Raw genomic sequence first — 72,089 nt, forward strand, 5'->3', positions numbered from 1 at the left:
TAACTTTAAATGCTATTATCTACAATGTATTTCAGGTAATAGAGGTTATATATATATTTATTTATATATATAAAATATATATTTATATATTTTTATATTTATATATGTATATATTTTATTTTATTTATATTAATATGTTTTATATTTTTATATATATATTTATATATATATTTATATATAATATATATTATATATACTATATATATTATATATATAACCTCTATTACCTGAAATACATTGTAGATAATAGCATTTAAAGTTAGGAAGATATCTTATATCTTCCTAGATATATTATAAGATATATTATATATATAAAATATAATATATATATATTAGGGTGGGGAGAGAGAGATGGTGCAAGTGAGTGAGTGGTAGAGAGAGAGAGAAGGAGAGAGAGAGAGAGAGAATCCAACGGGAGACAGAGACAGAGAGAGAGACAGAGACAGAGACAGAGAGACAGAGAGAGACAGAGACAGAGAGAGAGAGAGGAAGAGAGAGGGAGAGAGAGAGAGAGACTGGGAAAGAGAGAAGTGGGACTCACTTGAGTGAGGCTCATGTTTTTATCCAAAGTGGGGCTTGTGTTACCAGAAGCAGGGCTCAACTTACCCTAATTGGGCCTCAAATTCATGAACCATGAGATCGTAACCTGAGCTTAAGTTAGATGCTTAACTGACTGAGCCACCCAGGAGCCCTAGAGGTTATACTTTTGTAAACAATGTATACTTATTATCCAGTTCATGATAGATGCTCAATGATTATTTATTATAAAAAGAAGGGTGCTGTGAGTTTTTTCCTTTCCCATTTTTTTCTGACCCATTTGTACATCTATTTTTCAATTCACACATGTTTACACTGCACGATCTGAATGAACACTTTTTGTTTCTTAACTCATTTGCAGAAAGTTTAGTACTTCCTTGTTTAACTGAAGTGAGTCATTCAAGTGAACAATCAAATATTTGGCTCAGGCTTCAGGCAATGCAGACCTAATACGGACAAGATATGAGAGATCGGTCTCAGTGGAGCATTTCCAATTGACTCCAGGTTGACTCTCACTCTGCTTCTGTTAATCCAGTATATTTTCCACAAAGCATCTAGAATGAACAGGAATGTTCCTAACAACTCAGTTACAGTAGAAGTCTAGTTAATTCTTGCCACTTCCCCTTCTACTCATCCTGATGGTAAAAGGAAAGGTCTAAGAAGGTTGACTAGGGGCACCTGGTGACTCAGTCAGGTTAGTGTCTGACTCCTGATTTTGGGTCAGGTCATGGTCTTGCAGTTTGTGAGATCAAGTTCTGTGTTGGGCTTTGCGCTATCAGCACGGAGCCTGCTTGGGAATCTCTCTTTCCCTCTGTCTCTGCTCCTCCCCTGCTTGCTCTCTCTCTCTCTCAAAATAAATAAAAAAACTTTAAAAAAAAGGTGACTAATATATGATGGACTGTATCACTTATCATCTAAACAGGGACAATTTTCAGAGTTAAAGGGAGAATAAAATTAAATAAAGTCAGCTAATTTTAAAATATTTTTGTTTAACCAAAATATTAATTATATATTAGAGGATATAGTGATTATTTGTATTATAAACATATTTAAAAATAAAATTGCATCTAAAACAGAAATAATAATTGTTATATTGTTATTGTTTTTATTATTTTTATATGAGCAACAAGTTAAGAATAAAATGAGCAGTGGAAGTACTATGCACATTGATTTATGCAACTTGGTTTCTTAGTCACGGTTGTTTTTAAAAGCTTATTATATTTTTGATCAGTCTGTTTTTCAATATGATCATATTAGTTTATTTTGTATAAAAGCACAAGCAATCATATTCCAATTTATATCATATTGTTGCAAAACTTGAAATTGAGACACTCCTTCATTTAAACCATATTTTGCATTGAAAAAGTAATTTCTTTAAAAGTGCTGAGCTGAAAAAGAAATTCTACTAATGGAGTGTTTTCTTAAAGCTATTTTTTTCTACATTTGAATGTGTAAATATTTACATTCTAGCTTTTTCCCAGATGCTGCATTTTCCTGCATTTAGAGTGTCTTTCCTTGACAAACATTTCATAAAATGAAACTCATTGAATAAGTTATCTCTACTTATGATTATTAACCATATATTTACTATATTCAGAAGCTGAAAAGTCAAAGCCTTTCTCAGTTTTACCCATTTTGGTACTGAATATCCATTGATGACAGTTAAAAATAAGTATTCTATAAAATTATTATTCCCACAAGTAGAGAGATTCAAAATTCAAAAATAATCCACATATAATATTTCAGCTCTACTCATTTAATATTGTCTGGACCTCTCTTGCTTTTATAAGGATAACTGTAAATGTCTCCGTGTTGAAATACTTGTTTTCAATAAGTGCAATTCACTAAAAAGCTTCAAAAGCTGTGTTTGTTAGCTGTTTTTATTGTGGAATATTTCACTATTTTATGAATATTTTTAATATTTCCAACTGATATTAAACAAATCACGGCCAAAATATATCTACTACCATTATAGCATGTAAACTGATTTATAGCATAGTTCTTCAAGAGTTCAAAACTTTCCAAAATCTTACTAGTGACAGGCAGTAAAAAGAAAACAAACAATTATCTTTGGATCAAGTTGAAAGAGAAATCTAAATTTCTGTTATGGGAGCAAAACACCAATACCTATTGTTCCATGTTCCACATGTACATGTACATAGAAAATTTGGAACAAAATATAAGTGGAGTCACTTTAGAACAGTAGCCGTTTGATCTAAATGAAAAGTCAGGCTGAAAAAAGTGCTATGCACAGACATTTTCTATATACACCTGTGAAAATTCCTTGTCCAGGGAGATAGTCTTAAAATAACGAAGTCATCATTCTCTCCACATGTTTGTTTCTTCTGATTTTATAAGATCAGGGCCCTACAGCTTCCTTAATGAATGCAAATGTCGATATTTTATTCAAATTACATATTCATCATTGAATTTCTTGAGATATTGAATTCTAATATTTAAGTTTTAATTAAATGCACAAAGTGTCTTTGGAAGAAATGTTTTCTGAGTTCCGTCTGACAAGGGTTGAAGAAAAAAGAAACAGTGTCTTGTTATAAAAAGAACAGCTTGAAAACACGCTAAAATAAATGAGAAGTGAAGGCAACAAATATAAACTAGGGCCGTGACAAACAGAAAATAGTCATCATTTAAGTATATGACATATGTCTTACCATCTCCATCCTGTGAAGTAAGCAGTCCTTAATCATTGATCAATGCCTTTTTGTTCTTTTACCCCATGTTCTGTCCCATAATCTTTCTTAACACAGGACATTGAAAGATAATGTTAAACTATCTTTGGCAAGATACAGACTTGACCTGAGCCACAGCTGACTCCACAGAGCCTTGATAAATAAGAGTATTAGCCAAAATGAGACAGAAGGAGAGAGAGAGAGGGAGAGAGATCTTTCATGAGCAAAGGAAAGCAAACTAACAAATAATCCCAAGGAACTCCAGGAGTGTATGATGATTGATTAACGGAGACAAGGTATAAAAATAAGTATGTTTCAACTGCTTAAAGTGGGAAAGTAAAATCTAAAATATAAATTAATTAGAAGATTCCATAAGAATTCAGAATGTGGAAAACACAGCATAGAATTTACAATTATTTTTGAATGTATAATTAATATTGAAACATTTAGTAATTGACCTTAAAACACAAACATACACAGATTAGCTCCCTTTTCGGAAAATGTATTCTAAGATCACTAGCGCCCTGCTACAGGCTGAATTACGTATGTCTGACCAACGTCGAAACGTTTTTGGCAAGACATGCACTCCTTATTCTTACTGGTTAGGTTAATTAGCTCTTTTTTTTTTTTTTAATGTTCATTTATTTTAAGGGAGAGAGACACAGAGGACAAATATCATATGTTTGCACGTATAGGAGGATTAGGAAGAACTTAACTGTTGTGGGGATGAGCACTGAGTGTTATGTGGAAACTAATTTGACAATAAACTATTTGTAAAAATAACAAAAAACAAAAAACATAAATTTGAGATAATTCATGACATTTGATTTTATTACATCCCCATATTGTCTTAAGATATTTGATAATATCTTTAGAAATACAATCTTGTGTGGCACCTGGTGGCTCAGACGGTTAAGCGTCTGACTTAATCTCAGACAATGATCTCAGAGTTTGTGAGTTCGAGCCCTGCAAAGGGCTCTGTGCTGACAGCTCAGAGCCTGGAGCCTGCTTTGGATTCTGTGTCTTCCTCTCTCTCAACCTCTCTCTCCCCTGCTCATGCTCTGTCTCTGTCTCTCTCTCAAAACATAAATAAACATTAAAAATAATGTAATCTTGTGTAGTGTTTTACTTTTTAGGTAAATACTTCAAAATATTTTCCTGCTCAGCAGAGTAACATGGTTTGAAATATACTATCTTTACTTTCCAGAAAGGTGCCCCCAATAGTTTCACTATATGTTTGTATGAATCAGGACTACAATTAAAAGTAGAGACTACTAAAAGAAACCTTAATTGACTCTATTCTTCTAGAATAGCTGAATTTACTCCTTTAACTTTAATAAGGGTTACTATAAACAAATCTTTGTGTTATCACAATTAAATTAAGCAAGCAATAATGTGTACTATATTGTTGAATTTTTGAAAATGGAAGAAATAGGGGCGCCTGGGTGGCTTAGTCGGTTAAGCGTCCGACTTTCACTTAGGTCATGATCTCACGGTTCGTAGGTTCGAGCCCTGCATCGGGCTCTGTGCTGACTGCCAGCTCAGAGCCTGGAGCCTTTTTCAGAGTCTGTGTCTCCCTCTTTCTCTGACCCTCCCCTGCTCACACTGTCTCTCTCTCTCTCTCCTAGAAATAAATGAAAATATTAAAAAATCTTTTTTTTAAAAATGGAGGAAATATTTAAAATTGATATACACAGTTCACTGGAAAAGGATGGTAAATATAAGCTTATAAGACCATTGCTGATTTTTACTGAAACAGAGGCAATAAAAATAATTTATCATTCTTTTATACAAGAGGAAGGGTTTGGATTAATGTTATAATTGACACGTTAACAGTTCTGAATACAGCAAAACAAAACATAGCATCTGCTTATTAAGTAAAGACTACAAAGTAAAGAATTAGTGTGTAGCAGAATTGAGTTAATGTAGGTGACATCATATAATTCTGTGACAGAGTAATCTCTTATGCATATTTTATAACATGGAAATAAGTGAAATTTTGTTATACCTCCAAGTGCAAGCATTGTAAATAGATTTAGCCTTTCACAATGTGTAGAATAAGAGAATTTTAAGCAAATTGCAGATGAGGCTTTCATTATTTCTATAATCAATATCTTTTACCAACAGTAAGATATTTGGGAATGGATTTGATAGATCGCTGTTTCAGTTTCAGCCAGGTGTGCTACTTACTGTTTATATGATTTGTGCAACTGTATGTTTCTTTTCTTCATTTTCCAAAATACTGCTTAAGAACTACTTTACAAAGTTATCAGATTAATTAGATTATAAACATGAAAAGACATATAAATTATAATGCTTTATATAAATGTGGTCTTCATTTCCCCACAAAGAATGACGAGATCCTAATTGCTGTTAACAATAGCACAAGCAAGTTTCTTCAAATGTATTATAATGTGCTTTGGGACATTTGTAATGTAAGAGGAGGAAATTCCACTCACGTATCTTCATCTTTCATCAATATTTTTTCCACAAAAAATAATTTATACTGAATTTTTCCTATGATCTACTGATTATTTTGAATGTGTATTATTTATAATCGGGTCATTAGCTACCTGAGGAAAGAGTTACGATATTCCACATGGTCCAGTTTGTGAAAAAGAAGAAATACAGATTCCCACTTCTCAACAGGACAAGTCTTAAAAATTTTGCAGTTATCTTTTAAAACTACCATACACATAATAGTTCTATATCTTATAAAATAGATAATAGATTATAATATTCTTATATATCCTGCTAATTAATAATAATGCATGTATTCACGTTGAAAACCCACATGTGTTTAAATGATAGGATATGAAACAAAAGTACTTCAAAACTACCATCTTATAAAATATCCAAGAAGCAAGGATAGACTTGACTCGGGTTTATTTAAATTCATTCAGTTGGGTAGTGAAACCCCCAAATAAACAAGACACCTGATGTTGTCCACAACATTTGCCCAGCTGTAGGTTGGGTGCAGACTTGGGATCACTCCACCCTTCCAGCAGCTGGGAAAGTACCATTAATAAATTGTTTCTGCTTTGCACTATTGTATACTATTTCACCAAGAGCATGACAGACACTTTACCTTTGATCACCCATTTCCTGTCATTACATGGGACATGTGTGGTAAAAAGAGCTCAAACATTCATCCAAATAGGTGATTTTAGGAAGAATTGTTAATATTTTCCTTTCACAGTGTTTTTTATCTTAGTATCTAATGCAACAGTTTTGGTTCTTGAAATATTGGGTTTAGAAATCTGAGCAATGTGTTACTTCCTAAAAAATTTCCTATGATTTTCAACATATGGCACCGAAATTATATTAGGTGGCAATATTCCATAGGTGACCTGTGTCTGGAAACAAAACTTTTTACAGCGCCATTGGAAAATTGCAGTTATTAATCTTTCTTTTCAGTGATTCAGCATCCACTTTTTAAGATGCATAGAATTTCAATTTGAACTGTAATATTATTTGTCAACTTTTTTCCCTATTCTGTTTCTTTTGCTGAAGGACTATCATACCAAATGGAGAAGAATAAAGCTTCATATAATGATTTGATTATAGCTTGTTAAGAATAGACTTGTTTTCCACTCATCATTCCCTCTTCAATTTTTCACTGAGCTGTGCTCTTTTAGAAATCTTGTTGAGTGGGAAGATGTGAGCTTATGTAAACATGCATTGAACAGCTGAACTGAAATGTTTATAGCCCCAAACAGGAGATTACTCATTGGCACTAGTACAATGCACAGACATTTTCATGCACAGTCTGTAATTGCAATATTGTATTTGAGGGAAAATGTGTTTGATAAAGAATGAAAACAATTCTACAGTTGCTCAGGAAGATAACATTAGTTAAGTTAACCAAATCAATGTTTCATCCACTGGCTTATATTTCATCAGATTTATGGAAGATTATGTTACAAAGCATGGCTGAAAATACTAAATTATAATTAAATAAGATATGATAAAATTCATTCTGATTATCCAATTGAGTATAAGGAAAGGTACTGACAAATTTGTTTGTATATAGTAGTGTTATTTATAGAAAGAGATTATTCAGTGGTCTTGCTATTTTCTCTGTGAAAAAAAAGTAATATAAATGCCAGTTCTACTACTTTTTATCATTCTATTCAAAATGCTTTAATATAGCTGGAAAGAAATGAATTCAGTGCTGTGTCATTTTACTTAAACCAATTAGATCCATAGTTTCTTCACAGATTGTCTTCAAGTTCATTATTCAAATTTCAGGGTTTTATGTAAAACAAAAAGAGAAACTCTTGATTAATTTTTTTAACTTATAATATATTAGTAAGATGCCTTTGGGAAGAGAAAACAGATAGATTTGAAGTTTCCATAGCTCCACTTCATAATTCTTCTGCTATCGCTAATGTAGCTCTTTATCTTGTTCTAAGGGTGGGAACAAAGCTCTTTCTAGCTTTTTCAAGTTCTGACCTGTAAGCAACAATCCTTTGCCACTTTAAAATCAGAGTTTAAAAAAGCTGAAAAGAATGTTGCACCCCTCCTTAGAACAAGACAAAAAGCTACACGTACTACAAATTAATGACTTTTCTCGGACACACTGGAGAACTGAAAGTCCAACTCAACTACCTGAAATCTACTGAGAGATAGGTCCCCGGGAACCGAAATGGAATCTGAGCATTTGCTTATCTGGGACAGACACCTGGTCATATAATGTGCTGAATACATTTAACTAGAAAATTTAAATGAGTTACTAACTACGGGCTAACATGACAGTGTAAAGCTCTAGCAGACCGTAAAGGAAGGGAGAATTGCATTTATTTGCAGGCTGTGTCTCCTGGAACTCCACCAGGAGCTCACATGGAAGATCAAGAAGAATGCTTAGAAAGATTTCGATGTAGTGTTGACTTGATAGGGGCACAAGGCACTTCAGAAATCCATCCAGATCAGTCTGGTAATGTTAAATATTATATCATATGTAAATACATATGTATATATTTATAACCCACAAGTGTCATTAATACACACACATTCATCAATATCCAGGGGAAAGAAAAAATATGTAGTCTGTGGGCATTTGTGTAAACCACAACAACAGGAAAAAGGGGAAAGAAATAGAGGGGAATAAAAGAAACTCTAACCCTGGTTGGAAGTGGGGGGTAAGGAAAGGGGAGAAGAGGAATCCTTATATAGGTTAAAGAGTAGAATTGAGAAGATAGAAGAATCGATCAGTGAATACGAAGTGGAATTTTAGAAACTACCAAATCTATATAGCAGAGGGAAAATAGACTGGAGAAAATGAAGAACACCTTGGCTGCATAGAGGAGCAGGCAGTAATTTGGGCCAACTGGAAGGCTATCTCAGGAAAAGGTAAACTAAGAGAGTTTTCTGTCAATGTGACTTGCCATAAAATAAATATCCATGAAATCAAACTGTTACAAAGGATTGAATAAATAAATTAATTAAAAAGAAGGTTCAAATCTCTCCCTCAGAGAATTCTGATTTACAAATGTAAATGGAATGAGTTAATGGCAAAGACTTTGTCCTTAACAACATTTTATTTATTTATTTTTAAATATTTTTATTTATTTCTAGGAGAGAGAGAGAGAGAAACAGCGTGAGCGGGGGAGGGTCAGAGAGAGAGGGAGTCACAGACTGAAACAGGCTCCAGGCTCTGAGCTGGCAGTCAGCACAGAGCCCGACGCGGGGCTCAAACCCACGAACCGCAAGATCATGACCTAAGTGAAAGTCGGACGCTTAACCGACTAAGCCACCCAGGCGCCCCTGCAACACTTATTTTCAAAAGGGCCACTTACCTTCTATAATTTTCAAAGGCTTTCAAAATTTAAAGTATGGGATATGTGATTTTTAGAGAGAAAAGTCTACAGTTCTCAGAATCATTGAGTTTTTGTCACTTTAAGGGTATTCGTATTTCTAAATCTCTCCTCTCNACTGAAACAGGCTCCAGGCTCTGAGCTGGCAGTCAGCACAGAGCCCGACGCGGGGCTCGAACCCACCAACCGCGAGATCATGACCTAAGCGAAAGTCGGACGCATAACCGACTAAGCCACCCAGGCGCCCCCTTAACAACATTTTAATCAAGCTTCTCTGAGACCTTTTTTGATGAGACTGAATCTGTGGTTCTTGTCCTCAAGAGCAAGAAGCCTGCGATCAGGTTAGTGAGAATCTGCCACCCTCAATATCTTAATCACCTTTGATATCTGGTCAAATTACTCACCCTTAAATGATACCATATTACCCCGGCCAATCTACAGCAAAAATCCTGTCATGTTGGGTTAGCCAGAATCTTCCATTACCCCTGATATTTCTTCTTAATCATCTCCATCCACTGACTCCCACCATATTCCTTGGCTACAAATCCTCCGTTTTCCATTTCTATTTGGAGTTGAGACTAGTTCTAGTTTGAATAAAGTCTTCCTTATCATCCTTAACAAGTGTTATAAATTATTTTTCAACAGTTAATAAAAAAACAATATTAGAGAACCACAGTAATAATTGTTGTGAACTAAAATATATTAAAATTTGTGGTCAGTAACTTTAAGAATAAGTAGAATACTTATATTGATTCAAAGTATTTCCCTCAAAATATGTGACTGTGGTGATTTTTACATATGTCCAGGCATGGAGCTTGATTCCCTACCCCTTGTATAGAAACTGAACTTAGGGACTTCCTTCTGTCAAATAGAGTATAGAAAAGAAAAAACAGTGACTTTATAATAGAGAGACCTGAAAATACCATATTTTAACTAAGTGACCCAATCATGGAATGAGTCATGCTGATACCATGTACTTTCTGATACATTGTGATGACACCACATCTGTGGTATTCAGATATATCCAAACAGAAGGATGGTATCTGTAAACTATTTGACTAGAATCTATCAAAGTGTCTAGATAAAAACAAAACAATACTAACAAATTTTTAAAAAGTGGGGAGGGGAGAGAAACTTTCACAGATGAAAGTAAGCTAAGATAATATGATGCCTAAATGCAATGTAATATGCTGGATTGTGTCCTGGAGTGGAAAAAAAATATTAGTATAAAACTAGAGAGATAAATATAGTCCATAATTAGTTATTATTATACTCTGCACGAAAAGCAAATTATTGAGTTTTCATAATAAGCAAATATATATATACACATATACATATATATACACATACATATATATATATATATATATATATATATGTACTCAGGAAGTTGAAGGAAACTCAAATAGGATAGCTCCAAAGAACATGCCAGGTCACATTAGAAGATGGTAACCTTAATGGGAGCTGAGTGATGGATACAAAGGGACACTCTGTACTGTCTGGGCTCTTCTGAAACACAACATTATTTCCAAATTACAAGATTTTCAAAAATCCTGAGACAAATATCTGTGATATTTCCAGCTCCAACAATTCTCCTTCAAGATGTTCTATCTGATCCTTGTTTCTACTACATCTCTAGTTAGATACAAATTATTTTGTGATATCAGTAAAAAATCCAATCCTAAATATGCACAGATCAGCAAAATGCACTTTTTGAAGTATTAAAACTTAAGCACATGCACAGATTTACATTTATACTTTAATGCAGTCCTTTATATGAATTTAGGCATGGATAAGTCAATAATGCAAATATTCTGCATCATCATAGAAAAATTGTTCCTGACAGCACCATTCTCTCACCTAAAGGAATATTCTCATGTGCATAAAATTGCTCCTTAGCAACAACTACCTATTTCTATTAATAGAGACTCTATTAAAGAGTTTTTTTCTGCTCTTAGCCTGCTTCTGGAAAGAAATTGTCCCCTATGTGACTGTGCTTCAGAAACACTGCTTTTCACTTTTCACAATCGATAGTTTATATGTTATTTTGTATTTTCCTGCCTATGTTATTTTTTCTTCCTCCAAATAATCCAAGGATTTGGCATAGAGTAATGTTCCACATTCTTGTGATTTTCAGGAGGAACATGCCATCTACTCGACTGCCCTTTAATGTATTTTTACTCTTTTGGTTGACACTATCTTCTAGATCATAGGTTTGTATTTTTCTTGCACTTTACGTATGGAGATATAAACTTACTAAATCAAAATTAGAGTTTGAACTTATAGATAAAGAAACTCCAAATCACTACAAGCCAGCAAGGCAGCTTCATTTTTATTTGCAAGTTTAAATCTTATTTGGAAAGACTATGTTAATTTTCACATCTCCCCATGCCTGCTTGTTACTCCACAAAATCAAGGATGAGTTGGTCCATTCTCCTTTAATATCCACTATGCTTTTTTTTCCCCCTTTTGGTCATCTCTTCAATTAACTTATGCTTATTCCTACTTTCTTTCTCATCACCATAAACAGCAGGTGCTCGAATTGTCCAAGGTCTGTACCTTTTAAAAAGTCTCAATCCAGATTCACTTTCCGTAAATAAATTTCTTTGAAGATCACAGCTTCCACTCCATTCACTTCATTTGAATTAATAAAATCTAAACAAGAAGAAATAAAGGGAAATATTAATTATTTACTTTGTGTGAAGTGTTGCAGTGTTTTTACCATCTTATTAATTACCATATTCACTCTGCAATAAGGGTACGATTAATGTCCCTTTGAAGGAAGACTTCAAATACTAAGCACTCTAGTATAATGCTTTTAGTCTATGTTCTGTTATTAGTAATTTTTTTACGTTATGTAATCCATTTTACTTCAAATGTCTCTGGCTGCTAAAGATATGCACCAAATACACCAAATAGTAGCGTTTGGAATATAGTAAGAACTCAACATAATTCGGATTATGATTTAAGGATATCAAACGAGAGAGGAGGAGTGTTACAGATTGTTCCCAGCACAAAGGAAGATGTTAGAGGAATTATTAGACTTGTAAGCTCTGATGGATTCTTTTAAATTTGTATCACCATTGCCTTCATGTATTAGTATAATTCTATTTTGCTTGCCATCTCTGTAAATAATTAGCCCATAGCAAGTGCCCCCTAACCTCCACAATCTATAGTCACCTTTAACAAAAGAATGTTAAATTGAAGTGTGATTCAATAAAGTATTACTAACCTCTTCCTTGTTTAGTATCTTTTTTTTTTTTTTTTTTTAACATAGATGACTTCTTAATCTTGATTAGGTCAGCTGTGATTACTTTTAGCCCCCAACACATGGGTCAGTTCTTATTTTCACAGTTGATTTACTGGGTAGATGAAAAGAAAATTAGGTCATGATGTATTTGTCTGACTTATCTTCACGGGGAATCTCATATATTGATTAGCCCTTAGGAGAACAGCATCCTAAAACTCTGTGCAAGAGGACATGGCATTTTAGTTAACATCCATGGTACAACTGAGGACAATGAGGAAGCTTGCTTAGTACAGAAATTAAACTATAGTTGCCTTGGCAACCAAGGATAACTTGCATCTATTCTCCACGTGACTTTCTTGGTATGCATAAAATTCCACTCTGAGATTAATGATTTTTCCTTCCTCAAATTGATTTTTCAGAACTATGCCCCTTGGAAATGCTGAAGACATTAGTCTTATCTACCAAATGAATTACAGTTAAGAATCTGTTTTATTCCCTATCTAAAATTCCTGTTTTATACAGCAAGCTCTTTGTGCTTACATTTAAACTTGTAAAACAACTATGAACCTTTACAAAAGATAGTCACTGTGTTCTGAACACGAATTGGGGTTACATGGGTGTCTAGACACTCAGTGTGCCAGCCCTTCTGCACAATGTTAAAGGCCACAAATCTGTGCTAAACTACAGAGGCATGATGGAATGTCTTATCTTTTTTAACACTTTAGATAAAGGCAATGCATCAGGGGAATACAGCATGCAGACATTCCAAATATTTCCCTTGAGTTTCCCCATACATTTTACTGACTTGCATAGTGTATGATTTTGTAGGATCCCTTCACAGGAATAAGAATCATGCCCTTTTTCCAATCCATGCCACGCTTTTATTGCTACTATTGCTACAGTCTTTTTATTTCTTCCTTTAAAAAGATGCACAATTCCTCACAAAAGGACATTTTGATTTAAACTTCTGTTTTGAAAGTACAGAATTCAATGGATGTATCATAAAGGACAGTGATGAACAACTTATTCTCCTAAAAGACTTGTTTCACAGGATGGAAAGGCCTAATATAAACATCTTGAAATTTTCTAAAGTTATTCAGAAGACTTGTGTATCTACAGTGACCTTCACAAGGGGCAGATCATCACCAGGTGCTAAGATGTAGATCTATCATTTACTTGATAGTGGAAAGTTTAAGAAGTCAGAGGCGGAAAAAAATGACAATATACATATACATAAAATATTTTAAAAATACATATTTGAAGAGAAGACTAACAGAATTTTTTGATCAGTTAGATTCAATGGTAAGAAAAAGGGGAAGGAAAGAAAGGAAGAAAAAGAAAGGAAGGAGGGAAGGAAGAGAGAGAGAGAAAGGAGAGAAGGAAGGAAGAAAGCAAGGGCAGAAGGAAGGATGGGAAGAAGGAAACAATCCTAGATTTCTGACTTTGGTAACAACATGGATTACTGAGAATTAACAATTTAGATACAAAAATAACCGGCAGAGGGAGGTAAAATCAGGAAAACTTTAAAAATGTTACAGTTTAGTATGTTATGTTTATATGACTAAGAGTTATCAAATAGGCAATGATAAATAGGCAGTGTAATATACAAGTCTGGACTGATGAGGAAAACTTTTTCCTGAATATGTAAAAAACGATGGTTTATAGACTAAAGAATCTACACTACATATAGAACCATAATCCAGGGGAAGAATTTAGATTGTGACTAGGTCCTAGCAACAAGCCTTGAGGGTCTTTAAAAAGTTCAGATAGGGGCACCTGGGTGGCCAGTCAGTTGAGCGTCCCACTCTTGATTTCAGCTCAGGCCATGATCTCAGGGTTGTAGGATCCAGCCCCAATACCCTGAGATCCAGGCCCACAGTGGGCTCTGCCTTAGGCATGGAGCCTGCTTGAGATCTCTTTCTTCCTTTGCCCTTCTCTCCTGCTCACACTCTTTCTCTAAAATGAATTTTTAAAAAAAAGTTCAGTTAATGTCCATTTAGGTGACAATGAGCTTTAAAATTTACATACAAATAAAGTTGTTTTAATGGGATTATGTCAGGTGTGGAAAATGTGGGTGATAAACTATATTAATTCAGTTTATCTTTAATATTGTATAATATGGTAGCCCCAGTCTACTAATTGTTTGGTAATTAAATGGGGTGAATGAACTAAATTGACAATTTAGTTGACAATTTGTGGCATCAAGGCCATCCTTGGAACTGCAGATCATCTGGAATAAAGCCCTGATATCAGAACACTGAGAACAAGTTCACAGTGTCCCTGTGAGCACCACTCCCAAAGAGGAACTGGTGTCTTTCTAGTTCTCTAGAATAGCAAGTGACAGCAGTAAAAGTATAATAACTTAAAGCATTCATACAATATGGCTTTCTCTTTGCTGCTGCCTTGAGGAAAGGAAATGATGATGATTTTCAGTCTTTGAAAGATGACCTGTCCTAGTGATACTGACAAGCACGAAGGTATCTGAGATGATTTTAGGTAAGTATGTGATCCATGGTAAACTAATATGACAAGATATTCTAAGCATTTGCAAATGGCATTCTTCAAACAATAGTAAACTAAACGGAATGAGGTCAGTATGCAATTGACTTCAATTACATGCCAGATACTGAGGTTCAAATAAATACGAAGTCATGATCATAAAGTTACTGGATTTTCTTATTGAGCTGATGACTGATTTTATCCTAAGCATCTTTGATAAATATCTATTGATAACATGTATTTATTTTCTGTTCAAATTTACTTTTCTCCATCTCTGTCCTGTTTACCCAGTATCAGTCTCAGAGAGCCCTTGTTTGTCTATGTTTTTGCTATGTTTATCATTGATAAAAAGAGAATGTACATCCCTAAGTCTACAAGTTTCAAAGAGATTGACTTTAGAAAAGTAAATTAAGCCTCCTAAAGAGTCTGTTATTCTTGTTAATTTTATAAACTCTGATTATATAAAAATGAAAGAAGAAGGTTCAGGATAAAAAAATAAAAAGAAAACAGCACAAAATTAAAATGTAAGTAAAACAAATGTAATGTTAAAATTAATGAAACTGGAAGTCATATACATAAACTTTACAAGGTGACCAGAAACATCTTAAGGACAATGAAATGACTAAATTGAACAATAATTCTTCTAAAGTTACTTTGAGTTTATTTATTTATTTATTTATTTATTTAATGTGGAAGCCAGAAATAAAAATATGCTTCCTTCTCGGCTACTTGCCAATGATAATTTTATGTTACTTTCTTCTAAATTTAAAAAGAGTAATAACAAGACAACACATTCATAAATAAGTTTGTTTCTAGTGATTGTGGCAATAATATCTATGGAAATCAGTCCATTAAGTTGAAAGGCAGTCATAATTTTCTCTCCACATGTTACCTCCTTCACACTCCCCAGCGTATCACTATATACCCCAAAGGGTAAGACTTTTAGATTGCCTGTCACCAATTTTTTTTAACTTTCTAAAACGTGCAGCAAATGTATATGCTCTTTTTTTTTTTTTAAATGTTTTATTTATTTTTGAGAGAGAGGGAGAGGCAGGGTGAGCAGGGGAGAGTTAGAGAGAGAGGGAGATACAGAATCCAAAGCAGGCTCCAGGCTCTGAGGGCTCCAGGCTCTGACCTAGCTGTCAGCACAGAACCCAACACGGGGCTCAAACCCACGAACTGTGAGATCATGACCTGAGCCAAAGTGGGACGCTTAACTGACTGAGCCACCCAGGCGCCCCTGTATATGCTCTTTAGTATTATGTTTTACTCTCAACTTTATATCTAAAGTGTAACTTCCTAAGTTCTCTTTATAAGCAAGAGGGACAACTTAGGAATCAGAACTAGCCCACATGAAGTCATTTTTGGGAAAAGAATATACTGACCAATTAAGAGCTGCTTCTCTGGTTTGGCCAATTTTTCTAAAGAGTAAATGGTTTCTTTTGTTAATAAATCATTTCTGAGATGTTATTTGAAAGCAATTTACTTGGGGTTTTCAGGCTATATTACATTTGATTTTTCTAGACTCTCTAAAATAATCAATGTTATATTTGTTGATATTTTCCTATGTTAATGCATTTATCGTCCATCATTCTTATGTTGAAGTTTAGTCAGGCATCTAAGCAAAATTTATGTCATATTCAATTAACCATTCAGCAGATCTTAGAATGACCATCACACAAGTAAAATTGCTTACAATGATTAACTTTCAACCAGAACATACACAAGAACTAATCACCTAGTTTCAGACAAAATGCTTCCAGTAAAAGTTATCAATCCACCTCATCATGGAATTTGGAACTATCTCTATTCTTTATGGTTAAAAGAACATTAATTTTTTTTAAGTTTGAGGAAGAAACTGTAAAACTATGACTTTCAAATATCTATCATTGTACACCAGCTTTCTCCTACATAGAAAAAGATTTTGTTTAATAAATAAAAGATGGTGTCCAAGTTAAAAGGGTAAGGGGCATTAAGGAATCTACTCCTGAAATCATCATTGCACTATATGCTAGCTAACTTGGATGTAAAATTTAAAAATAAATAAAAATTTTAAAAAAAGACAGTGTCCAAGTGAAAAATTTCAGTGTATTTCAAATAATTTATTTTTATGTGGCAGAGTCCTAGATACTACACAGCTTAACTTGCTATTTTTCAGGAAGGATATGTTTGTTATTGCTACTCTATTTTGACAGCAAAAGTAATATCATGTTTTTGGAAACTCATCATATTAATTACTTGTTAATTATGTTTTAACTACCTTTTAAAAGGTTAACTCCTAACTGTTTTGTTTTGGATTTTTAAGACCATTAGAACTGTAAACCTTTTATAATACTGATCTTTACACTGTCCATATTTGTTTAAAGAATAAATTAGCAGAAATATATGTTAAAGAATATTGGTAAGGGTATGTAATCCATGCCTCTTTTTAATCAGATATTTACAACCCTTATTATTTTTCTCATTTTTAAAATTATTATCATTATTATTTATTTATTTCTGTATTTTTGGGAGAGAGACACAGAACTTGAGCAGGGGAGTGACAGAGAGAGAGGGAGACACAGAATCGAAAGCAGGCTCCAGGCTTTGAGCTGTCAACACAGAGCCTGATATAAGGCTCAAACCCACAAGTGGTGAAATCCCACAAGCAGTGAGATCATGATTTGAGCTGAAGTCAGACATTCACCGACTGAACCATCCAGACATCCTGTCATTTTTATAAAACTATATTTTATTTTCTTTGATTATGTGGAATAAGGGAAAAATGGAGTGAGCCATTATGCCATTCTCTATGGATAGCCCACTTTCTGTTGAAAATGTAGCTCTCTGAATTAGATAAGGATAATTTTTAAATAACAAGATCATAAACTTAAAATTTTCAAGTCAATTTCTCTTACTTTCTAACTTCAGGAATTTCCAATAAGAATATATTAAATCATTTATAGCAAAAATGTTTCACAGTTTAACTATAGCTATTTTTATCTACTACTATGTATAATGTTGTATTGTTTGAAAGCCCATTTAGATTTCAACATGAAATTAAAAACTTAAAATGTAGTAGTGTTCTGGAGATCATACACTACAGTTTACTAGCTATTACATGACTTTTCTCAATAGTGTTGAACATGACTCATTCTGGATAGCATAGCTAAAGCAATTATTTGAAAAATATATTAATTACTTTAAAATCTTATGCATAATAAAGTATATTCTTTATTATATTTATCTAAAAGATCTTTTGTGCCCCATGACACTCAAGAAATAAGTGAGTTTTTCCTAGCAAAAATTTTAAAATATTTAATGATAGCTATTTAGTATTTTTAGGGAAAAAAAGGTCTATTGATATGCCTTAATGTGCATCATTAAATCTAAATGAATATTTGCACAGGTCTTCCAGATATGTAATTTTGAATTTCCACAGAAGAAACCATAAACATTGAAGTCAATTTAAGGTAATTTATTGCTGTTTTTTAAAACATAAAAGGATTCTATACAAAAAGGTAATTGGTAGGAATATTGCTTGCCACCTGGGTACTTTAAAATCCATTTTTTATTACCTATTTAGTATTTCATCAAAAAATTTAAAACTCAATAGAAAATTTGAAAAAAAGGAGGCAAGCAGAGAAGAAGATAAAGGAATTCATTTATAATCAGTAAAATGAGGAACCCTAATTAATCTAAACTTTGTTTTATTAAGTTAACTCTATATTAGGTCTTCAACACATTTAGACTGATTTTAATAATGTACCTAATGCTAAAATCAGGGACAGAAATTCAGGTAATAGAAAACCTGCTTGCATTGATCCTAGAGCAACTTGCATTTGGAACTAGAACAGACTGGACTTTATCCTCAAGTCCCTGGACTTCTCTGCTGCTGTACTGATGACAAATTAGGTGAGGTAACAGAGAAAAACAGTGTCATGCTATATCTCACACAGATATGACTAGGGTTGATGGAAAAATCTATAGGTTTTGGGTTACCAGAGGTCTCTCAGGCCCACAGACTCAAAATAATGTTTTCTTTTTTTAAAGATAAAAATATTCCACATTTTGACCTCATTGTCTGTGGTACAAACTTCTCATCAACTTCTTCCTACTCGCATTTTTCCCATTAAGGTAATTTCTTCAATTTGAGTTTTTATCCAACTTGACTGAAATATACACTATCACAAAAAACAAAAGACTTCCCTAAACTTTGAATTGCTATTTTGTTTAAATCTCCCGTTATTGTAGTGCTTAAAAGAATACAAAGCATCGCACATTGCTCTCTGCATTTATTTAAATTTGTTTCAATTTCTATAGTCTGTCTTTCATTCACTGTCACATTATCTTTCTCTCTTAATCTCTCTTCTTCCCAGGAAGATTTAGTTGATTTACTTCTCTATAATTTTTTTGTCTTTCTATTTTCCTAAATAATATATGTTTCTGGCAAATCCCCCCTTATTCTCTTTCTCAAAATTTAGAAATGCAATATTTATCTTTAATCATAGAAATTTCCTAACATGTGGTTATAAAGTCACTAGATTTTAATAATTTATTGATCCACCTTCCCATTAATTGTTATAGTTCCAAGACCCATTTTTTATTAACTATGAAGTTTATTTTTTTCCAATAGCAGTTAAATAAATATATCAATGTGCTTTATACATTTGAAAGGACTACATTAATTCATGGGTAAATAGCAAGATATTTCTTAAAAGTAAGTAGATAGAATATAGAGGAGAAAGTGAGTACCTCAAATTATGAAGGAAAAAAAGAAATTGGAAAATAGATAGAAAAGGAATTTGAGAATTTAGTAAGGAAAGATCACAAAGACACCCCCAAAAAAGTAGTCTTTTAATATTTCTTTAGTTCCAAAATTATTTTAAATCTTCAGAAATAAAAGGAAGGGTTTTAAATGGCAAAAAATAAACATCTATTGTCAATTTTTTCCTATTGTTTGCAACTGATTTTAAAGCTGCTTAAAGACTTTGTAGGGGGAGGGAAATGTTTTTTATTTATTTCTGAGAGAGAGAGAGAGCAGGGGAGGGTCAGAGAGGTAGGGAGACACAGAATCTGAAGCAGACTCCAGGCTCTGAGCTAGCTGTCAGCACAGAGCCTGACACAGGGCTCAAACCCATGAACCATGGGATCATGACCTGAGCCGAAGTCGGACGCTTAACCGACTGAGCCACCCAGACACCCCTCTATGATGTACCTCTAATCACAGACATGTGAGTACCGCCTATGGTCATAGGAGCATCGCCATGGAAAGGAAAAGGCAATGACCATGGCAGTTAAATTCTGATTTCAGTTCAGCTCAAGTTAGAATGTAAAAACCTTCTTACTTCTTTTCTTTTTTTTTTTTCTTTTTTTTTTTCATACAGCAGCAGCTGTGTCAGAATAGGAACAGATGAGAGACTTAGATATAGATTAGGAACAGTTAGAGGAATTAGTGTGATTAAAAGCTTTTATACCTAATATGCCTAGCTGCATACAAGGCTCTGAAGCGCCTCCCATCAAAGAAAAGCCAGCAGATAGCATAAGCAGAAAGACACGGTAGCACAGTGCAGTGATAGCAGGTTCTAAATAAGATTTATCTCACCTCTGGAAGAACACTAGGTCGGGGATGAGTTAATCAGTATGCTGAGAGACGATTAAAGACAAAAAATAAACTATTGTAATGTGTCTTTTGTTGTAATTATTAGCTTTCTCACTGTTATCGAGGGTTAACCACACGTAATGGAGACAATTAACTAGGTCAATGAGTACTGTGTTGTTAAATATAATTTACTTAAATTTTAAGTTAACCTTGGTTTATCGGTTTTGTTTTTGTTTTTCAAAAAAACAGAGGTTGGAAAGAGTTCAACTTCGATTTTATGGACCGTCCCAGGTCTGCTGTGGCAAGCAATTAGAAGGTAAATACGCAGTAGAGAGCATACATTGTCACATTGTAACCATGCCTGAATTGTAAGCACCCAGGAGAATGTTTTTAGTTCCAGTTTCTGTCTTTATAATTTGAAACAAGGATACATTAAAAATTGTTTACTTTGTCTTTGTAAAAAAAGAGACATTTTTAAATCTAGGAGATTTGAGTCAATTTATTGAATATTGTACCAAACAACTGTTAGTTTGGGAGGGATGCCGCAACAAAGAGCCATGTCCTGGATGTAGGTGGCCAGGAGTTTGAGATCAAGGTGTCAGCAAGATTGCTTTCCTCTGTGGCCTGTAAAGGCAGAAGGTGCGTGTCTCTCCTAGCTCCTAGTAGCTTCTTCCTTGTTGACAGCGTTTCCTTTTTTATGAGGTCAGCAATCATATTGGATTAGAGTCCATCCTAAGAACTTTAACTTAACTGGATCATCTGCAAATATTATATTTCCAAATAAGGTCACATTCGTAGGTACAGGGGACTAGACCTTTTAAATCTTTCTGGAGACATAATTCAATGACAATGTCATTGTCAATATCAAATCAATGTCAAATAACAATAACCTCTGCCATTAATTGATTTCAAATACTTGCATTTGTTTTTTGAGTGAATGCAAAAAACCCTTTCTGCAATGATAGCAGCAAATAATTTGGAAAATATTAATGAATTTTTTTCCAGAGATACTTTTCCCACTGGGCAAAATAAATTTTAAAATTACCAACCAAATATTTTGGGATTTGGCACTCTTGATGTCAAATTTAGGGTGGTTTGAAATGGTTTAAGCTTAAATACATGAATATATAAATAACAAGAAATAGCAAGTCAAATATTGAATAAAAGATAATGCTTGATTAGTTATATCTATATTAGTTATATCTATAACTAAGTGTTATAGATATTAGCTGTAAGAGTTAAGAGGATAACATGATTCTTTTTAGCTGGACTTAATAGCTAATTAGATAAAAATAAAACTAGGAAGTGGAGATTGGATACATTTTAGAAATAAAAAAAGAAAAAGGAAAGTAATGAGTAAAATATTAGATATGAGAAAACAAAAATTGAATTTAGAGGCTAAGAGGCTACTCGAGTCATCAAAAGCACATTTCTGTCTTTATAAGGTACACTGAGAAGTGAATAGAAGTGTAGGCTAAAGAAAATAATGAATCTCAATGCCAGACAGAAAAGTTAGGTTAGTGGTGAAGTAGGAACTGTTTTGACACCTAACAGGTAAATTCAAATCCATCTCTTCACATTTATGAGTTATGAGATCTTAAAAAGGTAACTTACAATTCTGAGACTTTATTTTGATACATATACACATACATGCATGCATACACACACATACATGCACAATTACGTACACACACACATGCATACATGCACATGTGTATATGTGCATATACACACACGTATGCATGCATACATGCATACAAAGGGTTGAGTAGCTTGCAAGTTTGGTTGAAGTGTTGCCCTTGGAGGATTAAAAGTGACTTAAAGAATGATCTAGTCTTGGGGCACCTGGGTGACTCAGTGGGTTAAGCATCAGACCTCGGCTCTGGTCATGATCTCAGTTTGTGAGTTGAAGCCCTGCATTGAGTTTGCTGCTGTCAGTGCTGATTCCACTTTGGATCCTCTGTCCCCTTCTCTCTCTGTGCCTCCACAACTCATACTCACTGTCTCACAAAAATAAATAAAAACAACAACAACAAAAGAATAATCTAATCTTTAAAGTCACAATGACATTTTTTTTTTAGTATCTGAGTTCCATCTTGTCTCAGGGCTTTTGCCCATGCTATTATTCTCTTGATTTCTGTCAATATTGCCCCAGTCATTTGTAAAATTGATTTCTTTGCACTTCTCAGTGCTCAGGTTAAATATTACCTTCCCAGAGAACTGTCCTCTGATTTCTTTCCTCTCTTATATTCTTTAATTTCAGTTGAAATTCAATATCCCAATGATCACAATTAAAAATTATTTAATGCTTATGTATTCTTTGCCATGTCTTCCACTATACTATGATTTATGAGACAAAGACCATGTTGTTTGTGTTCATTTTTTTTTACTTCAGCTTCAATAACAGTATAAAAAGCAGATAAATATGGTGAAATGAATGCATTTAATTTTAGCTATTATTGTTTCATACATAATATGAAACTGACTTTGGGCATAGATAGCATGAAGCTCAATAAATTATGTGCCTCATGCTGTGAAAATGTTCTCTCTCTCTCTCTCTGTGTATATATATATATATATATACACACATATATACATATATATACATATACATATATATATATATACATGTCAAACTCATTATCCCAACTCCAACTTTGAAGTTGGATACTGACATTCATAGAAAAGCACAGCACAAAACCCACAAGCATTTTCAGGTGGACTCACAATTTTGGAGAAAGTAAACTTTGGTCATCAAGTAGTTCCTGCATATATTCCAAATGATATCAGAACATTCACTTAAGCTCTCAAGGTGTACAAATATATACCTTCACAATCATAGCATGATTGGGGATTCCAGAGAAACAGAACCAACAGGGAATATGTGTACGTATAGGAAGAGATTTATTTTAAGCAATTGGCTCATATGATTGTGTGGAGTTGACAAGTCCAAAATCTGATGGGGAGGTCAACATTTGGGATACTCAGGAAAGAGTTGCAGTTCCTGTCCAAAGCCAGTCTACTGGCAGAATTTCCTCTTGCTTATCGTCTAGTCTATTCAGGTCTTCCCCTGTTTGGAAAGGTCCACCATATTATGGAGAACAACACGCTTTACTCACAGTGAACTGATAAATATAAGTCTCATCCCTAAACACCCCCATAGAGCATCCAGGATAACGTTTATTCAAATATCTGGGGATAATGGGCAAGCCAGGTTGATATGGAAAAGTAGCCATCCCAATGCCAATCACAGAATCAACCATAGAGAGTGAGCAAGTGGAACCAGGAAACAGAGGAGCAAGAGTGGGCAGGGTATTGCCTTTCTTTTCTTTTCTAGACTGTGAAGATTAGCACCTTTTCTCTTGCTCATTTCCCTTTAAACTATGTCATCATCTAAAGTAGCAAATATTTGAGAGATTCTAAAAAAGACTCGTAGAAAAGTGAGTGACAAAATTCTTACATACATCTCACTTAAAGAGCAGGAGATAATCACTAAATTTCTATTTTCATCATTGAAATCACACCATCTGTCTCTCTCACTGTAATAAAAGCACTGTGAATACAGACACTGTACTTTTCATTGCTGTATTTTCAGAATCTAGTACGATGCCTAGTATATGGAAAGTTTAAAAACCAAACGAAACAAAGTAAAAACCATTGTGTTAGTCATAAGTGATAAAAGATAATAAGATTTTCACTCTAAGGCAATACAACATAATACAAATAATTAATATTAAAATCAGTCTAATAATAATGCTTGTGCATATTCCAATCAAAGCGTCAAAATAGAAATTCAAGACACACCCAAGAATACATAAATATTAACAAATAATTCAAGTCGATAGAATTGTTCAAAATTGGTATTCACATATTTTAAATACAATTAGTAAAATAATATTGGAAATAGGAAGATTTGAGCATTTAAATGTTCAAGATACCATGCTAAGGATTTTATGAATATCTGTTTCTTTAGGTGCATCAGTATCATTTGGTTTGTTAGGATAGATTGCTGGGCCCCATCTCAGGATTCTAATTAATAAGTTTCATGTGGACTCAATAATTTGTATTTTTAACAAAAGGGCACATTTGAGAATCATTGGTATATATAAATTGTGATGAATTTTTCTTAAAGAGCAGCTTTAAGATACATTTAAAAACTCACATTGGAGGGCACCTGGGTGGCTCAGTCGATTAAACGTCCAACTTTGGCTCAGGTCATGATCACACAGTTTGTAGGTTCAAACCCCACATCAGGCTACGTGCTGATGGTTAGCTCAGAGCCTGGAGCCTGCTTTGGATTCTGTGTCTCACTCTCTCCCTGGCCCTCCCCTCCTCACGCTGTCTTGCTCTCTCTCTGTCTCTCAGAAATAAATAAAACATTTAAAAAAACTTTAATTAAAAAAAAACACATTAGTTTCTCTTATTAAGTATGTTTAATATTGAGACAGTAGTAAAAATTCTCAACATGCTCAAAACTATTTATATTATCTCAGATGTTGAAAATGCCATAAGTGTAATTGTTTTATACAGGCATAACTCATTGTATTGCACTCTGCTTTACTGCATTTCACAGATACTGAATTTTTTACAAATTGAAGATTTGTGGCAACATTGTGTTGAACAAGTCAATCAGTGCCATTTTTTTCCAAAAACATTTGGTCATTTCATGTCTCTGTCTCATTTTGGTAATTTTTTTCATTATTATTATATTTGTAATGGTGATGTGTGATCAGTGAACTTTGATGTTACTGCTGTAATTATTTTGAGGAGCCACATATAAGATAGCAAACTTAATCAATAAATGTTGCGTGTGTTCTGACAGCTCCACTGAATGACCACTCCCAATGTCTCCCCCTTTACTTGTACCTCCCTCTTCCCCCAGGACACAGTATTTAAATTAGGCCCATCAATAACCCTAACATGGCCTGTATGTGTTCAAGTGAAAGGAAGGGTCATTTGTCTCACTTTATTTTATTTTTTAAAAAATTTTTAATGTTTATTTATTTTTGAGAGAGAGAGATTTAGCTCAAGAGGGAGAGGGGAAGAGAGAGAGGGAGACACAGGATCTGAAGCAGGCTCCAGGCTCTGAGCCATCAAGTATTTGAAATTACTTTCTGAATAAATGACTTTAAGTTTTGTTTCTTTTCCTACTTAAAATTATCAATTTTAAAATACACTTACATGGGTGCCTAGGTGGCTCAGTTCGTTGAGCATTCCACTTCAACTCAGGTAATGAAATCATGGTTAGTGAGTTTGAGCCCCCCTTCGGGCTCTGTGATGACAGCTCAGAACATAGAGCCTGCTTCAGATTCTGTGTCTCCCTCTCTAACCCTCCACCCCCACTCACATTCTGTCTCTCTCTCTAAAAAATAAATAAATATTTAAAAAATAAAATAAATTTACAATTATTTAGTGACAATTAGATAACTATCATTTATACTTTTTCCTTTCAGGGAATAATAGTACTGACAACATTCTAGATACATAGTTCAAGATTAACAATATATCCTGGAATTCAATGTTTTTTTTCTGAATGAATGAAAGATAATTGTAGCAGTTGTGTTTATAGTTTAAAATAGTTTATATGTGACAGTTTGACCATGTATCCTCATGCAAACCAATGAACATTTTTGACAAGAAAGTATCCAAGACAGAAATATTCACATTTTCTTGACCAGTGAGTTAGCAGACATTGAGAAGTGCTTTCAGGATACAGAACCCCACCTTTAGACTTGATTCCGTCAGCACCTCAACTTCTTGGAAGGATCCTGTCAAAAACTCTACATCCCTTTTCAACTATTTTTTCACTTAATTTCAGCAACTATGGTTAAGGAATAACGGCATTACTTGGAAATGCCATTCTCAGATTTCTCACTTATGCTCATTTATTATTTAAATTCTTAAAATGCCTTATCTCAAAAGGGTGTTCATTTCTATAACAACTAGTAAAACAAAATGTTTATGTATAAAATTATATCAAGAATATTTATTTTAATATAGTGTTATACAAACATTAAAAAATTGAAAGAATTAAATCTTGCAGAGTACTCACATAACAAAAGTTGTCTGGATCCTGTTTAGCTTTCAGAAATCTCTGACTTTTTTATTTAATTTAATTTAAATTAAGCTTCCCATTATGACAGCACTTTACTTTGAAGTGGGATTTTTTAATGTCAAGAAGGAAAATCATCTCCCAGTTGGTTGACAATTTATTAAGCAAGAGGTCTCAGGAGATTAGCACACATAATATTATAAGACATAATGTCATAGGGCTTGTCATTACAAAATAAACAATTTAATGTGGATCAGAATGAATTTCGATCCTCTCTCTTAAAAAGTCAGAAAAAACCTTCAAAAGGATAATATTTGGCATTAATATGAATACGTGTATACTCTCTTAGAAAAAAATACTGTTGATTAAAACTTAGAAATATGTAAGCATTAAAGCCTATGCAAGTAAATAAAAATTGGCCATATTTGTACTTTTAAAAAGAAATAAAGTGGAGAAACATCCAATCAGGTGATATATGTTACATTTCTTTTCCACCCCAGAATTTTAATTGTCCCTCACCTGTTCCTACTGTCAGTATTATGCTCACAATTTTGTCATAGTTGATTACTAATCATCCCCTAAATTTACAAAAAGTTGGTTATGAAGATTAGTATAATCTGACGTTTCATTATATTCAAGTACCCATTTGAAGACTTAAGCTGAAATATAATTTGAATTTGAATGTAGGAATGATTGAATTGCATAGGCAAGTATTGGGCTATTATGTTGTAAAAGATCCTTCATGGTTAGGTTTGGTAAAGCAAGAATTTAAATACGAAGTTTAATCTTAAAGTATACATATAAGAAGTTACCTATGCTTTACTAGAAAAAGAGAAAAATCAGGAAGAAAAGCATAAAAAAGGCAGAGATACCTACTTGGTTTCTAGTATTTATATTTCCTCAGTTTAATTCCAGTCAATAAATTACACTTTAATTTCTTTTTTTGTAGAATTAAACTTTGAAAGTTTATATATAGCTATTAATATATTATATAAAACAAATTTATGAATGATTACTAAAATTATTGCCATTTGAGTTATCAACTAAAACAGTTTAATTTAAAAGTATATTTCTGAATGTCTTAATAATGAATACCTTTTTTAAACCTAATTCTATACAAAAAAGAAGTAGTATTTAAATACAGACACTGATCTTTTCAGTAATTATGCACCATTTTAAATTATAAATTGAGACCTTAATAAAATGGTGTTATCAATTCTATAATTAACTCTATAATTCTATTGGTGATTACTACTATCCAAAACAACTATGATATCAAATCAAACTCTACACTCTACAGCAATATACAATTAGAATGTATCTGTCCTTAGTTACTTATTTATCAAAAAATATATGCATTTATCTGAATGTACATTCAAACTGGAACATCATAGACAAGAATATGACCAATCGCATATATTCATTCAGTGACCTAATGCCATTGAAAAAATTCATTAGATTCTAGTTAAACACATTATTAATATATACCAGAAAATTACTTTATAAAATTTTTTATTATGGAATATATGAAAATAAACCAGCAAAAATAATTTCTCTATATGTTTACCTAAGGAGAAATACCATCTTGTGTAACAGTCTTGATATTATGGAATTTAATAAAACTCACTTAGAAAAATAAAATTAATAGAATATACCAAAAAATGCAATTGTAAGAATCAAATGAGATTTTTAAAAGTTTAAAAATACATTCTAAATCTTAAGCCACTATTGAAAATAAAATAGTATTTTTTATATGTTTGAAAGAGTTATACATGAAGTTATATAGTTTTCTGCTATAGTCAGTGGGATTATAGTCAAAATACTGACCAAGTTAAATGAAGAGCAATTGTAATTATGAAATTGAGACTCTCATTGTATGTGATGGTTAATTTTATCTCTTCACTTGACTTGACTCAATGAGTGCTCTTATATTTGAGCAAACATTATTCCCAATATGTCTGTGAGGATATTTCTAATGATATTAACATTTGAATCAATAAACTGAATAAAGTATATTTTGCTCTTTTAATGTGAGTGGGCTTCGCTAAATCAGTTTAAGACCTTTATTGAGAAAAACACTGACCCTCTCTTTAGTAAGGGAGAATTTTACTTGTCTTTGGACTTGAACTGCAACATTAGTTCTTTCTGGATCTCAAGCTTGCTGGCCATCAGACTGGAACTGCACCATCAGGTATCGTGGGTCTCCAGCTTGCTGACTCACCCTGCAGATCTGGAGACATTTCAGCCTCTATAATCCCAGAGCCAATTCCTTATGTACATTTTGTTGCCCTACCCCTACCCCAGGGGATCCTGAATAATACACTATAAATGTCACCTTTAAAAGAATGAGAAATATTCTTTAATAAACTTTTATGTACCCAGGTCTTCAGCTGTTACTTAGTAAATGAATATTTGTTGAGTGAAAAATTCTAGGATCAATACGTTTCTTATTGTTATAACAAATTTTCATGTAACTTATTACCTGTAGCCAGTGATGGTAGCTCTTATCATTTATTCTCTTTTAATTTTATATTCAATATTTCTTAATACAGTAAGATATTAACATTAACATTTTCAATATGTAAGTGAAGAGTAAGAGTTCCAAAATAGTTTCATTTCTATAAAATTAAATTATACTTTATACTATTAGTTATTTAGAAAGTACAGAATAAACATTACAGTTAGTCTAACAGCTTTTCTGCATGATTCCTGGAGACTTCAAAGAAACTGACCTCTATTTTACCTTTATAGCCTTATATTTGGGCTCTCTTGAAAATAATCTACTTTAGTGTTATCTGTGGCAGTGATCACTGGTATAGTTTCCTCAATTTCTAAAACCAGAGGCATTTTACTGTCCTTTACTCTATTACCTCCTCCATTGGTTTGCCAATACATAATTCCCTATATATCATTTCCTCTTGTTGAAAGACCTAGCACAGTTTTTACTTTCCTGACTCAACCCTGACTGGTCCTACACAAATGCATTTATAGTTATGGTGGCTGAAATTTGAAGCAGTTTCAATATGAAATGTAGGAAACAAATTTAGACGTAACAAGGGGGAATTAAATACTTTTTTATACACAATATTTCCCTTCAGAGAATAAGAGAAAAAAAATCAACTGGCAAATGTGGTGTAGCTTAGCAGAAGTAAGGACTAGAAGTAGTGAAAATATAATGACCATAATGTAGGGTTTTTTTTTTTCCAGTAGTAATTAGTATTCCTAGAATAAAAGTAGGATAAGGAAAATAATGGGTTGAGAAGGCCAACAGAGCAAAGAAAATTAAGAATAATGATTGCAATGATAGATAAGAGTCAGAGGAAGCTAGATTTTCCTAAGGGACAAGTACAGGTATTGTAAAAATAACCAAATAAGTCTGTTTGAAGCATTTAGAATTATTTAGATACATTTAGAGGTTTTATACTTTTTTTCCATGGTGAAATGCTTTTGGGGTAAGGAAAAAAAACCTATGATGCTGCCATACTTTTGATGTCTGAGTATATTCTAGGCCAGTTGATGAGATAAAGGAGTACAGACCTAGATTAATCATGTAGGATGGTTATATTTGTGGAACTGACCCCATGGGTAATAAGGTTTATGAAAGGGGTATGTGTTTTAAGCCTTAAACAATTGATTCAGGACCATACTTCTGGAACACACTCACTTGCTCCTGAGTTGTAAATGTGTTCCAATAAAACACACTGCAATTTTCTTCTCAGTCCTTAACCTTTATTTATTAAAAAATAAATCTTTATAAGATTTATTATCTTAGTCATATAATTTATTTCTGGGCACAGTCCAAGGAATGGGTACTTGTTACTATAGGTAAGGATTTTTAATTTGCTTTTTAACATTTTGGAGGTTTTTGAAATTTTTTTGTACTCACTTTTAATAAAGGCCATTTCTATGACAGACTATTCCATCTTTCTTCATCCAATGACAATAGAGTCCAAGTTATTACTTTAGCATTCTAAATTATTAACCACAGCTTGATGAACTGAAATTAAATGAATAATTATAAACTCTATATAGTGAATTGCTTTATAGTCTAGACAGATGTCAGGTCATAATGACCATGTAAAATGTTAAGGGTCTATTAATGGCTGAAATACTATTATAAGAATATACATATCAGAATGTAAATATGAATATATGAGATTTCCTTTGCATAAAATGTGGGGTGTTTTTTGAAAATTGTTATCACAATCAAATCAATCACAATACACTCAACAGCATATCCAACAACCTACAAGATGACATGGCTCCTTCTTCCACTAAACCTTATAACGTTTATTCATTTCATCTGTCCTGTGAAAAGTTTTCGTGATATTTCTATACATACAAATAATAGGTTTACCAAATACATCCACTAGAGTGTAGGAAAAATTGCTGTGTCAAAGTTCAAAAAATACAGCCACACAAATTAAAGAAAGTTTTTCTTTTTCATTGTTCTTACTCATTTTACTCTTCACATGTTACTCATTTAAGTCTTCACTCATTTTACTCTAGTTACAGGCTGGAATAAAAGCCAGAAGCATAGTGTAACTTAGTTCCAGTCTGTTATTCAGAGATCAAGTTTCCTTCACCGTACCTCAGGAGATTTTCCTAGTCTGCATGGTTGAAGATAGATAGACACATAGATAGATAGATAGATAGATAGATAGATAGATAGATAGATAGATAGATGATAAATAGATATAGATAGGTACATATAGATAGATATGTCATATAGGTAGGTTATATATGTATTCTACACATAGGAAGGGCCAAAAGCAGAAAAGAGGGCAAACAAGTTTGTTTTATGCAAATAATATAGTAGAAAATTTCTCTTTCACTCAGATCACATGGGCAAGAAAAAAGTCCCCCAGATACTTCTGATCGGGAAGCACAGTTTCTGATTACATGGTCATATAGCCAGCAAAGACTCTTAGGAGGAAGAAAGACAAGATGTAGGATGACCTAGAAATCTGCCACACCAAAATCCCAATATACTTCTGAGTCATGGACTAGACCTAGCCTTCTCTATGTTTTACCTTATCACTGTTATTTGTCTTTATTCTGTATTTCATGAGTTTAGGTACAATTGGAACTTAAGTAATACTTATTAATATAATAAATAGTACTTAGTTTCTATTCCACTTGGTTTTCCATCAGTTATCTGACATTAGGAAACATATTGAAACCATTTGATCTTTAATTTCCACATGTGTAAATTCAAGTTAATAGAAATTAATTCATAAAATTGCATGACTTAAATGCGATAAAATGGGTAAAGCATCTGGATACTTAAACCCTACAAGTTTCCTAACTTCCTTTAGTCTCATTAGCAGAATAATTCTTATATGATGTAAAGTTCATCCCAGAAAGTTGTAGACATTTAACTTCCCACAAATTCTTTAGAAATATAAGTACAGCACTCTTTTTTTGGGGTGGGGGGTTCCACGGCCACATTTGCCTAATAGAAAGTCAAGTAATTGTGTGGGAATATATAATGATGTAGTAATTTTCCCTTGCATGCCGGAGTCCAGCTCAGGCATGGTCCAGGGGTCCCTGAAGGGTGGACGGTGTCAGCGAGGGAGGGAGTGAGACAGTCACGAGAATCTAGAATATAGAACTTATGTTCTGCCCTTATCTGTTCCTTCTCTCTAAGTTAAGCTTTTTGTCTCAGGGCAAGACTTGATTTTGCATTTATATTCTTTATGGCACTGGAAAGCCAACCATACCTTTAAAGAGTTTAGTTCATTTCCATTACATAGAATAGCTTCATCGAGTGCATTTACTTTTGTGTCTAGTTTTATGATTTCTTGAATAGCGAGCGCATGAGAGACATTTTTGGTTGGTTGATTTACATGTTGAGCTATATGAACATCTTGGACGAATACAACGGTGGAAACAGAATTGTACATGTAAAGGTTAATCGTTTATGAGTAAGTGTCTTTATCCTGTTCATAGCTCAAGGGAAAGTATGGAGGGAAACAGAACCTGCAAGAGAAAAAATGTCTGTACCCATAATCAAAAGAAGAAGTTCCCACAATAAGTTCCTTCACAAGGTGCAATCATCATACCAGGGCCAGAATAAGAGGACAAGTCACTCCCGATACTGATCAACAAGGTATCTTGGGTGTCGGTGCTCAAGCAGAAATAATTGAGTGGGGGTGGATATCTGTCATCATCTGATTGGCAAGAGACCGTGCAAACTTTCTTTAATCTCACCAGGAGTTTTCTTGACTAGTGGGCTCAGAATGGCTCCCAACACTTGCATTCATGTAATTTTTCATTCTATTTTTTTTTTTTTTTTGGTGGATTTTTACCTTCAGATTTGTTCACAAGTGTCTGGAATACACCATTCCACTTTGGAGAAAAGCAATTAGAAGCAGTATACGAATCACTATGAGCATGTTTTCACCAATAGAAGAAAAAAAAAAAACAGAATGAACTCCAACCACAACATCCATGCTCCTAGGAAAAGAGTTGACCACACACACACACATATTAGCACACAAATGCCTATAAAAAATGCATTCATTATACACATTTACCTTTTCATTTCTTTCTGATTTTTAATTAATCTAAAATAAAGTTTGTGTGCAGTTATATGAATTTTAACACAGGAGTATTTGTACTACAAATTACTCATGTAGCTATCACAATTCTATCAGTCCAAGAAAGCTCCCTCCTCCTATCTCTTTGCAGTCACAGTCCACCTCAATCATCAATCCCTGTTAACTGCAGTTTTATTCTCCAAACCATAGCATTTGCCTGCTAAGAATATAATATGTAAATAAATATGCAGTATAGGACCTTTTGATGATGAGTTTTTACTCAACATAACTCCTTTGATATTCATTTAAGTTGCTGCCTTCATATTGAGGAATAAATATTCCATTGTGTCTGTACCCCAATTTGTTTATCCACTTACCTACATGGAACATGTGGGTTGTTTCCAGTTTGGGGACATTATGAATACACCTGCTACAAACGTTTCTGTACATACAGGTTTCTGTGTGAACATAATTTTCAACTCTCTACAGTAAACTCCTGAGAGGAATTGCTGGATCCTAGAGTCAATGCATGTGGCTTTATTAGCAACTGCCAAGCAATTTTCCAGCTGAACTGGGCCATTTTACTTTCACATTTGCCAGGTATTAAAGTTCCAGTTTTTCTACATAATCATCAACACTTGGTATCGTATTTTTGTTATTGTTGTTATCTTCCATTCTAATGGATATGTGGTACTATTTCATTTTGTGGCTTTAATTTGCATTTCCCTAATAGCTATATTTTCATGTACCTATTTGCCACTGTATGTCTTATTTCCTTTGCTTAAATGTTTATTATTTTAATCACTTTTTATTTCATTGTTTCTTTTTTTATAATGCTAGGTTTTGAAATTCCAAACTCCTGCTAAAGCTTTTTTGTTAGATGTATGACGGCAAATATTTTCTCCCTGTATGTAGTTTGTCTTTTCCTTCTTTTCCCAGTCTCTTCTCATGGAGCACAAGTTTTTCATTTCAGTAAAGTCTAAAGTGTTATTTTTTTCTTTAATGATCATGCTTTTGGTGTCATGGCTAAGAATGTGTGCCTAACACAGACCATAATGGTTTTCTCCTAAATTTTCCACTAAAAGTTGTAGTTTTATGTTTAACATTTAGATCAATGATCCATCTTGAATTAAATTTTGTATAACAAAATTTGAGTAAAAGCACAAGTTTTCCCAATTGTTCCAGCAATTTAGGTGAATTTTATATTTTGATTCAGGATATGGTAAGCTAGCTGAATGTTCCATGTGTACTTGAAATGAACTTGTATTCTATTGTTTCTGAGTTGGGTGTTCAATAGGTTAGATCTAGTTTTTTTTATAGTGCTTCTTGGTTCTCTAAAACCTTGTTGATTTGCTTTCTGCCAGTTATAAAAGATTACAGAGAAGTGTATTGAAGTGTCAATAGATGCTTTAGTTTGTCTACTTATCCTTTTAGCTTTTTCAATCATTCCTTGTGTATTTTGAAGATCTGTTGTTAGGTGCCTGTGCATTTAGGATTTAAGCATCATTTTGGAGAACTGATTATTTTGTAATAGTGCAGAATCTTCCCACAGTAATTTTCTCTTCCTTTATTTTTTTTGAAGTATACTTGGTGTGATTTTTTTTTTAAGTAAGCTTCACACCCAGCATGAAGACCAATGTGGGGCTTGCATTCATGACTCTGAGATCAAGACCTGAGCTGAGATCGAGAGTCAGCGAATAAGAACAACATGAGAAAGTCCGAGGGGAAATAACCCAGACCAATGTAGAAAATTTAAGAAAAAGTGACATTACATTTTAAAACAAGCATTAGATGTGTTTCTTATTCTAAATGCTCACCTATGCACACATGGACTCACACATACACAAGGACTCACCAAGGATCACCATCTACAGTATGCATTTGAACCCAAGTTGCTCTTTCTTCTGTTCCCCAGTCCCAGATGGATGCATATAAATAATAATTGCTACCTATAACAAATGAATATTATCCCCTTGGGTTCTCCATTTACAAAGCAATAGACAAAGTATTAACATGGCATCACCCTTAAAGTTTTCACTATTTTCCATAGTATTCATTATAGGCTAATACTTAGTTTGTACTTATAATAACTTTTATAAAGTTATATATATATATATATATATATATAAATGTTATATATAGTTATATATATATGCACACATACACACCAGTATAGGTGTTGAGCTCTTTAGATGTGATTGATATTTAAGTCAAATGACTTTGAGTAAAGCAGATGATCCTCTGTAATGTGTGGGGACTTAATTTAATAAGTTAAAGGGCTTAGGAATAGAGACTGAGGACTTTCAGAAGAAGAAGCAATTTTGTTTCAAGACTGTAACACAGGATGTTGCCTGAGTTTCCAGGCTGCAGATTTTGGACTCAAGACTGCAACATAACTTACCTGAATTTCCAGCATGCCAACCTGCTCTGCAGATATCAGATTTGCTAGTCCCCACAATCATGTGAGCCAATTCCTTAAAATAAATCTATCTCTCTGGATATATCCTACTTCTATTTTTCTTTGGATCACTAACTAATATGATGATGATGATCATGATGATAGTAAGATATAATAATTCTAACATATTTTAGAGTTCCAGAAAGAAAGAAGAATGTGGAACAAGAAAAACAAATGTTTAAAGGAATAACAGTTAAAAACTTTCCAAATTAAGCAAAAGATATATGTACATTTATAGATTCAAACAGCCTAGTAAGCTCCAATCAGATATAGCAAATAAATCTACACACAGAAACATCATAATCAAACTGCTGACAAAGCAGTTTGACAAAACAAAGACAAAGGCAACATCTTCAAAACAATAGTAAGAAGAAAATGGCACTTTACCTAACCAAGAAAATGAAATTGAAAAATATTTATAAGGTGTTGAAAAAAATAAGTATCTGAAATTCCACATTTAGCAACATTCTCAGATGGAGGAAATAAAAAAATGTTTTCTACAAACCAACTTTGAAAAATTTCTAAATAAGGAAAATAATAGAAGATGGAGTCTGTAAATATCAGCAATGAAAGAAGCGATCTTAAACATCTGGTTAAATAGTAAATTCTATTTTTCCATTTATTTCCTAATATGTATGCTTGGCAATTGAAAGCAAAACAATAATATTGCTTTATATATAACTATATAACTATAACTTTATATATGGGTAATATATAATTATGTATGTATATATATGTAAATATATGTATTTGACAATTACAATCTGAAGGAGTAAGAAGAAAGAATAATAGGACTTATGTTGTGATAATTTGTTTACATTCTATTTAATTTATTTAAATTAGATATTTAAGTAAGATATTAATTTTAGGTAGACTGTGAGGAGTTAACTATGTGTTTTGTAATCTCTAGAATACCATTAATAAAATCTTCTCCAAGTGGATATAATCAAAAACACAAGGATAATTTAATACCAATATTTTTAAAATAACCTGAAATAAGGTAGGAAAAGGAAAGCAAAATGAAAAAAGAAGAGGGCACAAGAATACAAATAGTAAAACAGTGAATTAAACCCAAACATATCAGTAAATGCATTATATATAAATTATGTAAATAACTTAAACATACCATTTAAGATGAAGATTTTCAGAATGGACTAAAAACATATAAACCAAAATTACCAACTATACATTGTCTATAAGAAATTCATTTCAAACATAGGCAGATTAAAAGTTAAAATCGAGACAATGACATGTAGCTATATTAATATCACATCAAGTATTGGGACACACGGTTGGCTCAGTCAGATGCATACTATAGATGGGTGACCCTTGGTGAGTCTGTAAGTGAGTTTAGTTGTGCATAGGTGAGCATTTAGAATAAGAAACATGCCTTATGCTTGTTTAAAAATGTAAGTTTAGTTTTTCTTTTAATTTTCTACATGGGCCCAGCTTATTTCCTTCCAGACTTTCTCATGTTCTTATTTTCTAACAACTTGACCATTTTAATCTATTTTTCTCTCTGACGATGATACATAGAACTTAACAAATTGCTCTAATTAAATTATAATGAAATGAGAGAACTGCACATGACTACAGCTTCTTTGTGCCACTGTCATGTCTGCTATTTTAACATCTTTATCTCTTATTTGAGAAATAACTTGACACCCTCCATGAACATTAAATCAAATCATTTCCTGCGATATTTTTTGTGGCAAATTGGTAAATACTCCATATTAATAATTACTGATTTTCTTTTCCAGAAAAGAAGGAAAGAAAGGCTATTCATTCTATGTTTGTTTGTTTATTTTTAATCATCTTTTTTCTATAGTATATAGGCTGGTTATTGGAAGAAAGGCTCACCCAGCCCAGCCATAATCATTTCACACGTGTTTCTCCTCATCTCTGATTAGTACTTCTGTCTCTTTTCCTCTAATGTGTGAAATTAGGTCTCCTTACTTTGACATGGCTTGTTAAAAGGGAGATAAATGCCATGTCCACGTGGGTTCACATGGTATGATGAGATCTAAGTATCCCATGAAACAATCATTCGTAGGGGCTGGCACCGTGGGTCAAATCAGGCACAAAGGTGTGGGGAAAATGCACTGTGATAACCTGAAGTAAAATGATTTTTTAAAAAACTGTGTTAATTGCTTGATTTTATAAGTCACTAAGGGTTAGACTAAGTCAGGGACTAGACTACATCAAAATTCAATTTTATACAGCACATTTAATGAAAAATAAAGGTCACCGTGTAAAAGCGCCTGGAGCATACCATGGTTTTAAAACTGGCTGATTCTGAGAAGCTGATGCTTAAAATACGTAAGCTTCAATTATAAATTAGTTTTTAAAATAACCAATTATGCTAAGTATTTAATTTAAAAAAATGTATACTTTTCAATTTCAAAGTGGATAGTAGGGCAAAGGATTAGATTAAATGTTTTTTCTAAGGATCATGCATTTTTCTTTTGTATAAAACGTTACTTTCACCCCCTGGAAATTAGTGATTTTAGCACATTGGAAAAAAGAGCATATTCAAGTGTTTTTTGAGCATCCTCTACTATATCTTTAAAATATAAAGTGGGGTACCTGGCTGGCTCAGTCAGTGGTGCATATGATTCTTGATCTTGGAGGTTGTGAGTTCGAGCCTCACATTAGGCATAGAGATTACTTAGAAAATTATTAAAGTATAAACTAAGTTTTCATTTTTATTGAAAATACATTTCTGCACATTGATTTTGATTCAGGAAAGTGCTAAAAATAATATTTTGATAAGTTTTGCTGTGTCTGTGGAATATCTGTACGTGTTGGGAAGGGCGATGTGTCCATTGAAATCTACATGGGCGAAAGGTAAAAATTTTTTTCATAATAAGGACAATTATGTAGGAGTCTTGGGGCCTTGTATGTTATGATTATAATTTCTAAGAAAAAAGAAACAAGGTAAAACTCAATATTATATGAAGCACAGTATGTTATTTAAAAATATGTGAATTATGATTATATTACAGCACCTCATAGATACTATGATGTCCTAAAATGGCATGAGGTAACAGAGCAGTCAATTTTCAGGTGAATATCTTCACTCAGCAAAGTATAATAAACTCGTGAAGACAGGAATTTTATTTTTTTTCTCTTTCATTCATTGCTATAAAATAATGTCTGTAACAGTAGCTCACATACCAAAAGCATCAATAAATATTTTTTCAGAAATAATTATTTCTGTACATCTTTTTCCCCTTAATTTACTTTCCCTCAATTTACTTGTTTTATTTCTCTTTATAGTACATTGCTTATACCTCTGGCCTGTATTTCGAGTATAACTGACAATGATACATTTCACTTTAGGTAACATAAACGCTCACAATAATGCCAAACAGATTTTATTTCTCTCTCTTATTATGGAAACATGTAAACTCATTTATCTTTCATAGGAATGAAAACTATTTTCTTAGTATCCTTTTTCCCATTGACTGTGCTTTTAAATCTGTTTTAATTTTTAGTAGTCTATTCTTTTTCTATATAGTTGCTATTTCCTGCTTGGGAAAAGTATTTCACCAGATCTAAGCAGATAAGAAGATTAAAATTTAATAAAATCAAAACTTGAAATTCACTGAAATTTTATATTTTTATGGTTTGTGATGGGCTATAAGTGTCAAATTCTATTTTCATTTGGCTTGTGAAATAACAATTTATTCATCTCTTCAAATGTCATAAATAACTATGACAAATTTGTGGAGTTTTTATGTTATTCCACTCAAATATCTCTCTCTCCTTTTGCCAATAGCTTACTCCTATGATAAATGCTGACTTTATAAGTGAACTATGAAAATTTCAAACCTATTATTGCTGTTACTATTACTATTATCACCATTTCAAGGCAAGGAATTCTTTACATACAATTAAATTACTTATTTTTTTTATTTTTTATTATTATTTTTGAATGTTTATGTTTGAGAGAGAGACAGAGAGAGAGAGAAAGAAAGAGAGAGCGCGTATGAGTAGGGGAGGCGCCAAAAGAGACGGGAGACGCAGAACATAGCAGGCTCCAGCCCTCTGAGCTGTCAGCACAGAACCCAATGCTGCGCTCAGGACAGCTCAAAGCCCAATGAAGGGGGATTTGAGCCAAAGTCTGAGCTTAACCGACTGAGTCACCCAGGCACCCTGAATTACTTGTTCTTTAAAGGTTAAATGGGGAGAGCCTGGGTGGCTCAGTCGGTTAAACGACCGACTTCGGCTCAGGTAGTGATCTCACGATTCGTGGGCCCCAGCCCCACGTCGGACTCTGTGCTGACAGCTCAGAGCCTGGAGCCTGTTTCGGATTCTGTGTCTCCCTCTCTCTTTGACCCTCCCCTGCTCATGCTGTCTCTCTCTCTCTCAGAAATAAATAAAACATTTAAAAAAAAAGTTTAATGGAAATTACCTATGAAAATACTTGAACCTGTGTCTCACTTTAAAATCTGGACAATTTTCATAATTTTATACATTGGGATTAATCATCACTTTATATATCAATAACATTTCAATCAGTAATCTCAGTTGATCACTTCAATCTTTTTTACATCTATCGTTATTTCTCTTCTCTCATTGTCAAAGACGTATGCTTTATTCTATTTTGGTTTAATCAAGAACATCAAACCATCACGCTGTGTACTTTAAGTTAACTAATTAATTAATTAATTAATCTATTTATTTATTTACTTATTTTGAGAGAGACAAGAAAGCATGAGTAGGGGAAGAGCTGAGAGAGAGGGAGTGAGCAAATCCCAAGGAGGCTCTGCACTGTCAGCCCAGAGCCTGACTCCGGGCTCGATTTGTGAAATCATGACCTGAGCCAAAGTCAAGAGTTAGGCAGTTAACTGACTGAGCCATCCAGGCATCCCTGTATGCCTTAAATTTACATATTGACATATGTAAACCATTTATCAATTAAATTGGGGGAAAATTAAGGCAAAACACCAGTGGAAAATAAAAGTAAAAAACACAAGGTGTTGGCTGACCTTTTAAAGTAAAAAACAAACTTCTTTATTATATTATTTTTGTTTTCTAGTACCCTTATTTTTATTCATTGCATTTTACTAGTACTTCTCATATAATTTTACTAATATATTTAAAAACAGTACTTTGTTATATTTTTGTTGCTTATTATTTCTCTTTAAGTTTGGAGGATTTAATTAAAAGTTACAGGTCTTCAATTTGTCTGTTGGATTTGTATTTTAAAAATAATTTTCACATTTCTCAAAGGTCATTTTCTGTTTAATACTGAAATTTAGGTAATAGTTTAATTGTCTGTTTGATTTTAGATTATCCATCTCCTCCATCATTTATTTTTCAATTGGAAATCACCATTCTGCTTATTCTTCTTTTTGGTTCCCAGATTCCATAAGTGAACAAAAACTTTCTACTGCTTCCTCATGACTAGTTCCCCTTGTAACCAGGAAACTGAAGAGTGTAAGTACCAACAGTCCCAGTAACGGTATTTGAAGCAGTGATTTCCTAGGTGGTGGTCTGTGGTGGTACTGGCAAGAATCTCTCTTACTATCCTATATCCTAGCCTTTAGTCAAACACAGCACTCTCCAGGCAATGAAATACCAGCAGTTCCTTTCAGAAGTGTTCATTTAAGCCAGAAATGCCTTTTCTTTCAAGACCTCCTGTGGGGACCAAACTCTCCCACCTAGGATTTTTGATGTTCAGAAGATAATTTTTGATAGTATTAAGAACACCAGGTCTCTTGATAATTTTTGTACTTTTCTGTTCAGTTGATAAATTCTTTTCTTTATAGCCAGTTTATCTGTGGGCACTTCACCAATGGGCCCTGTGCATTGCCCCTGATGTTTAAATGGCAGACAGATTCAAAAAAACCTACAGATAGTCTTGGTAGTTATAAACAGTACAAACAAATAAATATACCACCAAAAAAGAACTTCAGAATTAATGATAAAAAAATATACACTTATTGGTTTTAAAATTGAACTGAAAGAAAAAGAATCATATTCCTATATAGAATTCCTGGGTAAAGAAAAAAACAGACATATTTTTAAAGTATCCAAGAATAAGAAAAGAAAAATTGCATTTCCTAAAGTTTATATATACTTCATAAAATTTTTCTGAAGCATCATAATACTAACAGGGCTCCATTTGATATAGTAAAAATTAAACCTAAAACCTAAATGTAACATTTTTTTCAATATTACTTCCATTTAAATTCTTGAACTTTTACCAAAAAGACTATTTTTCCCTATTGATGATTGTTTATGCGAACCAATATATTATTTTACTTAAGCAAAAACAATATTTTTCCTAAATAAAATCAGAAATTTTATACCATTTGCTACATACATAGTGTCTCCATAAGTGCAATGATTTTGTACATTATTGAATTTCAAACACCTGGCATAATGTCCATCATAGAATGAGCTTTTTTTTTTTTAATGTTTTATTTATTTCTAGGAGAGAGAGAGAGACAACATGAGCAGGAGAGGGTCAGAGAGAAAGGGAGTCACAGACTGAAATAGGCTCTAGCAGTCAGCACGGAGCCCGACGCGGGGCTCGAACCCACGAACCGCGAGATCATGACCTAAGCGAAAGTCGGAAGCTTAACCGACTAAGCCACCCAGGCGCCCCCATATATCTAATTTTTTAAAAGTCCTCAAAACAGGAACTAGTGGAACACACTTTAGACCATACCTAGAAATAAAATATACTCTGAGGATTTGTTGCCTATAAAACCTAACAGATTGCAAAATCAATTTCTACTACAAAGAAAAGTAAAACAACTACCTGTTAAGAACAAAACAAGCAAAGAAAAAAAAAAGAAAGACAAACCAAAAAATGGACTCTTAACTATAGAGAACTATAAAGAACCAACTGATGATTACAAAGGGGAAATGGGTGCAGGGATGGGTCTAGTAGGTGATGGGGAGTAAGAGTACACATAAAAATAAAAGAGTACACATATCATGATTAACACTCAGTAATGTATAGAATTATTGAATCACAAAATTGTGCACCTAAAACAAATGTCACACTGTATGTTAACTATATTGGAATTATAATTTTAAAAATAACTACATTTTAATCACATAAAATAAGAATCTCCTATGAAGATAAAATAATAGTAAAAGTTGTCATTATTATGGCTACAAATTTTGAGCCCATATTATGTACCAGATGTGTGCTAGAAACTTCATGGGAATTACACTTAAAATTATGTGCAGCTAAACACTAATTGCAAGAAGAAGGTGGGGACAGATTACAGTATAAGAAAAGTGGAGAAAGTGATATTTTAAATTTGGCAGCTGATTAACTGTATTAAGCTGAAAGAAAAAATAAAACCTCAACAGCTGGCAGACTTGATGACATTTTTCATCTTCGGCCAAGTGTGTGTTGCTCCAGGAGAGAATACAGAGTGGGAAGAGCCTTAGGAGAGCTATTGCCACATCTAAATGTGCTTGGAAGGGCATCAAGTGTAGATTATTTATCAGATTTTAGCTTAAAATTAAATTGGTTTTGCATTGGATTCTGTGTAATATAAATATGTATATACTAAACATTTATATGTTACAAATATGATAATATAAAAAGCCAGCTATCTGGTTTATATCTTAAGTTTCTTAAAAGGATACGAGCAATCCTTAAACAATGAATTATAAGAGAGCATGTTTGAGTCATCGTCTGAAAATCTGGGAAAAAATGACCACATATTTAATTGTGTTTGGATATGACATAATGTTTTAAGGTGAATAGATTTTAAGAAAATTAGAATGGAGAAATATATCTCAAGTACAATAAAATTTAAGTTTAATTGAAACTGAAATTACAACAAGTTTGACAAATGTATGCATTTATATAACAACCACCTCATCATCACAAATGTTCCCTTGAGCCGTTTTACCCAATCCTTCCCTCTGAACCAAAGCCTGTGAGCCACTGATCCAGAGTCTTTCCTGATAGTTTTGTCGTTTCCAAAATGATGTTTTCCAGAATGACACATGAATGGAATCTAAAATACCCTTTTATGCTGAATTATTTTACTATTTTTGAGACCCGTCCATGTCTGCATATTATTACTAATTTAGTGTCTGCTACTGTCAAGTAAATCCTACTGTATGGATACATAAAATTTTGTTTATGCATTAGTCAGTTGAGGAACATTTAACTTTTTGCAGATAATGGTGATTATGAAAACAGCTATTATACATATATAGGTTTTTTTGTGGATACAAATTTTCAGGTGTCTTGGGTAAAAAATTAGATATAAGATTAGGGGGTAATAGGGTAAATATATGTTTATTTTATAAGAAACTGACAAATAATTTTTCAAAGTAGATATTCTATTTCAAACTCCCATAGGAGTATCAATTAGACATACGAGTATCAATTAGAACACACTTTGATCAACATTTGATATTTTATTTTGTTGATTTTAGCTATTCTGATAGTGTTTAGAGATATGACATTGGAGTCTTAATTGAAATTTGCATAGTAACTAATGATGTTGACCACCTCTTCATGAATATTTGCAATCAGTATATCTCCTTTAGTAAAATGTTCAAATTTTGTGACCAATTATTACTGTTTTATTCATATATTGAAAATATATATGTTATATGTATACAAATTGTATATATTATATGTTATATTAAATATAATGTGGTGGTTTGATTTCATATATGATTTTACATATATTGAATATATAAATAAGTTTATATATTTTGAATATGTGTATATATTATATATATAGCAGCTTGATTTTTCACTTATTTAACAGGTCTTTTGAGGTTAAAGTTTTCAATTTTTTTACTTAACATTTTTTTAAGTTTATTTATTTATTTTGAGAGGGACAGAGGCAGGCTGAGCAGGGGAGTGGGAGAGAGAGAGGGACTGTTAGTGCAGAGCCTGACGTGGAGCTGACCTTACAAAACCATGAGATCATGACCTGAGCCAAAACTGAGAGTTAGAAGCTTAAAGGACAGAGCCACCCAGGTGCCCCAAAAGTTTCTAATTTTAATGAAGTATAATTTATCAGTATTTTTTGTCAAGATATCTCAAATGTATGAAAAACTTCCCCTCTGAAATGAAGATACATAACTTGGAATTATCTCAGTGGGAAAACAGAAGACCAAAAAGTGAAATTTGCTGGAAGTGTCATCTTGTCACCAGGTATGACTTCTAACCAATATATACAAAGATGTTACTGTCTTTTACGTTGCCACAGTTATAGAATGTTTGCAGACCATGAATTTATAAATAGATCCATAGTATTAAACTTTAATTATTATTATTTTTCAGGATATACTAGAGTCTCCAATTATAAATTCATAAGATTTTGTGTGTATAATTTACATATTTATACTGTTTTACATATTTTACAGTATGATAACCAAGGCTCAGGAGTGAAAATGCTTGAGTCTCAACCTTCAATCAGTCTTTTTCAAGATGTGCAGAGTTAGAAACTTTACTTAACTTTAGGTATCTTTTTTGACTCGTCAGCTAAATCAGAATTTCACAGTTCAGAATGCCCTTAGTGACCATTCTTTTGTTTCAGCACACGTATATCAAAGGAATACCTAACAGCTCCGTTTATTAAGTAGTGTGTTATATCAAAGTATTTATGTCTTGACAACTTACTGGTAATTTGAAAAAAGTGACCTCCTCAAATTAAAAGAGAAATATGATTATTTAATTCTTAAATAGGTTTGTTATTACCCAGAATCAGTAACGGTAGCCAGTATTTTCTTTTATTCAGCATATTGGCTATTGCATCATTAAATACTATTCACCTTCCAAAATACTAGATGGTAATTTGACAGCACCAGTCTCATTTCCTGTTCTAAATTGATTTTTGTACTTTTCCTGACTTTTACATAAAGACCTCTAAAAACCGAGCTTCCAAACAGATGTCACTGAAAGAAGTATAGTGCAATCTAAATTTTAAAAAAAAAGTATTTTAATGTTTATTTAGTTTTGAGAGAGAGACAAAGACAGAGCGTGAGTGGGGGAGGGGCAGAAAGGGAGAGAGAGACACAGAATCTGAAGCAGGCTACCGGCTCCAAGCTCTGTGCTCCTGCTGTCAGCACAGAATCAGACATGAGGCTGAACGCACATGTCATCATGACCTGAGCCAAGTCGGACGCTTAACCGACTGAGCCACCCAGGCGCCCCAAAAGAAGTATAGTGCAATCTAATTTTAAAACAGTGGACTTCTATCTAGCTGATAATTCCCATGGTGTCTGGCAAATCTCAAGTATTGCAGTGTCTCCCCTTAAATTAAAAAAACCCCTGTTTGTTTCTGGGTGCCTTGGGACAACTTTATGCTATATTTGGAAACCATGGTGTTAAATAGAGGTAGGAAATGTCCATATCAAAAATTAAGAGACTGAGAACATTCTCTCTCTTCCCTTCACACACCATTCCATTTTTAAGTTCTAATAGCTCTACCTTCAAAATATTTCTCATCATCTCCATTTCTGCCATCTAATAAAATTAATTACTCAGAAATATGGACTATTATTCTCACTTCTTTACCTTATCAAGTTTTTCTCCGTACTTTGCAAGACCAATATTTATTTATATCCAGATCCCTAGAGGATTAGTCCAGTGATTTGCCACAGTAGATGCATAAGAATTGAATGGGATATGGCCTGAAATAGATGCCTATTGTCACAAAATATGCCCAAGCTGAAGACTAAAAATTAGATGTCTACATTCCCAATCTAGTACATTGTTTATGGGAATGCTAGGCTGTTAAACATTTTCTCAAAACAATATTGGTAGACAGTATGAAAATAAGGGAAGGAGGTTTTTGTCCCTTCTGAGTAATAACTACACAAAGTATCGTATCTATCTTCCCAAAAAGAGAGTAACTAGTGTTTTACTCCAGCAGCAGCAGCCCTATCTACAAGGCTATCAATCTGAAATGCTATAGATAACTCCCATCTGTGATGATAAGCTCTATATATCCTATAGAAATATTTTATTAAGTAAATTAAATTGCATACAAGAAATTTAAAAGGAAATATTTTATTAATATTTAGTTATAAATAGGTCCATGTTTATACTGTGATTCTTTCTTTGAATCCAGCGTTATTCTGAAGGTTTTTTTTTAAGTACTGAGATTTAAACGTGTTGTCAATTATTTTAATTTAATTGCATTGTCATCAGAGAACCAATTCTTATGTTTGCCTTTTTTTAAAAGATTTTTGAGATTTTATTTATAGTCCAATCCATCCTAAAATAGCATATTCTTCATGATTGAACATCATCCATTGTTCTATACCTTGAATGCAGTGGTTTCTATATGTATCTTCAATTATTGTTATTAATTGTACTGTTACAATTGTCTAAATACTTACCTTATTTTCTGCCTGATCTATTATCATGGAAAAGGTATTAAAATCTTGTATTAATTATCTATTTATTCTTATAATTATGTTGATTTTTTTGCTTCATATATTATTGAGGCTTTATTGGCTGTACACTACATTAGAATCATTATAGTTTTCTTATTATTTAATACTTAATTCAATTTTAGTGATTTATCATTATCAATGGCATTTTATGCAAGATGATTTTATCTACTACTAAGAGGACTAATCTAGTATTATTTGGTTTACATCTAGAAGAGATATATGTGGATATTAATCTAGTTACCTACCTACCCACCCAGCTATCTTCCATCCTGTCTATTAATTTTCTATATATTTTGATTTTGCTATGTCTTCAATAATCTGAATATTAGTTAATTTATATTTTTCATTCTGCCTTTCAGTTACCTCTATTATATACAGTGGTGAATTTGTTTGTATTTATTATCACTAATGTTAATCATCTCTACTATCATATTTTTCCTATTACCCCTCATTTTCTATTTTTTTCCTTTTCTATTTGCTTTCTATTTGATTGATCAAATGTTCTGTTTCCTTTTTTTTTTTTTTTAAGTTGCATGCTCCCTCAACCCCAGACTCCAAAAGTTTGGAATATCTACATTTTACCATTTTTTTAGTGTTTATCTTTTAAAAACAATAATTTTTAAGGAAAAACTTAATTTGTATCTTCTCCCTCTAGCTGAACATTATATGGTTTTAAAAATCTGATGTCCTCCTATGCTACATGATATGTAGGTACTTTACCCTAATGTCAACATATTCTACCTCCAGTTAGCCTCTTTTAAAATTCTTACATATTGAGCAATTTGTTTTCTCCAGGTGTCTTCTTACATTGGATTCCTTCTATCTGGGTTAAGTGTTGTTCCTTTTGAAATGCTAACTTTAGTAGTTCTTGTGGTTCATTTACCTTAGTGCTATTTTTTTTTACTGAAAATACTTTGTGTGCCTTTAAATCAAATAATAGTTTATGTAGGTATATTAGATTCTACATTAGTAACATTTGGTCTCACCACTTTAAATTATTTTCTTCCTTTCTGGCATCCATTTTTGTTGTTAAGGAGTATGCTGTCAGTCTAGTGATTTGCATTTTCTTTGGAGTTGCTTCTTAAAATGATTTTCTCTGTCTAATTGACCTGCTAATATTCATTTATCTTTACTTGTCTTTCCCGAAACCAACTATGCTTTCTTAATCTGCAGATTCAGGTGTTCCATTATTTCTGAAATGTTACTTTTTGATATTTTTCTACTCTAGACTCTCCATCTGGAGTTTCCATCATATGCTCCAAGTCTTCTATTTCTTCCTTTTTAAATCATTTTGGAACATGATCGTTTGAATCATATTATCATGTTATTTCCTTTCTTTAAACTCTCCTAAATTTCCCATTCAACTTTGATCAAAACACTGATCTCTACTATGAATTATAATTATGGTCAAGCCATTTGCCACCTTGACATTTTCACCTCTCATCACATCTCCTCCCCTGATGCTTGTAAGTGGTGCCTCAGTCACATAACTTTAAAATGGAAAGGCATTATCAGGAAAGTTAATTTGGGATTAAATTATTGTGTTATAATTAAAAATAAATATAATTATGGGGACCTGGATGGCTTAGTCGGCTGAGCATTCAACTTGGGCTCAGATCATAATCTCACGGTTAGTGAGTTTGAGCCCCATATTCAACTCTGTGCTGACAGCTCAGAGCCAGGACTCTGTTTTGGAATCTGTGTCTCACTCCTCTGTCCCTCTCCCACTCGCACTGTCTGTCTCTCCCTCCCTCTCTCTCTCTCAAAAATAAAAATAAACATTAAAAATAAATAAATGAATGAATACATAGATAAGTAAATACAATGATTGAAAAACATAGTTATTTAATGATAAACACCTGATTTTGAAAGATGAATTAATTAAATGAGCTAATCAATTCCAGGGATTTTATCAAATGTCAGTTTATCTTTTTAGCCATGAATACTGATGGTACAATGTAGGTGCTCAACACTGACTCAAAGAAATATAATTGACTTCAATGGAATGGACTTTTTAAAGAAAGTTACTTATAGGTATCAGCAAACATATAGATGGATATATAAAATACTTAACCCAAGAATTAGAAACTACATGAGAAAAAAGCTTTAGAAAGGTTTTTAAAAGTGATGGTGAGAATTTTTCAGGGTCACATAAATGTAGTTAACATGGCAAATTCATTAAATTTTATGTATTATAAATTGAAATATATTTGATATGTACCATTATATAGGCTTAAAGTGCACATGATTAAACTTTCAGTTTTCCTAAAATACTCAACTTATAAATTTATTGGATATTATGAGAAAATGAAATAAAAGAGCAGAGCATCAGCCTTTGAGATGAGGTAACCTTACCTTACTTTCTTTTCTACACATAATAATGAAATCTATATTAGCCCATAGTTCAGACTTTCCTGCATAAACTGTACTAGCAATTACCATAAAAACATAGAGTGCCTAATAAAAACAAATCCACTGTTTGGAATAAAACTTGCCTTTTATTGAAGTCAGAGTCATCACATTTCTTCTACCCAACTTCTTGAATAATAAGAATTTCTACTTTCTTTAATGTTCTGAGAATTTTCTTTCTGAGAAACATAAAGACATATTATCATGCAGAGTAAAAGGTTTGGGCTTCTATTGTGAATGTGCTGCAATATTCCATTGAAATAAAGTTGATTCAGCACAAGTTTTCCAGATACGAGCAATTTTATAGTTTGAATAAATGTAGGATACTTGCCTGGGTTGCCTTTCTCATTATATTCAGGTTTTCTATCATGAGAGACTGTCTCAGGATCTTTATTAAAGTACATTTTGGAAAGAAAGGCATATTGAAAAGATATTATTACTTCTTTTCTTTTGCAGATGTGATATAAACACACCTTTGACTATTAACAGATAGTAGTCATGGATTCAAGAGGTTTCTATTGCTTAAGATAGCCCTCACGTTGTTGTGTATAAAAATAATGTATTTGGGATTGGAATATTCTAAGGATTTTTAAAACCAATTTTAGAACATTCTAGAATTCTGAAGTCTTCCTTATAAGGTATCTATTTATTCCCCATTCAGTTATTAAATCTAATGCCAAATTATATATTCGTCACAATAATTAAAATATTTGGGGTATTTTAAAAGCAAACTTTTTTCTCATAACTAATTGTAACAAACAAGTTTCATTAATACTGAAACATAAATACATATAAAAATATTAGTGTATGGAATATGCTGACACAGTGAATATAATTGAAACAACAGCTGTAAGAGGAAATCACATTTTAAAAATAATGGAGCAAGAGTGAAATCTTTCATACCAAAACTATTTCTTTACCGGAAAATTTACTTGTTTCAAAGTCTAATAAAAGATTAGTTAAAATGTTAATACTAGACAGAATGCATTTTTTGTCATATACCTTTTTAAAAAAGTTTTGATTATTTATTTTCAGAGAGGAGAGAGCATGCAAGTAGGGGCAGGGCAGAGAGAGAGGGAGGGAGAGAGAATCCTAAGCAGCCTCCATGCTGTCAGCACAGAGCCTGATACAGGGCTCACACCCACACACCGTGAGATCATGACCCGAGCTGAAATCAAGAGTCTCATGCTTAACTGGCTGAGCCAGACACTGACAGGCACCCCTGTCATAGACCTTTTAATCACAGTAGTGCGCAGTATTACACACCATACCAGCTAAAACTTGTCCTTTTGTGTCAGAAAGTTCAAGGGCCTGTTAATTACATCCATTTGACTAAGCTACTTACCCTCTGTCTGATCAATTCCTTGTCTTTAAATTTTATGAAAATATTAGCTCTTATTTCAAAAGATTGTTACAAAATCTGTTCTGGATTGTTAACTAAGATCATGTGTGCAAACGTTAAAAACAATGTTAGGTACGAATTAAATGCTCAATAGATGTTAGCTTTTTTATGATCTGTTAATATTTTTAAAAATCTCCATTTTGTCAAATAGTCTATTCCTGAAAAAGCACAAAATTAGTATGTGTTGCTAGATTTTAAAAAATCAGGAGAAAAACTAATCATGTAAATCTTAGCACCTTAGGGGCAACGTTGGGTTGCTGTATATCTCAAAGTAAATGGAAGCTTGTGGTGGGCCCTGCGGTTTTATATAAAATAACCTTATTAGCAGAACTCTGATTCTGTTTATCTCTTCTGCCCCCTGCCAAAGCTCCTATTTTTGTAAAATTAAATGTGACCATATTGTAGAATGCCTTGCAATGGAAAGTGTTGGAAACAGTCCTTCCCACAGCCTCATTAAGAGAAAGCCTTGACTTCTCTTTTACTTTCTCAATTCTTCATGTCTGGGAGTGTGGCAGCCATCTTGCATTTTGAATGAAGCAACTTGTATGAAGATGGACGATGACAATACAAGCAGTGGAGGAAAGATAGAATCTGAGTCCCTGTTAATCCTCAGCTGAACTATTTATATCTGAACTTCACTTCCTGTTGGCCACCTCTGTGATTAAGCCTCTTAAGATCTCCTTTTCATTCTAAATAGTTTTTTTTTTAAACATTTTATTTATTTTTGAGGGAGAGATAGAGACAGCATGAACAGGGGAGGGTCAGAGAGAGAGGGAGACTCAGAATCCGAAACAGGCTCCAGGCTCTGAGCTAGCTGTCAGCACAGAGCCTGATGCAGGGCTCGAACCCACAAACCGTGAGATCATGACCTGAGCCAAAGTCGGACGCTTAACTGACTGAGCCACCCAGGCGCCCCCTAAATAGTTTAATGTAATCCTAACTGACATAAAATTGATGGGTCAAGGAAACAGTAAAGGTGCAAAGATACCAGATGCAAACCAAAAATGTAACCTTTTCTTATTAACAGGACTCTGCTTCCTTACTATCTTCCTTTGACATTGCAATGATTGTTTTTGCTAGTTTTCTCTTACAACATTCTAGCTGTCCCTCTTCCATTTTCTTTGCTATTCTGTCTTCTACTTGATCCTTGAGGTTTATGGCAGACTTTTACAGAAATAGTCCTTAATGAATGATGTATTCTTGTGTCTATGCTCACGTACAGTGTCTTCCCACATTGGCTGAGATCTTAGCCAGCTTAGATTTCTTTGACCAGTGAGATCTTAGCAAACACCATGCAAGCAGAGCCTTGAAAAATAATACTCATTGAGGGTTGCCTTTTTTCTTGCTGTTTTTGGAAACATTTTCCATGTAAAAAAATGTGAGACTAGCCTGATGTAAATGTGTGACCTGGGAAAAAGCTAGAACCATCTGTCAAAGTATGAGTAAACTTATTTAAAAATATCCAGACCAAGACAAAATGCTGAGTAGTATCACTTGTAAACAGCTAAAAAACTATCCACCTGAACTCAATCCAAGTTGCTAACACAAGTGAACATAAACAAATAAAATTATTAATTTTAAAGCTACTTAGTTTTAGGGTGGTTTACTACACAGAATAGATAAATGATAAAAGTTTCATAAAGTGTCTTATGTTATCTTATTATACGGCTGTATCCTCTCCATCACTCTGAAGTGGGTGTCATCAAAGTATATTTCTTTTCTATCCTCCAGACCCTCATTTTCAACTCCCTTCTTACCGACTCTATGGGAGGATGTTACCAATACAAGGGACTTCAAACTAAACATATTCTTAAATCTTCCTCATGGGCAATCTTAAATCTGCCTTAGCTCCCACTCCTGCCCCTGCATAGGTCTTATCTCAATAAACAGCACCCACTAAATGAGTAGATCAAAGAAGAAATCTGTAGGTCATAACTTTCCCTTTTCTGTTTCATGTTTCACATATCCAAAGGACCATATCCTGTCCATTTTCCATGAAACAGTTCTTTTATATCCAATTGTCTTCAATTCCATTGCCACTACCATTGTTAGAGTAGGTATTTAGGTTCTGGCAGTATACCTGGAGTTCAGCAACACGGAAGTCATGGCTGGCTATTGGGAAGGTAAGAGCCCTGCCCTGGCAGCACTCTACAAGAAGCCAGATCAAACCGGACAGGCCCAAGATGGAGCATGCGAAGACAGGAAACCCCTGACCAAGTTTAGAAGAAAAAGCACGATGGGCTCAGTTGGTCAAGCATCCTACCGTTGGTTTCTGCTCAGGTCATGATCTCATGGTTTGTGAGTTTGAGGCCTGTGTCAGGCTCTGTGCTGCCAGGTGAAGAGTCTGCTTGGGATTCTCTCTCTCCCTCTCTCTGACTCTCCATGACTCATACTGTCTCTGTCTTCTCGCAAGATAAATAAATTTAAATAAAAGAGAAAGCATAAAACCCTGCTTCCTCACAGGAAGTAATGAATATTTTGCCCCTGGTTAACAAATGCTAATTAAAGAGAGAAATCTGAAACCCAGGGACTCAGCTCTCTCTGTCTCTCTTGAGCTTCAACTTGCCGGTTCTTGTCTTTCAAGTGTATTTATCACTTTAATAAACTTTCCCACTTGTGTCACTTACCCTCTGTGTTGCATGTCTGTCCTTGAAATCATTGTTCGACAAGATCAAGAACCTTCAGCATCTACTTCAGGTCTATCTGGGCCTAGGTTAAGGCCCCAGGGCCCAGGGTTTTCCCAGTTCACCCAGCAATGTCATCCAAGACAAAAGCTTCTCTCTGACTAGAGAAACAATTTCCACCTATCCAATTCTTGTAGAACTCTTATTTCCTCTTCAACCCATTCTGCAAACCATAGCAAAATTACTCTTTCAAATGCAGACATGATTAAATAATACTGCATTATATTTCCATTGCCCCTGAGTTTTTTAAAAACCTCACATATTCATATGACTGGGAAGTTTTTACATGAGAATTTCCTTGTTCATTTCCACAGCATAAATTTCTGTCATTCTCTTCTCTCTTTATTTTCTAATTTAAGCCATATTAAAGTTCTTTCATTGCTTTTGAGATATCTTACCTTTTTCTATGTATCTTTGCTTTTGTGATTATGCAATCTCATCAGCAAAAACAAAAAGAATTCTGTCTTCTCTATCCATCAACTCTATTTTGTCTATCTTTCTCTGCTCAGTTTAAGCATTGTACCATCCAGGAGACTCAATGATACCTCTTTCAACTTCTGACCTTGCTGATTGCTCTTAATTTGCATTTCAAAGAGTGGTGGGATGAAAAATACTTAAGCTGGTTAAGGGGTGTGGGAACGAAACCAAAATCCAAGCAAACACTTTTTAATGTTTTTTTTATTTGAGAGAGAGAGAGAGCAGAGCAGGGAAAAGGCAGGGAGAAAGAGGGAGACACAGAATCTCAAACAGGCTCCAGGTTCCAGGCTGTTATCACAGAGCGTGATGCAGGGCAGGAACTTCTGAACTGTGAGATTCTGACCTGAGCCGAAGTTGGACACCCAACTGACGGATCCTCGCTGGTGCCCGGTAGCAAACAGATTTTTATTTTAGCTTTTGTTGATTTCTATGATATAAATATTCTCACCATGGTTTTCAAGTAACATGATATCAACTGGTCAGCCAAATTCCTAACAAAGGAGCAATACAACCTGATCCCATGAGCTATTACATACTGCCTCCAACACCACACCTTCTGTAGAGTCCTACATTTCTGTCAGGGTGCCCAGTGCACTGTCAATGTGAAGGTCCCATGGTGTGAGGGGCCCTTTCTTCCTTTCTCACTTCTGCATTTCTGGGGGATGGCACAGTGCTCAACCCATAGGATACAACTCCCAAAATGTGCTGAGTGCAAGAAAGAAGGAATGTGTGATATATGCATCTCTGACCTCCAGGGTTGCATATAACTTAGAAGCCAGAAAGTGTCTGAAAATAAACACCCACCCTCCTCTGTTCTGGACCACTCATGTATGTAATTATACTTGGAAAAGAAGTTGAAATGAATTTATATAGACTGACAATACTTAGCTGGTGATTCTTATTCAAACTGTGTTAAAAATCGTTCTTTAAAAATTATGTATCTTGAGAGGAACCTGGGTGGCTCAGTCAGTTAAGTGACTCCTGGTTTGGGCTCAACCAAGGTCATGATCTCATGATTCATGAGTTTGAGTCCCACATAGGGCTCTGCACTGACAGTTCGGCGCCTACTTGGGATTCTCTCTCCCCCACCTCTCCCCTTCCCCAGCCACTTACTCACTCTCTCTCTCTCTCAAAATAAATAAAAAAATTTAAAATTATATACCTTGTATGCATTTATGTTGGTTGAAAAGAGATGATATTGAAGAAATAGTTAAGACAATTTTAAATATTACTCAAGGGCTTTTGTATGCATGGCTGTTAAAAACAATTGAACTTCCCAGAGATTCAGTTGCACATGTAGTTAACTGGCAAAGAGAAATTTGGAACTAAGTGATGATGGGTGCATCACTCGGTCTCCTTCAACTATATTATTTGTAGCCTTAACTATTTGAAATAAAATGGTCTTGATTCCTATAGAAAAGTTCCTTAAACAAGTACAATTTACTGAAGATTGACTATAGAGTAGGAAGTCAACAGAAGATTCAATGAGTATTAGCACATTTTAGAAAATTTGGGAAAACAACCCCAAGGGAATTGTCCGTGGCCTGAGACCCCCTTGAAATTGATTCTGAGGCATTTGATGGCAATGCTTGCCAGTTAAATGACAGTTTCTTTACTGAACAGTAAAAAGATTATTCACTAAATTACCACATGTTCATGATTCTAACATGGACATTTTTAATTTTCATGCCTCTGAAAATCACATATAATAAGTAAGACACATTGGATTATTATTTAATTGTAGCATTTGCTTTCATCTTGGTAATAGACAAAAACAATGGCATCCTCAATTTGGTAAATTACAGCAATGGTTTTGTGTCACATTAGATGTAATTTTACACACAGGAAATAAAATTACAAAAATGTCCTTTTACAAAACCCTGATCCAGAACAGCAAAATGAAAGAGTTGGAGGTAATAAATATTAGATTAAAATTAAAACAGTAAGGTCAGGGGAACTGCAAATATAATTATGGTGCTTAAAATAGACTTGGTCCATTCCAATTTGGCTTTAAGGCATGAAGGGAGGCATATTCAAAAGATGCTTTATATATATAATCACTTCAATATCCTACTTCTTTTGCCACATATCTATAACATTTGGTTTATCACATAGAGGGAAACAGAGACAGAGAGAGGTGGAAGGAGAGAAAAGGTCTAAAATTAAGCTAAATGTTAAAAAGGATGGGCATGAGCAATCAAGATAAATAGTATTTCTAAAAATGTGGTCCTGGAATCATATCCATAATAATTACCTGGCATGCTTGTTAAAAATGAAGATTCTTTGGCTGTGACCCAAACCTACTGAATCACAAAATCTGTGGTTGAGAACTAGAAGCCTTTATTTTTAACACAAGCTTTCCAGCAAGTTTTATGCAGAGTAAAGTTGGAAAAATCCTGTTTAGTATAAAATGGAAAAAAATATAGGCCAAAAAATTAGATGAACATGGGATGTTACACCATAATTTTAATTATACAATAGGAACTTCCAAATAAGTATGCTGAGGAAGCACTTAAAATTATAATACTTGCCTATGAAAACATTTTTTAAAGTGGATGTATATCAGTGGAGTCTGGAATGGCTGCTTACCAACAGAGCTATAGAAAGGACTAGGTACTATTAAACTGTACGTGTTATTGACAGATTTGATGCAATGCTATGTTTCTTTTCCTCTAAAGAATTTAAAGTGAAGGTTGAATATTCTGACATAACTTGTTGGTTTATTCAAAAAGATTTACATATTTTTCACATTTTTTATCCGGGGTTATAATCTACATATTCTGTCAAGATGGAGCCATTTACAATACCACCATGTCATTAGAAAATTAACAATCATTATATGTGTTTCATATTGTTATTAGTAAACTTTTATTCATAAATTGTAGAAAGGTGTTACGTATTTATTGCTTAATACTGAATATTAGCAACAAAATAGGTTAACTTATAAAGAGGAGTTATGTGTTAAACACACAGAAGTTATTTATGTACACGTTATCTCTTTAAAAACATAATGTGCTATATTGAAAAACAGAGCTTAAAAATTGAAATTCGTCTTAATCAGTTACATTTTTGCTTAACTACAAGACTATTGCCTGAATTGTTAAAACTTCCCTGAAAATTTTTGTTACAAAAATGACAAGATGACTCTAATATTCTTTACTCAGCCTCAATTATGTTGTTATTTTGTTGTATTACCAGGTAATCCTTATCATTTATATATATCATCAAAATATTTTTGATAAGTAATTGCATCGCCATCACATTTTGGAGAAAATGCAATCAAAAGTGATTTTAATGTAAATTTGTCATTCTTTAAATAAAAACTTTAGTATTTTTCTTTATCTAACCACACATGTCACTATTTAGAATTATTGTGAGTGATAACATATTGCATTCATCTGTCCCATGTTTGGACAAAAATGAAAGACTTCCTATAATTCAGAAGCTTTAAATCATTGTAGACAACTTTTATTTGCCTAAAATTTCATACGAAGAGTGAAGGACAGAAATGAAAACCAAGGGGGGAAATAAAGTGGCTTTGGTCTACATTTTCTGAGGGGAAGTTTGCTTGGTACCATATTTCTCTTATTTTCCTGATCAACTTCAAGGAGGAAAATATCTTCTCAAGTCAAGATTATGCAATAGTAATATATTAGCTATGAATTGGTTCAGACAGCTTTCTAACCATTTCAGATTGGTCAGAAATACATAAAAGCCATGGATGTGAAAGGGGAAGCTCTTTCTAAGCTTGCTATGTTCTTGATTTATAAAGTAGGGCAGCTAAAAAAAGTCAAAGTTTAAAGAAATTGTGCCTTTTTTACTTGTGCTTATTAAACAGAATTCTTAAAAGAACAAGCTACAGACATAAGAAAAATGACGTGAGGACAGAAGTAAATATTGTTAAATTTGAACAAGTATGTTTTTGACACTAATAGGAAACTAAAATGTAGTTTTGAACTGAAGTGAATGCGAAACTCATTTTTGTAGGACTTTGTCCTTATTGATGGTCTATAAATGGCAATTTCCTTACATTGTAGAATGTACACACACACACACACACACAAACGTACACACATGGAAAAGCATTGAGTCTTGACATTTTGCTTTTTAACTTTCTGTTGAAAGATACATTTCTTCTTTGCATGTCATTAGAGAATCTCATAGATCTACATTGTCATTATGACATTGAGCAAAATTTGCCTTTCTATGGGGAATTCTGTTTTGTCATAAACCAACAAAAAAAAAGCATCTGACTCTTGGTCTTAGCTCAGGTCATAATCTCATGGTTTGTGAGTTTGAGCCCCACCTTAAGCTGTGCCCTGATGGCATGAGCCTGCTTCGGATCCCTTTTCTCCCCTCTGCCCCTCTCTCACTTGTGCTCTGTCTCAAAGTAAATAAACAAACTTAAAAAAAAGCATAAAGAACAAAAAAATAAGATACATGGCACTTTTAGCAATCTTCATAACATACTAGTCTTGTATGTAAATACAATGAATACTAATACCATACTTTTAGGTTAAAAGTTCTAATAAAAATTCTAAAAAATCTTAATGTATATTTTACATTTCATTTTTGATATTTTACTACAAGGATGGTCATCACTTCTTTTGAGTCAAAAAAATATAAAACTACAAAATCCATTTTATAAAATTATGCAATTTCTGTCTGATTATGACTGACCCATGCAGTCATTCCAAAGTTGATTCATAAGGAAATTATAGCGTGGAACTGTCAAACAAAAATTGGACAAACTGGAGTTAAATGAGCAAAGAAGACTGTTTCAAGACTATTACAGTAGGTAAGAGAGATTGAACCAAACTGCGCTGGAACAAAAAGTGAGAAATTTTTTAGTCCTGTGAGCTAATGGAAAAATACTAGAGAACTTTAGGAGAGAGACTGGTCAATCTAATTAGGTCAGCTGTGTGTGCTAATTGGATTTTACGATAGGCTTCTACCTCTCACAGAGTGGGACAGAGCATCCTTCTTGATGATTACATTTCATAGAGTGGGTTCCCAGGTCCTGGAGAACGACATTAATGGGTTACAAACCACAGAGGATGAGAGAAGATTTACATGTCAAAGGGGTGAAGAAAGAATTTACAATCAAAAGATTTCTTAAGTAAGTGTTCGAAGAAAAGGGAGAGAGGAAGCCAGGGTCAGGAAGAAGGCTGTCTAAAGATTTGGCAAACTTAGGCAGACATTAAGAAGTCAAAATAGGAGAGGGGAACATATCAGCTTCATTTACATGCTGTGTCTGCAGCAAGAAGGCCAGAGGTAAAGTGGGTCCATTCGAAGACAAGTTGGATGCCGAAGCCTTAAAGTCCTTTCCCCCCAATGTTTCTCCTTTATGAGTTAAATAGTTTTGCTTCTCCAAAAAACCTTTAAAATACTCCCTTTACTCTTCCTTTATTTGACTTAGATGTCTTTTTTTCTGTGTTCCTAAGCAGTCGAGCAGTATTTCTTTCAAAGTACTTATACTAGACATGTAATTTCGGAGATCAGTTTTGCCTTCCCATCAACTGTGAGCATTTTAAGGGCAAGATACTGTGATTTTTATCTCTGAATCCCCAGCAACAGGCAACAGACTGAGTGTCACACATAGTAGGTACATAATAATGGCTGCTGAATAAAAGAAACTTGGTTCTTTCACATTAAATAGTTTAAATTCAGTTAGGGTGATGAGAATCATAGACGACAAAGTCCCTTAAACCTTGAGTCTTAAAACATTTATTCCGTTACTTTGAGCAGTAAGGCCAACTTTATTAGAGAGTATTACAAATGAAAAATATGCAAATGTTTAAAAATAGCCCAGTTTTAACAGGGATTATAACAAAATCGAATATGAGCTTAACTTTGAATTTGTTAGCTTTTATGTTTCAAGTTAAATCCATGATACCATTTGAAACTATCTTTTGGAATGCAAATCAACACCAGTACTGCTGCGCTTAGTGAAAATTAATGAAAATAATAACAGAAAAGACCTTACAAGGTATACTGCATTCAGTTTTAACATAATAAGTAGATTCAAGGTGGTCTTTATTATGATGATGATAAACTGATTGCATACAAATACAACCTTGCTTACCATTTCACCTAAAGTAAAGTTAAATATAAAGATGATTATATAATTTGTAACCTGAAGAATAAACAGAATGCAGCTTAACTAGCCAACGAAAATACCACATTTCATATTTTACCTAGAAGAATGTAAGAATAAATAACTTCAATATTTTATTTGGTGGGAAAATACTCATTGTGGTCTGAATACAATTTTAAAGATTTTTTTCTAAATTGCATGCAAACTTTAGATTAAAGAAAGAAATCATTGGAGCGCCTGGGTGGCTCAGTCAGTTGAGCGTCCAACTTCAGCTCAGGTCATGATCCCCTGGTTCACAAGTTCAAGCTCCACGTCGGGATCTGTGCTGACAACTCAGAGCCTGGAGCCTGCTTCGGATTCTGTCTCTCTCTCTCTGCCTCTCCTCTGCTTGCCCTCTATCTCTCTCTCTTTCTCAAAAATAAATGGAAACATTTTTATAATTTTTTCAAAAAGAAAGAAATCATTAAAAGTTGAAAGTCAATTTTACTGCATTAATATCTTTATTAGGGACTATAACTGAAAAATAGTATTCTTGTATTGTACATATTATCTAATTTCAGATAATCACATTTGACAGATAATTTCAATATTTAAATAAGTAAATTCTATTGTTAATAGTGTATAGTAGCCCAATTATTTTTATGTAAATATTTTTCATGAAATTTAACTTTTTTCTTACACATTGCCTTAGACTATTTAACAGTAATTACAAATGATTTTTTTTTTAATGTTTTATTTATTTCTAGGAGAGAGAGAGAGAGACAGCGTGAGCAGGAGAGGGTCAGAGAGAGAGGGAGTCACAGACTGAAACAGGCTCCAGGCTCTGAGCTGGCAGTCAGCACAGAGCCCGACACGGGGCCCGAACCCACGAACCGCGAGATCATGACCTAAGCGAAAGTCGGACGCTTAACCGACTAAGCCACCCAGGCGCCCCTACAAATGATTTTTAAAATACACTTTATTTAAAGTGCTTACACATTGCCTTAGACTATTTAACAGTAATTACAAATGATTTTTAAAATACACTTTATTTAAAGTGTTCTTTTATTCCAAACACACTTTTGGAAACATTTTAATTCAATGCAATTTAACTCAGACAATGGAGTTATATTCAATACAATCAATTTTGCTATAGAGATTTGTCTTAGAGAAAATAAATTTGTATAAACTTCTGGTTTGAAGATGCTTGTATAATGCTTCTCAACTGAAAAAAATCTTATAAGAGAGACCATCTGAAAGGGGAGGGAGACTGAAACTCCATAATTACAAACATAAGTCATACATCTTCCTAGTTTTCAATTTGTGTGATCTCTTACTAAACATTTTCTTGTAAGGACACAAGTCTAAACCAAACTGACTCCATGACAGGCTTTAAGTTTCCCCTCTGAACTAGAAAGCCTAAGTTTCAGCTTCCCGGAAACTATCAGGCAGTTACACATTGCTCAAGGCAGGAGAAACCACCCTTGCAACACCCAATCAGGAAAGGCCAGCGACCACCCTTCACATTACTAAGGGAGAGGCCTGGAGATAGAAACTATAGATAGGACCCTGTTACCTAATGTTAAAGTTAACCCGTTAGTCACCGAACAAGACCCTAGGCTCACTCTGTGATTGGTTGAATTTAAAGGTACTCTAAATATTGTAATTGGATCCCGCGAAAAGTAACAAATACTATAGACAATGTGTATGGTTAAACCCGCTGTCAATGATGTTGAATAATTATGATTGGATCACTGTTCCCCTGCCACAACCTCTGTAACTCCCCAGTCACAAACTCCATAAAAACCCTACTCTGCTTTTGCTCAGTGCTCACAACACAGATCCACTCCGCTGGTAAAGTCTGTGAGCCCGAGCTCGAGCCCATAATAAAGCCCTTTGCCTTTGCATGCGTGACTCGGTCTCCCCGGTGGTCTCTGGTAGTTGAGGATACTGCGATCTGGGTATAACATTCTGACATTAAAAATTTTAGATATTGACATATCAATGGTTATCTATTATCCCATGAAATAAATAAATAATACCTAATTAATGATTATATTATTGCTGACATTTATATTAGTGTGCATACCATGTGTTAACATTTACATAATCAATAACAAGTGAATAACAGAAAACTCCTTAAATAGTCTGAAACAATGAGGAAAAGGCAATATAGTTACACAGTGGTGAATTCTATATTTCAACAATGCCACATTAAACTCACCCTTCTATGTCATACCTGTTTTGACTCTCAGATTAGAAGAGTGACTACGGTAGTTATAGAAATTATATGCTGATAACTGCACCCACCAGTTTAAAGTATTTCTAGTAGGAAAAAAAGAAAGAAAGAAATACTTCTATTTTGTCTTCCTTCAAAGAACTTCCCAGAGCTACAGAAGACTTCCTTTTACATTGCAGTAGATTCTCAATAGTGACCATGCCCAGTGCTACTTTTTCAAGTGAATGACTCTTCGGTAACTGATTTACAATAAGACTGTACACCTGAAGTAGGACGGATGGAGATGTAGAATTTACGAAGGGCAATTAGGAGAAAAGTAAACAAAATCAGACTTCTGCTATGTGTATCTGCCATCTTAGGTTTGGAAGATGCTTTAGTTATTTTATAGACAAATTTTATCAGATTATAGGGTTGTTATAAATATTAATTATGATAAATTCAGATACATGTATTTACAGAGGCCAGTAGAAATTGAAATATTAATATTTTATTATATACAATGGGAGGATTTTCTAGGAAATGAATATTTGTGAATTCTGTGGTCCACAAAATGTACCGGATTGTTTGTAGGGTTCATACAAATAACAGTAAATAACTAATTTATCACATCATAGAATACATTCAATGCATAATTAAGTTATTTATGTTTCTGAAGGCCATTATTAAAAATACATTTATACAGCAAATAAATTTACAATGAGACAATGATTCTTGTCCAGTTAGTTGAAAGCAAGGGTGTTAACATGTTTCAGATTTATAAAACAAGCCTGTGGGTATATATTTTTTTATCATTGTGTATATGTTTCAAAGTATTAAATTTATGACAAATTTTCTGAGCAGGTTCTGAAATTCATGAGGTTCTATTGTACCTTTTCTAACTAATGACAAAAATCAGTAACAACAAAGATTGTTTTAAGAATTATGTGTGATATAAATTATATGTACATTATTCGGAAGGGAGTGAAGCTGAGCCCTATATACACAAGTTGAGTGAGGTAAGAATAATGTTTGTATTAGCCTTTCAAATAACCTACTAATGTTCTTCTACCTCACCTGAGAGGACACTTCATAAAGCTGAAAGATTTGTTACAGATTTTGTTATTTCAACTTTGAACTCACAACCAAGTTGAAAAAATTACTGGTTATAAATTCAATTATGTGCATTACATGGAAAAGAGTCATTAATTGGGGCACAATGATATGTTTGTTCGTAAAAGACCCTTCTCGGCAAATCGCTTGGATTTATACTGCATGTAGAATAAAGCATGAACTATAAAAGGAAATAGTAATTGTCTTGATGTCTCTATAGCACACAAACAAAGGAGGTTGAAAAAGGAAGCATAAATAAATAATTTCTTTTATCTCCTAAAAATGATGTTTGCTTCTTACCCTTCCACAGCTGATGGTGAGAGATAGAGAGAGAGAGGGAGAAAATGAGAGAGAGAGAAAGGCAATGTGTGTTGACCCTCTCGGTTTTGTCCCTGGAACTAAAAATCCGGTGCTGGCTAATCTGAGTGTAGGTTGCAACAGCACAACCTTCCTGAATATTTTTCTAGTTAATTCAAGCATGATATAAAAATTTATATTAAATTTTGAACTACTTCTTCATTAACCTCAGCTAAATACTTAGGTATATCCCAGACATTGAAGGGATAATAAAGACCTGTAATGAACAATTTTAATGCAATAGTGACCCGAGAGAAAGGAAACCTGAACACCCTATCAACATTTTGAAAAATGAATTCATAATTAGAAACCTTCACATAAAGGAAACTCCAGGCCCAGATGGCCATACTAGTGATTTCTATAAAACATCTGACAAAGAAATGTTACAAATCCTTCACAAACATTTTCAGGAAATACAGGAACACCTGGGTGGCTCAGTCGGTTACGTGTCTGACTCTTGGTTTTGGCTCAGGTCGTGATCTCATGGTTTGTGAGTTCGAGCCTCTCATCAGCCTCTGTGCTGGCAGTGCGAAGCCTGCTTGCGATTCTCTCTCTCTCCCTCTCTCTCTCTGCTACTCTCCCACTCGCTCTCTCTGTCAAAATAAATACATAAATTTAAAAAAAGTTAAAAAGAAAAGAGGAGGGAAATAAATGACTTCTCTTATGAAAGCTGATGATAGGTTTTCCACCAGTATAAGTGAATATCCTTTCAAACTCTTCCAGGCAGACAAACAAAATGGAAGATCATTTCACAAAAGCTGTCTGCTCCCACGAAACACTAACAACTATTAAAACTATCAAGATTCTATGAAAGACGGAGAAAAGAGGCTAATACATTTTCATCAGAGATCTAGGCGCTATACATATGAAAGCTGAATACAATGGACAGAGGAATATAAATGCCTTAAAAGGAGAGCCGGGAAACAGACAAGTAAGCATGTGGGCATTCCCTGCTATCTGCACCAGATCTGCACACATGCCTCATCCAACCCCTGTGGAAAACTGTTTGGTGGTTTCTTATTAACTTAAAGACACACTTACCATACAGCTGACAAATTTCACTCCAAGGTATTTATTTATCCAAAAGAGATGAAAAACTATGCACATTTCATAGGCTCAAAGCTTCATAGAAGCTATATTCACAATAGCCAAAAACCTGAAAAACTTAAATTCATCAGCGTGTAAATGCATCAACAGTGATGATCTATCCATACACCAGATTCCTAGCAAGCAATAAAATATAATCATTACTGATAGTGATGTACGGACACATGGTGATGTATACAATGATTGCAAAGGGGAACAAAATAACTCTACTTGACAATAAGTAGTTCTACATCTTGGTTTTGGGTGTGTACATGGATTTATATATTTATGAAAATCCCTCAAACTATACACTGAACATTAGTTTTATTTTATAGTAGGCCATGACAACTGATGACCACTGATGTTTAAAAATAAGTGAATTTTGACAATTAGAAACAAAAACAGAAAATACACAAAGAATACTGTTGCAGGATTCCAAGGAAGAAAATTTACACCAATATGGATGACAAGACAAATAAAATAAATAAGGAAAAATGCAAATTAAAAATGATAAAATGTAAGATGCTTTCAGATTATGCCATTAAATTTACTTATATATGTATTTATGCCATTAAAAATCTAAAACCTCAAACCACTCTTCGGAAGAAAACATTTACCATACCTATTGTCCACCTATGATTTGATCCAGAGTATTTAAATAACACTGTGAATTGGAAGAAGAAAGCCCAATACCTTTTGGACTAATGGTTTGAGCAAGTACTTCATAAAACATTATATATGGCCAATATGTGTATAAAAAGAAGCTCATTATTATTATTCGTCAAGGAAATGAAAAGTAAAAGCACAATGAACTACTAATTAACATCTGCTGGAATGGTTAAATTAAAGGAATAACAACTTTAAACGTCAGGAATAGGAATCAATTTGAACTCCCATTTTGCTGTTGGGAGCATAAATGCTACAACCGCTTTATAGAACTCAGGCATTTTCTTATAACGCTAAACACACACATCATATTACCAACTATTCCACTTGCACTTATTATTCAAAGACAAATTAAAGCACATATTCCCTATAACTACTTGTACAGGATATTCATAGCAGTGTTAATCATAAGAGGCAAACATAATAATCTGGGTCCATTCATAGATAACTGGATGAGCATAATTGTGTACATTCATCCATTTGAAGACTACTCAGTAGTAGGAATAATCAAAATATTTATGCAAACAATGAAAAGAATGAATCTCTGAAATATTATACTGAGGGAAAAAAGTCATGGACAAAAGAACAGGTATTGTGTGATTTTGTTTATTTGAAATTCTAGGAGATGTTAAAGTGTATTCATAATGACAAGAAGCAGATCAGTGGTACAGAATGCAGATTTGACCACCAACTGGCACACCAGGGGCTATTTTGATTGGTGTGGTTATTACACACTTGTATACATTGTCCAAGCCAATCTCATGATACGATTACAATGTGTTTTATTCCCTGAAAAATTGCCTTAATCATGTTTAAAAAATTAAAAGAAATAATGAATTAAAAAAACAGTATGTACTTCCATGGAAAAGGATGTGATTAAATATGTGTAAAATAATTGAAACCCAAAAAAGGATCATGTAAGAGGCTTTAGGTAGAGAATAGGAAACATGATTCATTTGTTCGTTTATTGATTTTTATATCTGAAATGATGATAAAATATGGAAATGCTTTCTGAAAATAATTAGAGGTCTATATTTTTCTTCCATTTGCTGTTGAGATATGCTGGGAACCTGGATTAATTCACTCAGAAACAGGTTCCAGCTATTGAAGATGTATTTTTAAACAAATTCTCTTCAGTGAATAGGCCCAAAGGATCTTGTTGGAATTGCCATACATAATCCCCTAGAAAACATAGCAGGTTAGTCTGTTGCTGTCATAAAATGGCTTGCAACCTAAGAGGTGTACATCATTAACAAGATGGTTATCAAACAAATGAGTAAAGCTTCAGTCACAATCTTCTCCAGGCCTATCAAAATGACAGCCACCTTAAACAAGGTGTGGACACAAAATCCCAATATATATTTAAACCATTAGCTGTAATCTAGTGTAATGTCTGAAAAATAATGTTGTCATTATTTTGAAGTTAGTAAACTTTCAAAATTACAAATACTTTTAAAACGCTGGAAACTTTGTCCTTAGTGAAATAAGCTGTGAGACATTTTCCCTTCAAAACAACTTGTACTCAGTGTTTATCAGAACACAGAAACTCAGTTTTCATCATAGAAGTTATGGGTGTAGGATCCATTTCAAAGGAATATTTATGATTCAAATGAATTGGCCATATAGTGTTATGAAATTGGTGTGAGACAAATTAGAATTTTCTTACTGGTTATACATATTCTAAACATTTAAGTCCTTATTTCTTACTGAAACGGGTTTATTTAGATGCTTAGTAGTAGGTGATATATCTCCATCAAAATGAGTTATTCATGGCAGTACAACTTAATTCATGGTGTATACCACTATGAAGTTTCAAAAATGTATATGTTACCTAATTATGTGAATATGAGTTAGTACTTTTATAATATTTCTTTTTAAATATATAACATAGGGTATAATTGACTTTAACATTACTTAACATTTAGTTTGTACTTTTTTTTTGGCAAGGCATTGTATACCAGTTTTCCCATTTGATGTTTACAATAACCCTTAGAATAATTATAATTATATTCCACACTTTCCAAGTGAGACAAGTGAGGTTCAGAGTTAAACAGCTTACCCAAGTTCAGCTAAGTTGGCCCTTGGCTTCCAAGCCTTTGAAGTAATGCTCCCCAGTTGACTTCCTGCCAGGTTTTGTGTTTCTGAACTCCAAAACTTCCACTATTATGTACTCCCTCACATTGTTTACAGTACCATCTGAAGAACTTAGATTTATGAATTCCAAGTTCATGGTACCCAATTGACTCTGCTTATATTTTCTTTGCCTTTCTTTTGTAACTAGTTATCAAGTTTTTCTGCCTATTTCCAAATCAGAAGATATAAAGCGAATCACTGTGAATAAAACTCAAGGATATCCCTAGGTAAGAGTGCATAGACATGAAAAGCAACTTAGGTAATAATTGTACTTTCAATTTAGAACAAAAATTAATGAGCAATTGGTCCAAAATATTTGGGAAAATTTTATAGTTCCCTTATGCTGATCAGCTTTTTCAGAACAGGGGAGAACAATCATAATACACATGACCCCCTCTGAAATATATTACCAATCACAGAGAACAAGCTCAGATCTGCAGAGATTTATGAAGCTGATGGCAGATTGTGCTTTTTATATATTTTGTTGTTAGTGTATAACACTTCATCTAAATTATGTATGCTAATTTTATGTCCTACAAGTCTACAGAAGCCGTTAATTAGTTCCAACAATTTTTTGGTTGAGTCTTTATGATTTTCTATATGTAAGGCAAGAGGAGATTTGGGTAGAAGATGAGGAAAAAAACATAAAAGAAATTAAGAAGTACAAAGTTCCAATTGTAAAATAATTTCAAGGAATGGAAAATACATCTTGGGAATAGAGTCAATAAGATTGTAATAACATTGTATGGTGACATAATGACTATAGTTATCATGCTGTGAGTACTAAATAATGTATAGAATTGTTGAATCAATGTGTTGTATACCTTAAACTAATATAGCATTGTACATTAACCATAATTCAATTAAAAAAGAGATTTTGTAATCTGCAAACAGCAACAATTTTACTTTTTCCTTTCTGATTTGATGTATTTTTTCTTACTTGATTGTTCTAATTCACACTTCCTATACTATGTTAATGAATGGTGATAGTAGACACCTTTGTCTTGTTGATGATCTTAGAGGAAAAAGTTTCAGTCTTTCACCATTGGGTATGAAATTAGCTGTAGTTTTATCATAAATGGCCTTATTACATTAAGGCATGTTCATCCCATGTAAAATTTGTTGAAGATCATTATCACAAAAAGATATTAGCAAAACAAACTCAACAGATACCATGATCAACTGGGATTTATCCCTGGGATGCAAGGATGCTCCAACACATGTCAACTAATAAATGTGATATGCCATAGTAATAGAATAAAAGATAAAAATCATATGACTATCTCAATAACTGCGTACAAAACAAAATGACAAAATACAATATCCTTTTATAATAAAAACACCTAACAAAATGAGCATACTACATCTTGTAATAAAGATACTGTTAGTCCTCCAACTTTCTTCTTTTAGAAGTTCTAGATACTTTCCATTTCCATACAAGTTTTGAAGTAACTGTGCCTATTTCTTCAAACAAGAATAATTGGATTTTGATTGAGATTATTTTGAATTTATAGATTAGTTTAGGGAGAATTGATATATTAGTGATACTGAGCTTCTGACCTATAAGCCTGATATAGATTTATTTACTAGGTTTTCAATTTTTATCAGAGGTATTTTATTATTTCCAGGGTACATACTTCTCAAAAATTTTGGTAGATTTATCTCCAATTATTTCATGTTTTTAAATGCTATTTTAATTAGTATTATTTTAAAAATTTCACTTTATGGTTATTAATTTTGATTCTGTAGTGATGAATTTGATTTTTGGATTAATCCTGTATCCCACAATACTTTGCTAAACTCACTTTTCAGTGCCTCTAGTTCATTAATCCATCACATTTTCGTATAGACAAATGGGTCTTCTACAAATAAAAATATTTTTACTTCTTCTTTCCTATGTAGATGCCTTTTACTTCTTTCCTTGCCTGATTACCATGGTTAAAACTTGCAACTTAGAATTGAATAGAAGTGACATTTTTATACTCTTTCAGTTCTTAGGGAGAAACATTTAGTCTTTTACCAAATTGTCAGCTGTGAGTTTTCATATGTGTAATATAGCAGGTAAAAAAAAAATCCCTTTTATTACTGGTTTTGTAAACATTTTAATCAGGAAGGGATGTTGGAGTTTGTCTATGCTTCTTCTGTATTTATTGAGAGGATCACATGGTTTTCTTCAGTGTGCTAATGTGGTGAATTGCCTTGATCGTTTTTCCATTTACAGGATAATACCCACTTGACCATGATGTACTATTCTTTATTACAGTATTATTTTTAAAAACTATATGTATATTTTAAATCTTCATAATTACCAATGTATTTATTATGTTATTTGCTAATGATGAATTATTACTTGTTTAGTTTGTCAGAAAAGGTCTTCAGTTTCACTGGTACAGAATTCTCGGTGAATATTGCTTTGTTTTATTTTAGCACTTTTTAAAAGTGCTAAACATTTTTAAATCATGTTCTGTTGTTTTCCTGAATTATTTCTGATGAGAAATTTGCTAATTATTTTTTTTTCCTTTCAGACTGCATTTAAGATTTTTTTATGGGGTGCCTGGGTGGCTCAGTTGGTTGAGCATCTGACTTCACCTCAGGTCATGATTTCACGGTTAGTGGGTTTGAGCCTTGCGTCAGGCTCTGTGCTGACAGCTAGCTCAGAGCTTGGAGCCTGTTTCAGATTCTGTATCTCCCACTCTCTTTGACACTCCCCTGCTCACACTCTCTCTCTCTCTCTCAGAAATAATAATAATTTAAAAAAAAACATTAAAAATTTCAAAATAAAGAGATTTTTTGTGACTGGTATTAAGCAATTTGACTATTATGTGACTTGGAGTAATTTTTATGTTGCTTTTGTGTTAGATTCATCAAGCTCTTTTTATCTGTGTTTATAGTTTTCATCAAATTTAGATACATTTTGGGCATTATTCTCTCTTTGCTGCCCCTGGACTTTCAGTTCAGTTCTTAACTCTGAGTTCATCTGTGAGTTCCCCCGAACTCTGAGTTTCCCCTTCCTGTTCAGCATTTCCTTGGAAATTCTCTAAGGCAATAAGCGTGGAAAAATCTAGGGCTCACCCTGGTTGCTTTCTGTCTCTAAACGTCCGTTGCTTAGTTGCCTAATATTCTGTCTTGAAAAGCATTGTCTTAGATATTTTGCTTATTTAGTAATTACTTAAGATGGTAGGGTGAATCTAGTCCCTGTTAGCCCATTTTGTCCAGAGATGGTAAGGTATAATTTAAGAACATACTCAGCTATACTTCATATTATTTAAGTACAGTCACATTAAAACTTATACAAACCTAAACTCTCTAGTCTGTTGATTTCACAGCAAACAAACAAATATACAAACAAAAACTGAGTTTATTAACTAGGATAATGAGGTATAACAATAAAACCTCAGTATCTCATTGAGGTAAATGAATGAAATTTTACTGTTCAATTACTCAGAAACAAACAAACAAAAATACCAAACGGGAGGGAGGGCACCTGGGTGACTCAGTCAGTTACATGTCTGACTTTTGATTTCTGCTCATGTCATGATGACATGGGTTCAAGCCCTGCGCTGGGCTCTGTGCTGACAGGGAGGAGCCTCTTTGGGATTCTCTCTCCCTCTTTTTCTCTCCCTGCTCCTCCTCTGCTTGTTGTCTATCTCCCCCTCCAAATGAATAAATAAATAACAAAACAACAAAAAATACAGTTTGAGTAACCCTCAGTCTATTTTGTAGTTACGCAAAATAGAACCTTGCTACTTGAAATGGATTCTATGAACCAGCAGCAACACCATCTGAGAGTTTGCTAGAAACATACAATCTTATACCGCATCACAAATATCCTCTATCAGAATTTGTCTTTTAACCAGAAACCCTGGATGGCTGTATGAACATCAAGTCTAGAAAGCACTATCATTTTATTAGAAGCATATGGTTCCCAAAGTTTCTGAATCAGCGTAAGAAAGAACTAACATACTTCACAAGATACTTTTAATGACCTATTCTGGAAGTGACTTCCACCATTCCAACTCATCCAATTGGCCGTAACACGATCACAAGACTTCCATCGATATGCAAAGAAGGCTAAGGATGATAAGGGGACAAACGGATCTTTGAAGTTTGACCAGAAACAACACATTTATCTATCTACCTGATCCTTTTAATGTGAAAGGAACCTAAAATTTATGTTGTACTTAAACATGTTGATTTAAAAACATGTTGCAATTATTACAGCTTAAATGTACACGCACAGTGGAATGCTTGTCCTGCTCTCCCTTCTATAAAATGGATTATGCTAAGATCAATTAAGAGCTTCACTTATCCTCTATGGAAAACACAGTTTTCCAGTGTTACTAATCATTTTCCAGGCACAGAATATATTAAAAGGAGCAATTTAGAAAATTGAGCATACAGCTCAATGGGGTAACAATGACAAACCATGATAATTTGCAAATGATAACTACTAGTGAAAAAAAAAGTCAAAACCAACAAAAATCATAAAACATGTATAGATTGGTATCATTTGTATATGGGCAAAAAACAACCCTCAAACTACTACATATGTGTTTATTTACAACAAAAATATTTGTATGAGGGCAAAAAAGAAAGGATTAACACCAGCCATTACAAACAATCCTTGATCCTACACAGAAGAA

General features: G+C 33.4%; 1 long non-coding RNA gene across 1 annotated transcript; it reads left to right on the forward strand.

Moving 5' to 3' along the window:
* The first annotated feature begins 18,831 nt into the window (after positions 1-18,831).
* LOC120224718 lies at positions 18,832-40,851 on the forward strand. The gene is made up of 3 exons (XR_005526648.1): positions 18,832-18,905; positions 20,620-20,686; positions 40,794-40,851. It is a non-coding gene; the product is annotated as an uncharacterized LOC120224718 (long non-coding RNA).
* The last annotated feature ends 31,238 nt before the right edge of the window (positions 40,852-72,089 follow it).

The sequence above is a fragment of the Hyaena hyaena genome, unplaced genomic scaffold (genome assembly GCF_003009895.1).
Source record: "Hyaena hyaena isolate Hyena2069 unplaced genomic scaffold, ASM300989v1 scaffold_1235, whole genome shotgun sequence".
In the NCBI taxonomy this organism is placed as follows: domain Eukaryota; kingdom Metazoa; phylum Chordata; class Mammalia; order Carnivora; family Hyaenidae; genus Hyaena; species Hyaena hyaena.